Source organism: Palaemon carinicauda, chromosome 3 (genome assembly GCF_036898095.1).
Source record: "Palaemon carinicauda isolate YSFRI2023 chromosome 3, ASM3689809v2, whole genome shotgun sequence".
Lineage (NCBI taxonomy): Eukaryota > Metazoa > Arthropoda > Malacostraca > Decapoda > Palaemonidae > Palaemon > Palaemon carinicauda.
This window is the reverse complement of record NC_090727.1, coordinates 95809732-95877473: the sequence shown is the minus strand read 5'-3', so window position 1 is coordinate 95877473 and position 67742 is coordinate 95809732. Positions and strand designations below refer to the sequence as shown.

The window sequence follows — 67742 nt, the reverse complement described above, 5'->3', positions numbered from 1 at the left end:
TATATATATATATATATATATATATATATAAAACTTTCTACATGTATACATTCAAACTAGATCTGAAAGAACTTTGTTCTGATAGTTGAGAGCTCCTTCAAGAACTACAGTAGTGCAATAATAGTCCTTTTTGCAGATTTAGGACATTTGCACTAGCTTATAATAGTTACTGTTCTCAAAATTATGTTTGCGAGGCTTGAAAAAATTCTACTCCTATAACTTCAAATACTGGCATTGGCTAATTCACACAATTCGTTTTCTTTGCCCTCTTAATAATCCTTATATCTCAAGGGACAAAAATACCAGATTGCCTTAGTTAACAAATTTCATCAAACCTTGAGATAATCTCTCTTTCTTGAAATGTTTACTTCCCCTTGCTTTTATTGTTATTTATGAATCATTATTTTTCATTTAAACATATCTTTCTTGGGGAATTTCTTTGCTCTTATCATTTATTATTCATTATTTTTCATCTAAAGGTCTTTCTTGGGAATTTCTTTGCTTTAATTGTCATTTTTATTCATTATTTTACATCTAAATGTCTTTCTTAGGGAATTTCTCTGCTTTTATTGTCATTTATTATTCATTGTTTTGCATCTAAATATGTCTTTCTTACTTTGAGGGGTATTAATTTTGGGGAATTTCTTTGCTTTGTCATTTATTATTCATTATTCATTATTTTTCATCTAAATGTCTTTCTTAGGTAATTTCTCTGCTTTTATTGTCATTTATTATTCATTATTTTGCATCTAGATATGTCTTTCTTACTTTGAGGGGTATCAATTCTGTGGAATTTCTTTGCTTTGTCATTTATTATACATTATTTTTCATCTAAATGTCTTTCTTATGGAATTTCTCCGCTTTAATTGTCATTTATTATTCATTGCTTTGCATCTAAATATGTCTTTCTTACTTTGAGGGGTATTAATTTGGGGGAATTTCTTTGCTTTGTCATTTATTATTCATTATTTTTCATCTAAATGTCTTTCTTAGGGAATTTCTCTGCTTTTATTGTCATTTATTATTCATTGTTTTGCATCTAAATATGTCTTTCTTACTTTGAGGGGTATCAATTCTGTGGAATTTCTTTGCTTTGTCATTTATTATTCATTATTTTTCATCTAAATGTCTTTCTTAGGGAATTTCTCTGCTTTTATTGTCATTTATTATTCATTATTTTGCATCTAAATATGTCTTTCTTACTTTGAGGGGTATCAATTCTGTGGAATTTCTTTGCTTTGTCATTTATTATGCATTATTTTTCATCTAAATTTCTTTCTTAGGGAATTTCTCTGCTTTTATTGTCATTTATTATTCATTGTTTTGCATCTAAATATGTCTTTCTTACTTTGAGGGGTATTAATTTGGTGGAATTTCTTTGCTTTGTCATTTATTATTCATTATTTTTCATCTAAATGTCTTTCTTAAGGAATTTCTCTGCTTTTATTGTCATTTATTATTCATTGTTTTGCATCTAAATATGTCTTTCTTACTTTGAGGGGTATTAATTTGTTGGAATTTCTTTGCTTTGTCATTTATTATTCATTATTTTTCATCTAAATGTCTTTCTTAGGGAATTTCTTTGCTTTTCTTGTCATTTATTATTCATTGTTTTGCATCTAAATATGTCTTTCTTACTTTGAGGGGTATCAATTCTGTGGAATTTCTTTGCTTTGTCATTTATTATTCATTATTTTGCATCTAAATGTCTTTCTTAGGGAATTTCTCTGCTTTTATTGTCATTTATTATTCATTATTTTTCATCTAAATATGTCTTTCTTTCTTTGAGGGGTATTAATTCTGGGGAATATATTTGCTTTGTCATTTATTATTCATTATTTTTCATCTAAATGTCTTTCTTAGGGAATTTCTTTGCTTTTCTTGTCATTTATTATTCATTGTTTTGCATCTAAATATGTCTTTCTTACTTTGAGGGGTATCAATTCTGTGGAATTTCTTTGCTTTGTCATTTATTATTCATTATTTTTCATCTAAATGTCTTTCTTAGGGAATTTCTCTGCTTTTATTGTCATTTATTATTCATTGTTTTGCATCTAAATATGTCTTTCTTACTTTGAGGGGTATCAATTCTGTGGAATTTCTTTGCTTTGTCATTTATTATACATTATTTTTCATCTAAATGTCTTTCTTATGGAATTTCTCCGCTTTAATTGTCATTTATTATTCATTGCTTTGCATCTAAATATGTCTTTCTTACTTTGAGGGGTATTAATTTGGGGGAATTTCTTTGCTTTGTCATTTATTATTCATTATTTTTCATCTAAATGTCTTTCTTAGGGAATTTCTCTGCTTTTATTGTCATTTATTATTCATTGTTTTGCATCTAAATATGTCTTTCTTACTTTGAGGGGTATCAATTCTGTGGAATTTCTTTGCTTTGTCATTTATTATTCATTATTTTTCATCTAAATGTCTTTCTTAGGGAATTTCTCTGCTTTTATTGTCATTTATTATTCATTATTTTGCATCTAAATATGTCTTTCTTACTTTGAGGGGTATCAATTCTGTGGAATTTCTTTGCTTTGTCATTTATTATGCATTATTTTTCATCTAAATTTCTTTCTTAGGGAATTTCTCTGCTTTTATTGTCATTTATTATTCATTGTTTTGCATCTAAATATGTCTTTCTTACTTTGAGGGGTATTAATTTGGTGGAATTTCTTTGCTTTGTCATTTATTATTCATTATTTTTCATCTAAATGTCTTTCTTAAGGAATTTCTCTGCTTTTATTGTCATTTATTATTCATTGTTTTGCATCTAAATATGTCTTTCTTACTTTGAGGGGTATTAATTTGTTGGAATTTCTTTGCTTTGTCATTTATTATTCATTATTTTTCATCTAAATGTCTTTCTTAGGGAATTTCTTTGCTTTTCTTGTCATTTATTATTCATTGTTTTGCATCTAAATATGTCTTTCTTACTTTGAGGGGTATCAATTCTGTGGAATTTCTTTGCTTTGTCATTTATTATTCATTATTTTGCATCTAAATGTCTTTCTTAGGGAATTTCTCTGCTTTTATTGTCATTTATTATTCATTATTTTTCATCTAAATATGTCTTTCTTTCTTTGAGGGGTATTAATTCTGGGGAATATATTTGCTTTGTCATTTATTATTCATTATTTTTCATCTAAATGTCTTTCTTAGGGAATTTCTTTGCTTTTCTTGTCATTTATTATTCATTGTTTTGCATCTAAATATGTCTTTCTTACTTTGAGGGGTATCAATTCTGTGGAATTTCTTTGCTTTGTCATTTATTATTCATTATTTTTCATCTAAATGTCTTTCTTAGGGAATTTCTCTGCTTTTATTGTCATTTATTATTCATTGTTTTGCATCTAAATATGTCTTTCTTACTTGAGGGGTATAAATTCTGTGGAATTTCTTAGCTTTGTCATTTATTATTCATTATTTTGCATCTAAATGTCTTTCTTAGGGAATTTCTCCGCTTTTATTGTCATTTATTATTCATTGTTTTGCATCTAAATATGTCTTTCTTACTTTGAGGGGTATTAATTTGGGGGAATTTCTTTGCTTTGTCATTTATTATTCATTATTTTTCATCTAAATGTCTTTCTTAGGGAATTTCTTTGCTTTTATTGTCATGTATTATTCATTGTTTTGCATCTAAATATGTCTTTCTTACTTTGAGGGGTATTACTTTGGGGGAATTTCTTTGCTTTGTCATTTATTATTCATTATTTTTCATCTAAATGTCTTTCTTAGGGAATTTCTCTGCTTTTATTGTCATTTATTATTCATTGTTTTGCATCTAAATATGTCTTTCTTACTTTGAGGGGTATTAATTTGTTGGAATTTCTTTGCTTTGTCATTTATTATTCATTATTTTTCATCTAAATGTCTTTCTTAGGGAATTTCTCTGCTTCTATTGTCATTTATTATTCATTGTTTTGCATCTAAATATGTCTTTCTTACTTTGAGGGGTATTAATTTGGGGGAATTTCTTTGCTTTGTCATTTATTATTCATTATTTTTCATCTAAATGTCTTTCTTAGGGAATTTCTCTGCTTCTATTGTCATTTATTATTCATTGTTTTGCATCTAAATATGTCTTTCTTACTTTGAGGGGTATTACTTTGGGGGAATTTCTTTGCTTTGTCATTTATTATTCATTATTTTTCATCTAAATGTCTTTCTTAGGGAATTTCTTTGCTTTTATTGTCATGTATTATTCATTGTTTTGCATCTAAATATGTCTTTCTTACTTTGAGGGGTATTAATTTGGGGGAATTTCTTTGCTTTGTCATTTATTATTCATTATTTTTCATCTAAATGTCTTTCTTAGGGAATTTCTCTGCTTTTATTGTCATTTATTATTCATTGTTTTGCATCTAAATATGTCTTTCTTACTTTGAGGGGTATTAATTTGGGGGAATTTCTTTGCTTTGTCATTTATTATTCATTATTATGCATCTAAATGTCTGTCTTACTTTGAGGGGTATTAATTCTGGGGAATTTCTTTGCTTTGCCATTTGTTATTCATTATTTTTCATGTAAATATGTCGTTCTTGATTTGAGTGATATTAATTCTGGGAAATTTCTTTGCTTTGTCATTTATTTTTCATTATTTTTCATCTAAACATGTCTCTCTTACTTTGAGTGGTATTGATTCTGGGGAATTTTTTTAATTTGTCATTTATTATTCATAATTTTGCATCTAAATATGACTTTCTTACTTTGAGGGGTATTAATTTTGGGGAAATTATATTTTTAACTAAATATAAACTTTTCTAGTAATAAGGGGAGGCTTGAGACAGCTCTAAACTTCACAGTCACTAGTACCTTTGAAAGGTTTTAATTGTAGGTTCCGATAAAACTATTTTATCGTAGACTTTAGTCTCCTCTCTCAAGGTCAACAACAAAAATGAAGCAAGTCTTTATGGAAGTGGTTTTTAGTGTGCACTTTGGGCTTCAAGTATGAGGAGAAGGAAATTGATAACAGCTGGTCAGAAAAACAGTAAATATTAAAGTAACAGATCATGTAGAGGGGCTAATGAAATAATTGAAAAGCAGATAAACAAAGTCCTACATTTGATAAGTTACAGTAGACAGGGATCAGGAAAGTAGACAAGGATCAGGAAATTAGACAGCGAACAGGACACTAGATGCGGAACAGGAGAGAAGAGAGGACATAAGTAATTCCATTGTCAAACCTCATAAATGGGAGATAGTTTATTTTACAGGTAATATAAAACCTGTTATATATCTAACGCGTAGTGTATATTTAAAACCTCTAGCCTAATCTTTTAGGCGATATTTAAAATACTGGCTATTATATGATTCTGAGGGCTTCTTGATTATGGGATATTTTTTTGTTCAAAAGATAAATTTATTTACCTTGGTTTTTTATATCATCAAAACATACAGAGGAAGTCAATTCATTCAGACTGCTTACTGAAATGTGGATCTTAAGAGAAACCTATTCACTTCTTGATATAATTTCTTTCTTCCATTGACTAGTTTCTCAAGAGTACTTTCTTTTTTATTTAGGTCTTTAAAAGGTTTTTCCTTTTCATTTAAGTGGCAAATTTGCACCTCGACATAGCTTTTGAGAAAGGGCCCATTGGAGGATCTGCTGTTAAGCTATGGACTTCCCTATTTGTGTAAGAGCATATAAGCTATTTTCCCTCTTGGAGCCCCTGGGCTATAGCATCATGCTTTTCCAACTAGGATTGTAGCTTAACAAGTAATAATAATAATAAACTACAAATATTTTCCATACTGTACTGTATTTCTTACCTGACCGTAATGGCATCCCTCTTCAAGAATCGTTACTTTAAAACGTAAATACTCTTAAGTAGGGTAATGGGAATGGTATCTTTAAGATCTTTAAGAATACCAGTTACATATCCAAGTTAAAATCTTAACAGGTGTGGAGAAAAATATGCTACTCTACTCCATTGGTCTCTGGACCACTAGTTTATCCATGACTGCTCTCGAAAGATGTCTCCACCCTCTTCTATCTTTGGCTAAATTCATTCATGTATCCATTTCCATTCCCTCCCTGTTGAGATCTTCCTTGAGGCCTCTATTCTAATAATTTCTACGTCTTCCCGAAGGTGTCTGTCCCATGACTTCAGCAGTTAGCATTTGCTCGTGTGTACTTGTCTCCTCCATTCCCCCAATATGACCAGCTAATTTTATCCTCCTTGACTTTGCATCTTGGCTGATATGGGGTTGCGATGTTCTATCTCTTATTTCCCAATTGTGAGGTTCTCCATTCTATAGTTTCTTGGTCGAAAATGGGTCCCGTGATTTTCCTCAAAATTTAATTTGTCAAATACTAATAAGCCTTTTTGAAGAACTAAAATTGGAGCCTAGGTCTCACAGCCATGGAGTAGTATTGGACGTGTTCTTCATTCTATAGTTTCTTGGTAGAAAATGGGACCCGTGATTTTCCTCAAAAAAATCTTTTTCAAAGACTTTTAAGCATTTTTCAAGAACTTTAATTAGAGCCCATGTCTCACAGCCATGTAGTATTGGACGTGTTCTCCATTCTATAGTCTCTTGGTAGAAAATGGGACCTGTTATTTTTCTCAACATTTTATTTTCAAAGACTTCTAAGCATTTTTCAAGAACTTTAGTTAGAGCCCAGGTCTCAAGCATTTTTCAAGAACTTTAGTTAGAGCCCAGGTCTCAAGCATTTTTCATGAACTTTAGTTAGAGCCCAGGTCTCAAGCATTTTTCAAGAACTTTAGTTAGATCCCAGGTCTCAAGCATTTTTCAAGAACTTTAGTTAGAGCCCAGGTCTCAAGCATTTTTCAAGAACTTTAGTTAGAGCCCAGGTCTCAAGCATTTTTCAAGAACTTTAGTTAGAGCCCAGGTCTCAAGCATTTTTCAAGAACTTTAGTTAGAGCCCAGGTCTCAAGCATTTTTCAAGAACTTTAGTTAGAGCCCAGGTCTCAAGCATTTTTCAAGAACTTTAGTTAGAGCCCAGGTCTCAAGCATTTTTCAAGAACTTTAGTTAGAGCCCAGGTCTCAAGCATTTTTCAAGAACTTTAGTTAGAGCCCAGGTCTCAAGCATTTTTCAAGAACTTTAGTTAGAGCCCAGGTCTCAAGCATTTTTCAAGAACTTTAGTTAGAGCCCAGGTCTCAAGCATTTTTCAAGAACTTTAGTTAGAGCCCAGGTCTCAAGCATTTTTCAAGAACTTTAGTTAGAGCCCAGGTCTCAAGCATTTTTCAAGAACTTTAGTTAGAGCCCAGGTCTCAAGCATTTTTTAAGAACTTTAGTTAGAGCCCAGGTCTCATACCCATGGAGTAGTATTGGACGTATTATTGTGTTGTATACAATTAATTTTGTTTCATTTGTTTGATGTCGGCTAACCCCCCAAATTAGGGGAAGTGCCTTGGTATATGTATGTATGTATACAACTAATTTTGTCTTTTTGGAGATTGATCTCTTCTTAAACAAGTCAAGTAAACTGAAATAACATTTGCTAGCTGCGCCTATTCAAGCATCAATTTCTCCTTTCATACTACCAACTGTAGTTATCATTTCCAAGTATTTACATTTACCCACTACTTTTATGTTTATAGTGCTAATATTTATACAGTTCTGTACTTGTAATTGTGGGTTTTTGGTTATTTCCATTATTATTCTTTTTTTTTTCTTATTTGTCAGTCCACCTTCTATACCTTTTCTTAGAATTCTGTTATAGGACTTTTAGTATCTTCAATATCTTTATTGATAACATGTATGTCATCAGCATATGCCAGACAGTTAATTGATAGTTTTCTGAACTGGGCTCCAAGTTGTCTTTCATCTAGTGTTTTGGCTACTTTCTAAATTGAAAAGCATTAGGGATAGTATGCAACCTTGCTTAAGCCAATTTCTGATAGTGAAGGATGAAGCTTTTTACTCTCCATATCTTACCAAATATTTGGTGTTTGCGTAGCAGCCTTTCGATAGATGTATCAGTTTACTTGGGATGCCCTTTTCTTTCGAGATGCCACCGGCAAGTGGTATCGTCTACCGCATCGTTTAGGATGAGTTGGAAGTCATGACGAAATTAAGATTAGACCAAATGAAAACTCCTTCATCTGCTATATAATCCTTTATTAAGAAATGGAAAACAGGTAAAAGACTGAATAACAAATTATCAGTGCAGTGATTTAACAATTCATAGCAGTGTTATTAAATTGAGCCTATGAAGAGTGTATACAGTATATATAGATTTATATATACATATGGGATGTGTGCTTGGAGAAATTTTGATTCTAGAACATGAACTTTTTTTTAAAATTTAATTCTTTAAACAATTTGACCAAGCTAATGTGTGAACCTCAGATTTAATTTTTTTCCTTTGGCTTTTGACTCATTCTTTTCAATGCCCTATACAAATTTGTATTATTTTTATATTGAAAGAGTAAATTATAACTTAAATAGATTAATATTAGAATACATTTTGAGGGCTAGAAGGCCTAAAATTTCTCTGCTTATAACAATAATATTGTGATTACTCGATTCACAACTCCCGCTGTTTACAACCTACGTTAATTTCAACGGCTTACAAGAAAGTTGTGGACCTTCATGAAAATTGGGTACAAATTAATACTAATATTGAGACCTGATAGATTTTGTATCACTACTGTACTTCCAAAGTCGTACTGTAAACTTGGAGAGTCCACGAGATAAGTTCACATTTAGTTCCGTCGAGACCTGATAGATTTTGTATAACTACTGTACTTTCAAAGTCGTACTGTACTTGTACGAGATAAGTTCACATTTAGTTCCTTTTTTATTATACTCCAATAACTGTACAAATTCCATGTTACAGTGGCAAATATTTATTATTTGATGTCCTTAACATTAAATTTCTCAGTACAGAACAATTTTAATTTTCCTAAGTGTTCATATCCTTGGATGGCTCAGTCTAGCTGAATATAAAGCACTGGGCTACTCTAAGAACAACTTTTCAATATAAAAAATTCTATCTATAAAATATATTTATCACTATGAGAAATTACAACTAAGCGGGAACATTTTGCTTGGTGATCACTATGAGACTACAGTATCATAAAGAATTGCTGGGAACAAATTATTTTTGGGGGAAATCATTCTTATACTAACCGAAACTCATTCAAAATATTTTGCCCTTACATTATAAGGCATGTACAGTGCTCCTGTCTGTAGACTCCAATCAATAATAACCAACAAAACAGTTGTACTGTGTATTATTATTTGCTCCCTCCTGTATTCTCAAATTTAAAATTTCTTTTGAGGATATGTAGGGTTCAATCTGTGTGAAACAAAAATTGATAAAAACACTTACTCAAAAACTCTGTTGATTCATAAAATTACAGGTATGAGGTACTGTATGCAAACTTTTTTTTTTATTTAATGTTCAATTGGTGAATTATATTACAAATCACTTTGTTAGTTTGCTAGAGGAATGGGTAAAAAAAAAAATTATAGTTCTCATTCATGTTGAACAGAATCACAAACGACTATCACAAAAACCAACGAGTCATTGGTCTTGTGCACACCAGTAACTTGGAACATAAAATCTTTTGAATAGTTCAAAAATCATATTCGATAAGTTAGGTATTTCAAAATTTAAATACTACAAAAATTCGGTAGTTAAAATCTATCATTGTATCTCGGAAATCATAATGTCACCCGCACCTTAGATTACTAAATCTCAAACTTGATAAGAATATTAAAATCTTAGATAAAAAAGTCTAAAGAGGATTTCACATTACCACACAACAGTCTTGCACTGAAAGCCCTGTTGCAGCTTCATTTGAATATCTTTGTGACTTGTTGAATATGTGCTGTGATATATCCATTTAAAAGGTGGTTTTTTTAGGCTAATGCAGCCTTTGCAGTTCACTAAAAGCTTAAGTACAACCCTTTGCATTTATACTGCATTCACTAAACCATACTGCCTGCAAATACTTTCTGTCGCACATTCTTTGCCTGAAGTTCGTTGTTAATCGGCAGCTGCGTATGGAGGGACATAAAACTACTGTAGCAAAAGTATATGAATCGATAACACAAAGTTGAACCTCTTTCCAACACAAAGTTGGTTGTAAAACAAAATAAAAATTAAGTTTCTTCCAAGAAATTCATAAAACATTAATCTTACAACTGGTAAAAAAAAAAGTTACTTTTTAGCAACTTTCTGCACCAACATTTCTGATGTAGAAATCTGTATGAGAAATGAAAAAAACTGAATTTATTTAACGGTCCCTTCTCTATGCATTAGGGTTATATATGTCTCTTAAGAGAAAATTACGTTATATTACTGTGGCCATGCCATTGAATTTGAGCTGAAAGCAGTAGCAGTTAATGTGGAAAGTAAATTCTGAACTCTTTTAGCATCTGTTCACTACTTCTGGCTCAATGCAATATACATGTCACACTTTGATATGTTGAATATCCAACTGACCAGTGCTCGTGAAATAGCCATTATATGAATAATAACTATACTGTATTTATACTACAATATGGGATTTATAAGAATTGTATATGAGATGAAAGAGAAATATTGAAAAACCACAAAAATCTGTGGCAATAATATATATATTTATAATATATACATGGAATAGTGGTCAAAAAATGGGAGCCTTATCCTACGAACTCGCAAAAAACTGGACAATTTTCACAATTATATAAAGGGTATGAAAAACACTCGACTTTTTACAACAATTGCGTATTGACACACCTCATAAAAGACTGGGGGCTTCCATATCAATAGTAACCTTCATTGCATTGATAAAATGCGCTTGCATCATCTCCTGATCATGTTTGGGGAAAAATGCAACATGACTGAAACGTGAAATGCGTGACCTACTGTTTAAAAACTATGCGTGAATATGAATGTCATATAAAAAAGTGTACAAAATGTGCATAGGTTAACTATACACAAATACACGGCATGCAGATTTATGTTTTATTATGTCTCGTAATGGACAGTATAAAGGAGATGATTAGTATTCATTTGATAATTAAAGGCTAGTTATATCTCTGGAAGTCCGTAATGGGGATAGTAAAATGGAATAGGTACAATATGGTGAGACTAAATTACTATTACAGATTTACCTTAAAAATATAAATCACTGACCACGAGAGTTGCTAAGGATAGGCTCATTCAAGCAATAAATTTAAAAAGCTTCTAACAAGACTGGGTAATTACTCGAAGCCCTTATAGGAAATTATCTCAACATCTACAGCAGGAATGTACAAATGTCTATGAATAACCCAATTCATAAATTAAGGTTTGCAGTTTGCTGCTGGCTAGCCTGAAAAGGAATACACATCACCTTAACTATTTGCATAACTCAAGTGATGGTTGATCGTCGTTACTACATCTACCAGAGTTGCATAGAACGTAAAAGCACATCTTTGGTCTGGCCTCGCATGTTGAGTGTTCAAGGGGAATAACAGAAGGCTACGTGAGTTGTGGAACCTGATAAACTCTCAATTTAGAAACTGAGATGCTAGAAAGTTCAAAGGAATATTTATCAATAAAGATTTCATGACAGAAATGTAAATTTCTGTAAAATCTATGAAGATAAGTGTTCAATATACTGATGATGATAATGTCAACTTGGATTCAAACTAATTCATAATCATAATTCATGAATTTTTTTATGGTTACAGTGAATTTTATAACTATACAGTACTAGCATTAGCTAGTGCAGTACTGACTTTAATTTCTTGGTACAGTACTCTTACAGTTTGCATAATCCAAAAATTAGATTTTAACCTCTGAAGGAAAATTTAATTTCCATAAAAAATACAAAAATAATTGACTGAACTAAGATGAAAAGTATATTAAAGAACATACTGACAAAATATGAAATCTTTATTATTAAATATTACCTTGCCCTTGTACAGTCTGACCAGTGAGTAATTGTGAGCCAAGAGGTGTTACAAATCATTACTGGCTTACAGAAACAACCAGGGATATCTCTAGGAGGCAAAGAAAATCCAAAATGTCAGAATCTGCAAACGGAGCAGTATAGAAAAGACAAAATTATTCGATAAAATATGTGCTATGCATACAAGAAATTTTAAAGGTGCATAGGTTTAACATTTCTTTTTTTTTCTTTTACTTACTAAGGGTTACTTTTGCTTACATTGACTTGACATTTCGACTTTTCTCTCCCGAGAAAAACCTGGATCATCTTTGGTACAGATCACTTAATATTCCTGTCGTATAATTTACCGATATATAAATGGTATCTACCTTACTAAATTTTAAAAGATGAAGAAGCAATGATTGGCTGTTTGTGAAAAGGTAATAGATAGCTACGGAACCCATTTTGCTTTATAGTGAATAAATAATTCCCAAAATGACATTACTGAGTTGTGAATTCAAGTGCATCACTTTTCAATTATACTTCCCTACTTGCAAGGATTCTGGCATATTAGAAAAGAAGTGGATACAGATACTGGCATTTCAAACATTAAAATTCATTACCACTATTTCACTGTACCACCCCTTCTCTGGCTATCTTATTTAAAGCTCTAATCAAAATTCTGTCGTATTAGAGAAAGTGGAGGTTTAGAAATGGAATATTTTAATTTACTTATATATATTGACTCCTAGAAAACAAGCCAATTGAACAACTGAATAATCTAAAATTAATAATTTACCTGCAATATTCTAATACGTTGGTTTTCTAAACCTCGGCGATTGATAGGAAGGAGTTAAAAAATTCTGTCGTATTAGAGAAAGTGGAGGTTTAGAAATGGAATATTTTAATTTACTTCTATCAAAAGGACTCTAGATAGCAAGCCAATTGAACAACTGAATAATTTAAAGTTAATGATTTGCCTGCAATATTCTAATACAATAGTTTTCCAAACCTCGACAATTGACAGGAAGGAGTTAGGGGTCTCCCTTGTTGTACTAAAGATCCTGACCAGTGTTTCATCCGTTAATTTGGTAAACCATACACAACCATCAACAAATATGATGTGCTCATCATTTTTTTTTTTTTAAATAACCAGTTTCAGCACCATTCAACTATGCTGTCTACTTAGGAATACAAGCCTTATAGATTTTTAAACTATAAGGCCATTATTGCTAACCTGGTCATATAATTTTCTGATGATCACAGAATCTATCTTAAATGTACTGAATAAGACAAAAAATGTTCAAAATCCTAAAATACTTCAAATATTCTTAGAGATGTACAGTATAATAGTCTATCACAGGGACTTAAGGAATACAAGAAAATGTCCAGAGTCATTAATAAGGCATTCACACCTATTTCTGAAAAGAAAAACAAAAAAAGACTAGATTAACTGAGAGGAAGTTTTTTGTGTTCCGTTTTTCTCATTTCGAGTTTAAATAGTATCACATTCAGATTCTGAAAATAACTATCTCCCTACAGATTTTAATTTTGTGTTTTGCTTTTATGTATTTTTTTTTTTTATTATTTACAGTACCAATAACGGTACCTTCTATGGGCACACATATGAATGACAATTCTCAGGCAACATGAAGAGCTGTAAGGAATTAAAGGCATAAGTCTCCAAAGGTATGGAAGACAGGCACTGTAAAGAAGAACAATAACACAACTTCCAATAAAAAAGAACAGTACTTTGCATATTAAATGCATCAGTTTCTCTTCCCATTAGAGCCATGCAACCCTGCATGGCTGAGAGTATTTTTTTTTTCTACCTGGACTGATACTTTTAACGTTCAAAGTATTGCCAGCATTACCTTGTTACTAACATTTCCATATTAACAAAATTTCACTATGACTTTCACTGGTTGGGCTTGGCCCACTTAGGTCTGAGTCCGCGGCTCAGTATCGGGCTAACTGCTAGAGTTCGGTCACGGGCACAGGCTTCTGTGGAGTCATGATGTAACCCTGATAGTTGTCATGACTACACGAGTGGTGTCCGAAAGTCCCTCCGTGTCTGTCTAACCTGTGGCCTTTCAGTAATCGGTGAACACAGGAGCCATGATGGCGATATAGCAACACCACCACTATGGCTACTACCACCACTACGGTTACTACTAAACCAATCACCAACCCCTTGATGGCAGGATCCATTCCACAGGCCAGATCAGTCATCTGGGTGGAGGCTAACGTTGTACCTGACAGACCAGGGGGTGACACACACCTCAAACTTAAACTAGAATTAAGAGAAATAATATGTTCGCGTAACCAGGCTGCAGAACAGTTGCAAGCGATCGGGTTTCCCACTAAGGACCACTTTTCAATATCTTTCCAAGAAGCTACATTTTCACTCAACGTTTGAATATTATTGCCGTGAAGATTCAGAAGGCTTAATTCACTAAGAAATTGAAAAGCATCTTCATCTATGTATGTCAGGTGGGGATTCTGAGATATGACAACAGTCCTGATATTCACATTACTATGCAAAAAATCTTTATTTATATACGTAAGTTCTGGACAACCAGAGATGTACAGAGCAGATAAATGACGGTTATACGAAAAAGCATTTGGTGGCAGGCTTGTAAACAGATTGCGGCCGATGTGCAACTCTTCCAGCTTGATTAGGGGACTCAGAGCAGCAGTCGGTACTTCCTCCAGCCCGCAATCTTCGAGCATCAATTTAGTTAGTCCTGACAAACCTTTGAAGGAGTCAACTGTGAGTCCATCTCCAAGTTGTGCTCCAGAGAGGTTTAGATCTTTCAGAGTTTTCAGAGACCCGAGGTCATATTCATTCACCTCAAAAAACTCATTACCACCTAAGCTGAGGTACGCTAAGTCCGGTACGAGAGCCAGGTTTTGAGAGGGTATTGTTGCCAAACGGTTGTCATGAAGATGAAGAACTCGAAGATTATCCAATCCTTCTAGTGCGTTGTCCTCGATGGATTGTAGACGGTTCTCGGATAAGTCGAGGTCCTTCAACTGCTTCAAGTGCACGAACACTCCCGCATCCAGATATTCAATAATATTCCCACGCAAGGTGAGAACCTGTAATGGTTAGATGTATGTATATTAGAAAGAAATCCAAACTCATTTCATATGCACCAAACTCAAAATTAAGAACATTAATAATTAGAACACAGATACTGTACTACTAAATAATGATCAACAAATTATAATTCAGTCAACACACTTAAGAGGATATAATCATCAAGGGAAAAACATACATCACAAAGTGAAAATTTTGAAGGCTGATATCAACAAAACCTGAGCCATTCATCGATTGACATAAAATTTGATGTATATTAGAAAGAAATCTATACTCATTTCATATGCACCAAATTCAAAATTAAGTGCATTAATTTATATTCAAAATACAGATACTGTACTACTAAATAATGATAAACAAACTATAATTATCAGTCAACACACTTACGAGGATATGATAATGTAAAGGAAAAATATGCATCAAAAAGTCAAACTTTTTAAGGCTGATACCTACAAAGCCTGAGCCATTAACGATTGACATAAAATTTGAAACTGCTAGTTTACAATACTGTTTGTAATATGACAAGCTTGATATAATACATGCAAATATAAAACAAAAATTTTCCTTGTTTTGGCAATAAGAATTAGGAGTAACATTCAAACCAAAGATGATAATACCTTCACCTGAAAGGCTGATACAATAAAAGACTGAAAAATTTCCCTTGTTTTGGCAATAAAAATTAGGGGTAACATTCAAACAAACGGTGATAATACCTTCACTTGAAAGGCTGATACAATAAAAAAAAAACTGAAGATCAACTCATACTTACGATGAGATTGGAAAGACCCATGAACATTTCGGACTCGAGTTCGCTAATGTTGTTCTGGGCTAGATGGAGCTCCTCCAAATGAGCTTGGTTCTTAAAAGTCTCGGGCATTACTCGCATGATCATGTTTTTACTGAAAATTTAAAAGGGGCACTGTAAGTTTCGTGTCGATTGTCATACATACATATACCAAGACACTTCCCCCAATTTTGGGGGGAAGCCAACATCAAACAAATGAAACAAAAAAGGGGACCTCTCCTCTCTACGTTCCTTCAAGCCTAACAAGGGACTCAACCGAGTTCGGCTGGTACTGCTAGGGTGCCACAGCCCACCCTCCCCCGTTATCCACCATACAGGACAGTTTTTGCATTATAAAATGTACAGTACTGTAAAGAATATTATTATCCAGACTCTTAAAAATTTTCATAATGTACATAATGACTTCAACCACTATAATTTAATGAACAGAGGGAGAGTTATTATTATTATTATTATTATTATTATTATTATTATCATTATTACTTGCCAAGCTACAACCCTAGTTGGAAAAACAGAATGCTATAAGCCCAGGGACTCCAACAGGGAAAATAACCCAGTGAGGAAAGTTAATACAATTTTTTTTTTCAAGAACAGTAACATCGAAATAAATAATTCCTATATAAACTATAATAATTTAACCAAAACAAAAGGAAGAGAAATTAGATAGAATAGTGTGCCCGAGTGTACCCTCAAGCAAGAGATCTCTAACCCAAGACAGTGGAAGACCATGCTACAGAGGCTATGGCACTACCCAAGGCTAGAGAACAATGGTTTGATTTTGGAGTGTCCTTCTCCTAGAAGAGTTGCTTACCATGGCTAAAGAGTCTCTTCTACCCTTATTTTAGGTACTGAAAATGGGAGCCCTTTACCAAAAAAGGTTTACTTTATTGAAATAAAAAAAAATTATCAATTAAATGTCTTTGATTTGGTTCAATATTGGTGCCTTTTATGCTTTGCATTGATTGAAAATGTAATAATATCACAAATTTTTAAGTAATTTGTATTTTTCCTAACATACTTACCTAGAACTACCTTCTTAGGAGTTACTGGTTAGGTAGAGTTACCAGTAACTCCTAAGAAAGTAGTTCTAGGTAAGTAACCGTGTTGGAACAAAACCTTAATTCTGTATGGAGTAAAGAAATCCCCCGCAAATTAGCTATACTGTAATCCCAAAATCTCTCGGCACCCTTATTACTTTGATCATTACGAGGAATTTTGTGCCAATGTTCCTATGTCCTAATTTTAGCTTTTTTTTCTGCATCACACTGCTTATTCGGTAACTTGCGCGAGTATTGGATTCAATGATACAGTACTGTATTCAACATTTGAATTAGTAGGTGGGCCAGATAGGTCATTATTTTTGTTGCAAAACTTGGATTTTGGGAAATTTGTATACACATACCAAGGGATTTTTTTTTTTTTTTTACATAATTTTGATCAGAGCTTCTACTTATAATAATTTTAGTTCTGATTTGAAATAAATATGGTAAACTACTCCCATTTACAATATGAGTATTTTGTATGAGGAGTATTCACTGCATATTTATACTTGTTTTCATTATTATAGGTTTTCCTTTCTGCATAAAATGTGAATAGTAGTTATGGTTCAACCCTGATCTTTGTTGCATTATGCAATGCAGTTTTCCATGGTAATTTTTCAGTCCTTATAAGACAATTTTCATTCTTAAAATTTTCATTCTTCTTAAAGTATAGAGTGTGTGTATTACTTACAAGTGCTTGAAAAGCTAAAATGAGAACACATCAGGTCTGTTTCTTCTTCAATTGCAAAAAAAAAAAAAAAAGGAAAAAAATGACATATTGAGAATGTCGTAGGATTTTCAGTGATCAAGCTATGCTGAGGAAATTTTCTTAATGCTTTCATTCTAACATTTTTTTTTTTTTGAATAGTTTTCCTGCCTGGTCTTGAGCTATTGACTCTTATTTTTATGGATAAAACTTGTGGTCTATTAAATTCTTTATTCCTAATCCACATATTATTCTTTAAGTCAATTTGTTCTTTATGCACGTTTCATAACATTTTTCATAATTCTGACCATCCTTTGCCTTCAATTCTTCAGACTACCATCCAGTATGTAGTACTAGGTATGCAGGTAATTCCAATAGCCATGAGTTCTCCATCATAGGGCTTAATACTACACAGTTTTGTATTAGTTTTATTCCAGCTGTGACCCCATTGTGGAAATATCTTCCTAATAAGGCGGTTGTTTCAGTTGAACTTCAGAAGTTCAAACTTTTTTGCAAAAGCTTAAATGGTTGACGTGTATTATTTCTTATGACTTTGACTTTTCGATTTCAACATTGTTACTGATCCTGAAAGATTTTTTTCATATTCTCATATATTGATTACTATGGATTAACGTAATTCTTTATTTGATTTTTATCAGCCTTGTTTCTACATTTATTTGTTTTTATGTAAAATTAGTGTAAAAATAATAGGTTATAATGCGGTATTTGTAAATTAAATTTTTTTTTTGTTGAAATGCTGGTTTAACCACCTCCCCGCTCATTATATAATTCATAAGTGTCTATTTTAACGCTTTTCTGTGTTTTCTGTGCAATAAGAACTTGCACCACGACCCGACAAGGGTCGTGACATTGTTGCTTTCCTATTTGGAGCTCTTAGCCTTGTAGCACCCTACTTTTCCAACAAGGGGGTTGTAGCTTAGCTAGTAATGGTAGTCATAAATGAGACTGCCCTTCAAGGGCTTCTTCACAACGTTTTGCAGCTCGAAACTCCCAAACTCCTTCTCCATCTTAACCAGAATTGGCTATGATTGAGGATCAAATATCACGAGTTGTTGTGGTCAGCCTAAATACATTGCCAAAACGTGTATAATACCTTGCAAGTTTCTTGCAACCAGGTACCTTTTAACTTAATTCTGGTCATAAATACCATAATGAGAAAATAATTCCTTTATTTATGTGGTAAATTTTAAAGAGCATTAACATAGCTGAAAATCTCTGGTTATCAATGTGACAAGAAAAAACTAATTCTTTTATTTATGAGGTTAATTTTAAGAGCATTGATAGTCGTGGGCAATATCTTAAAAAAAACTAATTCTTTTATTTACACGGTAAATTTTAAGGGCATTGCTATTCATGCACAGTAACTTCATACGAATTTTATAGGTCCAAAAAACTAATTCTTTTATTTACGTGGTAAATTTTAAGAGCATTGATAGTCGTGCACAGTATCTTCATACTAATTTTATAAGTCCAAATATAACTTCAAAAGGTGTTCCCTGCTTACCTGAGATTCACATGACGAAGATCCACATACCACATCATTGAATTGATGTCCAAAGTGTGAATATCTGTGCCATACATAGTGAGTTGTTGTAATCCAGGGTTGAAGGTCAAGGGCAAGACATCGAGGGTGGCTGAAGGCTCGCATCGTACCACCAAAGCCTGTTTTGGGGGAAGAAATTTTAAGACTTCAGCATCTACGTTTATCAATGAAAAGAGACTGTTCTTATCTCCCTAAGTGTAGTTAATATCTCCAATGTTTATATAGCAGCGAAAAGAGATGGATTTTGAAGACATTTTAAGACTTCAGCATCTACGTTTATCAATGAAAATAGACTGTTCTTATCTCCCTAAGTGCAGTTAATATCTCCAATGTTTATATAGCAATGAAAAGAGACGGGTTTTGAAGACATTTTAAGACTTCAGCATCTACGTTTATCAATGAAAAGAGATTGTTCTTATATCCCTAAGTGCAGTTAATATCTCCAATGTTTATATAGCAATGACAAGAGACGGGTTTTGAAGACATTTTAAGACTTCAGCATCTACGTTTATCAATGAAAATAGACTGTTCTTATCTCCTTAAGTGCAGTTAATATCTCCAATGTTTATATAACAATGAAAAGAGACGGGTTTTGAAGACATTTTAAGACTTCAGCATCTACGTTTATCAATGAAAAGAGACTGTTCTTATCTCCCTAAGTGTAGTTAATATCTCCAATGTTTATATAGCCATGAAAAGAGACTGTTCTTATCTCCCTTAAGTGCAGTTAATATCTCCTATGTTTATATAGCCATGAAAAGAGACTGTTCTTATCTCCCTTAAGTGCAGTTAATATCTCCTATGTTTATATAGCCATGAAAAGAGACTGTTCTTATCTCCCTTAAGTGCAGTTAATATCTCCTATGTTTATATAGCCATGAAAAGAGACTGTTCTTATCTCCCTTAAGTGCAGTTAATATCTCCTATGTTTATATAGCCATGAAAAGAGACGGGTTTTGAAGACATTTTAAGACTTCAGCATCTACGTTTATCAATGAAAAGAGACTGTTCTTATCTCCCTAAGTGCAGTTAATATCTCCTATGTTTATATAGCCATGAAAAGAGACGGGTTTTGAAGACATTTTAAGACTTCAGCATCTACGTTTATCAATGAAAAGAGACTGTTCTTATCTCCCTAAGTGCAGTTAATATCTCCTATGTTTATATAGCCATGAAAAGAGACGGGTTTTGAAGACATTTTAAGACTTCAGCATCTACGTTTATCAATGAAAAGAGACTGTTCTTATCTCCCTAAGTGTAGTTAATATCTCCAATGTTTATATAGCAGCGAAAAGAGATGGATTTTGAAGACATTTTAAGACTTCAGCATCTACGTTTATCAATGAAAAGAGATTGTTCTTATCTCCCTAAGTGCAGTTAATATCTCCTATGTTTATATAGCCATGAAAAGAGACGGGTTTTGAAGACATTTTAAGACTTCAGCATCTACGTTTATCAATGAAAAGAGACTGTTCTTATCTCCCTAAGTGTAGTTAATATCTCCAATGTTTATATAGCAGCGAAAAGAGACGGGTTTTGAAGACATTTTAAGACTTCAGCATCTACGTTTATCAATGAAAAGAGATTGTTCTTATCTCCCTAAGTGCAGTTAATATCTCCTATGTTTATATAGCCATGAAAAGAGACGGGTTTTGAAGACATTTTAAGACTTCAGCATCTACGTTTATCAATGAAAAGAGACTGTTCTTATCTCCCTAAGTGTAGTTAATATCTCCAATGTTTATATAGCAGCGAAAAGAGATGGGTTTTAACTCTCAAGTTCAAAGTTTACACCTTTTTAAAATCAAGTAACTAAAGACAATACACAGTGAATGAATCGTAAATCTGAATTTCACGAAAAAGGGATTGTTAACCTCAAAAAAGAAAAAGTGAATTTTTAATGTTACTGAATCTTAAGAAAAAAAAAAAAAATTTTCAATGCATTGAATTTTATAACTGAAAAAAAACATGAATTTTGAATGCTAAAGAATCTTATGAAAAAAAAATTTGAATGCTATTGAATTTTATAAAAAAAAAACCATAAATTTTGTATGCTATAGAATCTTATGCAAACAAAAAAAAAAAAAAAAAAAAAAAAAAAAAAAAAAAACATGAATTTTGAATGCTATTGAATTTTACAAGAACCAACAATATGAATTTTGAATGTTATTGAATTTTATATAAAAAAAAAAAAAAAACGAAGAGCATCAATTTTGAATGCAATTGAATTTTATAAAATATGAAAAGCATTAATTTTGAATGCTATTGAATTTTATAAGAACAAAAAATATGAATTTTGGATGCTATTGAATTTAAAAAAAAAACGAAGAGCATCAATTTTGAATGCGATTGAATTTTATAAAAAATAAAAAGCATCAATTTTGGATGCTATTGAATTTAAAAAAAACGAAGAGCATCAATTTTGAATGCGATTGAATTTTATAAAAAATAAAAAGCATCAATTTTGGATGCTATTGAATTTAAAAAAAAAACGAAGAGCATCAATTTTGAATGCGATTGAATTTTATAAAAAATAAAAAGCATCAATTTTGAATGCTATTGAATTTAAGAAAAAAAAACATGAATTTTGAATTCTATTGAATTTAAGAAAAAAACATGAATTTTGAATTCTATTGAATTTAAGAAAAAAAACATGAATTTTGAATGCTACTGAATTTGATAAAAATAAAATGCATCAATATTGAATCCTATTGTGTTTACCACATCATCGCAGGTACAAGTTTCGGGACAGAGGGCCTCGCAGGGCGTGACCATCAAGCCAACCAGGATCAGAAAACAGAAACAAACTGTTGGCAGCAACATTTTGGGCAACGCCATCTTGGGCAGGCGGAAGGTGGCACCCGCCTTCCGTCTTCGATGGATCCGCATCGGAGACTTCGCCAATGGAGTCGAGGTGCTTGAAGTTGCGCTCTCTGGCGCCTCTAGGCACGGCATACTGGTCAAGGGGTTTTCGACACTTCTTTCGGCGCTCTGGCTTTCCTCCCAAGGGGCATTACTGTCTCTAATTCCAGCGGCGAAGGCTGTTGGCTCTTTGGGACAGTCGAGTCTCGACGTGGTGGGATTGACTCGGTCGATCGTCCTCTTGCTTTGAGAAGTTCCTCTGGTGCTCAGGTGGTGTCGTCTTCGGCAGGTGTCTTCTTGGCTCACCTGGGGAACGTCAGTGTGCTTGGGCAGCGTCTTCAACGTGCTCCTCGGCGCCTGCAAAAGGAAAAAAAAAGTATTAGGATAAATAATTCAAAATAACATATTACAATAGATAGCAGGGTTCCCCAGACCCCAGCAGTATAGGATCAGAAAAGCAGCCTTTTATAGTTAACAATGAGTGCTTAGTCAAATGAGTGCTCGGTCAAATATAGACAAGATTTATTCAATTAGGTATGTAAAATAGTGTTTGTGCTTATGAATAAGCACATGAAATGATTACAAATCTAGAAATTATAAGAGAATTCCCCTTGGGTTATTTTTCAATTACACAATAAGCTTATCATCATCATCATCATCATCTCCTACGCATATTGACTGACGCAAAAACCAAATATCAAATTACGAAAGTAAAAATAAATGACCCCCATAAAACGATATCTAAAAGCATTATCTTTGTTTATTTAACAGTGAAAAGCAAAATCTTAAAAATTTGAAACTACATAGTGTTGGATTTTTTTTTTTTTTTGTATGTGTGTGTGTGAAAAGTGATAATTTCTTTTTGAGATACTTCAAATATCGGAACGACAAAAGGGCCATACATCAGGATTTTTCTTATGTACATGACAAAAATATTCCATTAAATTAAACAAACATCTTTCAAACAATTGCAGCATAAAACGTGAAAGGAGTTTGATCACGGAAGTAAAATCAAAGTTTATCAATTATTTAGCTGTTTTAGGACGTTCGTTGCAGTTTTTCTCTTTTTAAAGTTTTAAAGGCCGCTCATGAATGGCAGAGGCAAGGGACAGTAACATTGCCCTATCGAGCAGGACAATGCCCTAGAGACTAACCATATATACATATGATCAGCGCCAAAGCCCCCTCTCCACCCAAGCTAGGACCAAGGAGGGCCAGACAATGACTACTGATGTCTCAGCAGATAGACTTGTAGGCTCTCCCAAACCCTTAGCTCACAAGTCTAGTGAGGTTGCAGTGCCCAAAGAAACTAACAAGTTTGAGCGGAACTCGAACCCCAGTCCGGTGTTCACCAGTCAGGGACGTTACCACATCCTCTAAGGCACTGAATCGCTAAGAGATGGGGGTATCTTTTTGCAAAACAAAAGGTTTTTGGTGTTTTTCTGTTAAATATATGAATTGTACCCAAAATAAACTTAATAGATAATTGTTTTGCCTGTGGGGTAAGGTCAGGCCAGATCAAGTTGGTTAGCCAGTGGGGTAAGGCTAGTCAAGTCTAGATCAGGTCAGGTCAGGTCAGACAAGGTTGTTTTTCCAGTGGGGTTAGACTAGTCGAGTCTAGGTCAGGTCAGGTCAGACAAGGTTGTTTGGCCAGTAGGGTTACGCTAGTCGAGTCTAGGTCAGGGCAGGTCAGACAAGGTTGTTTGGCCAGTGGGGTTAGGCTAGACGAGTCTAGGTCAGGTCAGGTCTGACCAAGTTGTTTGGCCAGTGGGGATAGGCTAGTCAACTCTGTCAGGGCAGGTCAGACCAGGTCATTTGGCCAGTGGGGTTAGACCAGTCAAGTCTAGGTCACGCCAGACCAGTTTGTTTTGCCAGTGGGTTTAGGCTAGTCAAGTCTAGGTCAGACCAGGTTGTTTAGATAGTGGGGATAGGCTAGTCAAGTCTAGGTCAAGTCAGGTCAGACCAGGTTGTTTTACCAATGGGGGTTAGGCTAGTCGAGTCTAGGTCAAGTGAGGTCAGATCAGGTTTTTTTTCCAGTGGGGTTAGGCTAGTCAAGTCTAGGTCAGGTCAGGTCAGACCAGATTGTTCTGCCCGTGGGGTTAAGCTAGTCAAGTCTAGGTCACGCCAGACCAGTTTGTTTTGCCAGTGGGTTTAGGCTAGTCAAGTCTAGGTCAGACCAGGTTGTTTAGATAGTGGGGATAGGCTAGTCAAGTCTAGGTCAAGTCAGGTCAGACCAGGTTGTTTAGATAGTGGGGATAGGCTAGTCAAGTCTAGGTCAAGTCAGGTCAGACCAGGTTGTTTTACCAGTGGGGTTAGGCTAGTCAAGTCTAGATCAGATCAAGTCAAACCAGGTTGATTAGCTAGTGAGGTTAGTCTAGTCTAGTCAAGTCTAGGTCAGGTCAGGTCAGGTTAGGCTAGGCTAGGCTAGGCTAGGTACTCTTGCTATAAGGCTGTGGTACATGAATAAAATAAACATTTTTGGTATTAAAAATCCAGTAATATAATCGTTGTAAGTCTATTGCATTTTTTTCAAAAGGGCCTCTTGGGCTGAAGAGAGTAACAATATTAGCATTTGCTTATCAGTAAATGCAATTTGGGATATTTGCTTAAGTTTATCTTTTTGTTCTAACTTTGCTTTGTTTACCTAACACTGCTATCTATACTTGCTATCGTTATCTTAACAGAGAATAAGGAAGAGGGGGGGGGGTTGTTGTTTGAGGTCGTGCCACATAAGGTGTGATAAAAACTACCAATGACTTAAAGTTTACACTTTGTATTTTCACACACACAGAAAGAGAGAGAGAGAGAGAGAGAGAGAGAGAGAGAGAGAGAGAGAGAGAGAGATTCACATTCGCAATATGGTGTACAAACAATTACAAAGAAAATTGAAGGGAATTACTCCAACAAATTCACTGTACCGAGAGAGAGAGAGAGAGAGAGAGAGAGAGAGAGAGAGAGAGAGAGAGAGAGAGATTGACTCCTTGATTTGAATAATTCGATTACTTGACCTACTAGAAAGGGAAAGGTTTATTCAAACAATTTTTAGTTTTAGTAGTTTTAACAAACTGAACCTTTTTAAAATGTTTAAAGTGAGGACTTCATAATTCAATCAAATTTTAAAACAGATCACAACCAGCTTGTGTGTATACTCTCCTCCCAAAAAATCTATCAGTGTATTCTTCACGTTGTTGTTATTATTATTATTATTATTATTATTATTATTATTATTATTATTATTACTTGCTGAGCTACAACCTTCGTTGGAAAAGCAGGATGCTATAAGCCCAAGGGCTCCAACAGGGAAAATGGCCCAGTGACAAAAGGAAATACGGGAACATAGAATAGTGTGCCTGAATGTACCTTCAAGCAAGAGAACTCTAACCTGTGACAGAGGAAGACCATGGTATAGAGGCTTTGACACTACCCAAGACCAGAGAACAATGGTTTGATTTTGGAGTGTCCTCCTAGAAGAGCTGCTTCCCAGCCAAGTGGAAAATAGCCCCTGAACAATTACATTAATTTTGGATGAGACACAGGTATCCTTCACTCCTTTTTTTTTCTTTTTTTTTTTTCTTTTGAACCACACCTGCATCGTTTTCCAAATTCCCATAAATTAATATATATAAATTACCTTTCAATTTTTGTAATTTTCCTTATTAATTTCGACATTTCGGAAGAAAGTTCCAAGAGGAAGAGCCTCCATTTCACATACCCTTGAAGAAAACAAAACCAAAAAGCTTGCCTTCAAATTTTCGTGAAGTTTTTAAAAACTGGAAAAAAGTTCCATTTCAAAGTTTCTAATTGTAAAAGTTCCTTCACCAATACACTAGCACAGCTTCATAGCAAATCCTGCGTAACTACTAAAGAACCAGAAAGTTCCCTTCAAATTTTCTTGAAGTTTTTAAAAACAGGAAAAAAAAGTTCCATTTCAAAAATTTTAAAAGATTATAAAGTTCCTTCACCAATACACTAGCACAGCTAAATAGCAAATCTTTCGTAACCACTAAAGAAAATTCAATAAAGACACGAAGCATTAAACACTGGAAACAACGTGGTCCCCCCTTCACGACACAACCACTCCGGGCCAAACACACACTCCGATTTCGACCCTGGGCCATTTCAACTCCACTCGTGGGCCAGCCAATCTCCAGTTATCAGGTGGCGATAAGGGTACACACACAGTTCCTGATTAGGCCTCTTGATATCGAGTTTCTATTATCTCTCCTATCTCATTTAGTCACCCTCACTCTGTATCACCTCCACTCTATCTCTCTCTCCGGATTTCGGCGAAGTTCCATCTAGAGTAAATCGTTTGAATAACGTCAGACTAATCCTAGCAGTTGACCCTATTGGGTTAAAGCGGGTGTTAGCAAAATTGTCTTCCTATTGCCTGGAGTCGATTTAGTACTGTAATAAATTAAATTTTTTAATCCTAGCAGTTGACCCTATTGGGTTAAAGCGGGTGTTAGCAAGTTATCAATTCGGTTCCCATTACGTCTTGCATTTCCTAAACTCAGCATCCAATTATTTAACCAGACCCAAAGTTACTTAACTTCACTGACATGACAAGACTTATGACGTGTTGAGAAAGATGGAAAAGAACTATGTTGCGGTTATATTGAAGTGACATTCTCGGTAGATATATACTGAAAAGGTCATTTTTCATACATTACAAAAACATATGAAACCACCGACAATAATATTAGCCCCAACCCCCAAAAGCCTCGCTCCAAACTCTATAGCGAAAAGGAATGACCGGGCTATAAGGGTGGGGCGAGTTACCACTTATATTAAAAATGAATTTATGCATGTTGGAAGCGAGACATAACAGGAGTTTCACCACTGTAACATTAAGTAACTAGAGGGGCACTCAGTAGAGCGCAGACCTCCGCCGCGGCAGCTTATTTCTTGACCTTGACCTTTGGCCTTAACATGTATTAATTGGCGTGGATTTTCATACACTCAAATGTGAACCAAGTTTGAAGTGTTTCTGACAATATCGTCCAAACTTATGGCTGATTACAAGAATTGGACATTTTGCGTGACCATGACCTTGACCTTCGACATTAACATGTATTAATTGGCGTGGACTTTCATTCACTCAAATATGAACCAAGTTTGAAGTGTCTCTGACAATATCGTCCAAAACTTATGGCTGATTATGTGAATTGGACATTTTGCTTGACCTTTGACCTTGACATTGACCTTGGCCTTCCAAAATTTTATGCTTTTCAGTTTTTTACATAATAGTTAATCCCTGCATGTTTCATTACTCTACGATTAAAATTGTGGCCAGGAAGCTGTTCACAAACAAACATACAAACAGGGGGTAAAACATAACCTCCTTCCAACTTCGTTGGCGGAGGTAACTAGAATTTGTCATACTTAATTTACTTATCCAAGACGAATTAAATATATAAAGAAAACAAAATTGCCAAGAATAACTATTGACGGAACATAAGCCAATGTCCGCTTTACTTTGGAAATTTTAATTTCGACAAAGATAAAAAAACTTCTTCAAAGACTAACCATCCAAATGTCTTTAGCCTTCAATAGCCAGACCTTTCAGGATTAGCCATCCAGATGCCAATTGCCTACTTGCCCGGCTAAAACTTTTAACGTTTCATAAGAGAGAGAGAGAGAGAGAGAGAGAGAGAGAGAGAGAGAGAGAGTTTTCCTTTCTCCTTCTGTTAATGATTATGAGGGCAAAGTTTTTTCAAAATATTTTAGACAGAGAGAGAGAGAGAGAGAGAGAGAGAGAGAGAGAGAGAGAGAGAGAGATGTGTGTTCCCTCCTCCTTCTGTTGATGATTATGAGGGCAAAGTTTTTTCAAAATATTTTTCAATTTTCGTTCCAAGTTTGAGGAAAAAAACAAGCTAAGGAAATAATTGGAGATTGGAAGGATGTAAAAAGAAAAAAATGTATTGTTTCTTTGTTTTATTAAGGTAGGTTTAATGTTTTAGCTTTTTAATGTTTTTTCATAGATAAAACCATAATTTAAGATATACTTTGCTTCCAACAAAATAAGGGTGAAACACTGAGAATGACATACATGTATTGGTTAAATATTTTAGCTTTCTAATTACTTTATTCAAAAATAAAAAGCATAATCTAATATACTTTACTTTAAAAAATGAGGGAGACACTATGAGTCATACGTGTATTTATGCCTGTGATTTTTCCCTCCATTAAATGAAACGTCTTTAATTGACTTTAATTATGATAATTTCATAGCTAATTACAACACTCGAAACTAACAGGATAAGGGAAAAAACTGAGCTGTATTAGATTCTTTTATGGGAAATTATAGAAAACTCATGAAAACAATAATACTTTGAACCAGACATTATATACTGCAGTCACCATTAATGTATATAAAAAGTTATAAAAAATTATGAAAAACGGTAAACCTTCAATCATTTATTTACATAAAGTTATAAGAAATCATGAAAAACAATTAACCTTCAACCATTTATGTATATATAAATATTTATAAAAACCATGAAAAAACAGTAAACCTTCAACCATTTATGTATATATAAAAATTCATAATCATGAAAAACAATAAACATTCAACCATATATATATATATAACCATATATATATATATATATATATATATATATATACCATATATATATATATATATATATATATATATATATATATATATATATATTTAGACCATGAAAAACAATAAACCTCCAACCATTTATATATATATATATACATATATATATATATATATATATATATATATATATATATATATATATATATATATATATAAATCATGAAAAAACAATAAACCAAGCCTACTCCAAACTCCTGCACACAACCGCACAAATATATAATATTATGACGAACCCACCCATTTGCCCAATCCATTCGGGGATTCACTTGGCCCACCCCGGCGTAAAATCCGTCAGAAAGCCGGACAAACATCATCAAAGGGTCTCTCCAACGAGATAAGCTCGTGTGTCACTGCCTATGGAGAAGAACTAGCCTACCGTACGCAAAGATAACAAACTCTTTAACGAAGCGCTTTCTAACAAGATTCCCACCCAGAAGAACGCGGCGGCATTTTTTCCGCCCGACCGTTCATGAACGCAGCGTGGCGATTTGCAGCCCGACCGGGTCGTGTATGGGTACATGTTGTTGTTGTTATTATTATTATTATTATTGTTTTAGTTGTTGTTTTTGTTGTTATTATTTTATTAACATTTATTATCATATTTTATCAACATCATTATTATTATTACTTTTAATTTTTATCATTATTATTTTATTAGAATTATTATCATTAATATTTTATTATTATTATTTATTATTATTATTATTATTATTATTATTATTATTACAACCTTAATTAGAAAAGTATGATGCTATAAGCTCAAGGGCTCCAATAGGGAAAAATAGCCCAGTGATGAAAGGAAACAAGGATAAAAATAAACTACAAGAGAAGTAGTAGCAATAAAAATAAAAACATTTCAAGATCATTAAAAACATTAAATTTGATCTATCATATATAAACTATAAAAACTTCATAAAAACAAGATAGAAAAAACGTGCACGAGTGTACCCTCAAGCCAGAGAACTCTACGCCAAGACAGTGGAAGACCCTGGTACAGAGGTTAGGGCACTACCCAAGCCTAGAGAGCAATGGTTTGATTTTGGAGTATCCTCCTAGAAGAGCTGCTTACCATGGTTTATATTCGTGCGTATGCATATACTAACGAATTAAATTTGTGTGCGTAAGATTGATATTAATCAATTGTAGGATTAGTTAGTATATATACGATTGCATACTTTATTAAAATGTACATAAACTAAATTATTGCTCAGTTTTTAATATTAAAAAAGGTATATGTGAGTATACGCATTCACAAATTGTGTACATAAACTAAATTATTGCTCAGTTTTAATATGAAAAAGGTATGTGTATATACGCATTCGAAAACTGTGTACATAAACTAAATTATTGCTCAGTTTTAATATTAAGGTATGTGTGTATACGCATTCACAAACTGTGTACATAAACTAAATTATTGGTTAGTTTTAATATTAAAAAGGTATGTCTTCATACACATTCACAAACTGTGTACATAAACCAAATTATTGGTCAGTTTTAATATTAAGGTATGTGTGTATACGCATTCACAAACTGTGTACATAAACTAAATTATTGCTCAGTTTTAATATTAAAAAGGTATATGTATGTATACGCATTCACAAACTGTGTACATAAACTAAATTATTGCTCAGTTTTGATGATATTAAAAAGGTATATGTATGTATAAGCAATCACAAACTAAATGTGTATATAAAATCAATTAGAAATATCTTGTAGTCTTAAAGCGTACTCTCTCTCTCTCTCTCTCTCTCTCTCTCTCTCTCTCTCTCCTCTCTCTCCTCTCTCTCTCTCTCTCTCTCTCTCTCATCTTAATTCTAACATCTACATAATTGAAAAAAAAAATCAAATATATAAATAAAACTGAAGTGCAAATCAACTCTCTCTCTCTCTTTCTCTCTCTCTCTCTCTCTCTCTCTCTCTCTCTCTCTCTCCTCTCTCCTCTCTCTCTCTCTCTCTCTCAGTAAACGGAGGATCCTGTGCGATTTCGAGATATTCAGAATGAGTACTGAACAAAAGCAAGCGTCTCTCTCTCTCTCTCTCTCTCTCTCTCTCTCTCTACATATATATTTTTCTCTCTATCTATCTACATCTATTTATCCATCTCTCTCTCTCTACATATATATTTTTCTCTCTATCTATCTACATCTATTTATCCATCTCTCTCTCTCTCTCTCTCTCTCTCTCTCTCTCTCTCTCTAACGACGACAAAGAAACAAACCTCAACCCAGAATCGTATCCTCGGAGGTCATATTAAATTCATTAAGCCTTCGTTTACCGGCGACCAAAGCCAATAGATTTTCCATCACTGTGACATTCATATCAGCTGAGCGAAGACGCAATGGCTGATAGGCTGCGCTCCAATTGAAATCCGATGCCAAAATGCATGTTTAATGACCCCGGGGGTTTTGCTGCTTCCAATTACAGTAATGAGGGCTGCTGGTTCGTAATCTACCATTGCAGCAATTAACCTTGATATACATGTCCGGTTCAAGTCGGAGAAATTATGATTAGAAAATTAGCATTGTGAAGGGTAGAGGTAGGTTGGTGGAGGGAGGGAGGGGAGGGAGGGGGGGGGGGTGAGGAGGTTGGTTATTGGAGGGAAAGGGGGGGGGGTTAGTGACCTTTTCTTTAGAATTACATGATCTCGTCGTGTTTACTATAGTCAATTCTTTTCAGTGAGGCAGATTTGCACCGACTCGTTAGGGTGCCCTTTTAGTTTTTTAAAATATTTTCAAATGTTTTCGTTGTTTGTTTTCACCTAATAACTTCGGTAATTTTTAACTTTTCCCCTCTCATTTTACGCGATTTCCTAACTTTTTCCCTCTCATTTTACGTGATTTCCTAATCCCACTATAACTAGATTTCTCTCCACAAATAAAAATTTTAAATTTTGTCTCCCACAAAATCCTAAACACAAACATGCCGTGTTAGTCTGTGTCAACCTTTACAGTCTGTCCCAATTTCAGTCTTCTTCTTCTTCTTCTTCTTGTTCTTCTTCTTGTTCTTCTTCTTCTTCTTCTTCTTCTCTTCTTCTTCTTCTTCTTCTTCTTCTCCTCCTCCTCCTCCTTTCTCTATCGGACTTATCCCAATTATCCACACCAGTAACCCCCTCGCATTCTGCACATCTCCCCCGGAATTCTAATCTCAACACCGATAATTCAAGTATTACGTACCACTGCCCCGCCTTGATAGGGGCTTAATTTGCCAAGACAACGCCGATCCTCCTCCTCCTCCTCCTCCTCCTCCTCCTACTACTACTACTACTACTACTACTACTACTACTACTTAGTTAAAAGGCAACCAGCTCAGAGCTTTGATCTGCCGGGAAAACAGGGTTCCTACTATTATAAATACTGCCATTACTACTGCTACGAAGACGATCTTGTCCTCCTACTATAAATACTGCCATTACTACTGCTACTAATAACATCTTGTCCTCCTACTAATGTACGATAGCATTTCGCCATACTATTCTCCTGCTACTTGGACGACATAATATTTTGCTACTAATAATGTTACAACTTACTACTGTTATCACCACTACCTACTACCCTGAACTCCACATCCTTTACCAACTATTACGAACCCCTCTTTGTCCCTCCACAATTACGATCCTTCTAGCTTTGCTAATATTAAGGTAATCATGTACGAGCTTCTTTCTCTTACAACTACGACCTCCTCCTTCAACTCGTCCCTCTACAACGACCTCCTCTTTCAACTCGTCCCTCTACAATGACCTCCTCTTTCAACTCGTCCCTCTACAATGACCTCCTCTTTCAACTCGTCCCTCTACAATGACCTCCTCTTTCAACTCGTCCCTCTATTACGACCCCCTCTTTCAACTCGTCCCTCTATTACGACCCCCTCTTTCAACTCGCCCCTCTACTACGACTTCTTCCTTCCCTAACTCGCCCTCTACTACGACCGCCTCTTTCCTTAAACTCGTCCCTCTACTACGACTTCCTCTTTCCTTAAACTCGTCCCTCTACTACGACTTCCTCTTTCCTTAAACTCGTCCCTCTACTACGATCAACTCCTCCCTTAAACTCGTCCCTCTACTACGATCAACTCCTCCCTTAAACTCGTCCCTCTACTACGATCAACTCCTCCCTTAAACTCGTCCCTCTACTACGATCAACTCCTTCCTTAAACTCGTCCCTCTACTACGATCAATTCCTTCCTTAAACTCGTCCCTCTACTACGATCAACTCCTTCCTTAAACTCGTCCCTCTACTACAACCTCTTTCTTCCTTAAACTCTTCCCTCTACTACGACTTCTTCCTTCCTTAAACTCTTCCCTCTACTACGACTTCTTCCTTCCTTAAACTCTTCCCTCTACTACGACTTCCTCTTTCCTTAAACTCTTCCCTCTACTACGACTTCCTCTTTCCTTAAACTCGTCCCTCTACTACGATCAACTCCTTCCTTAAACTCGTCCCTCTACTACGATCAACTCCTTCCTTAATCTCGTTCCTCTACTACAACCTCTTTCTTCCTTAAACTCTTCCCTCTACTACGACTTCTTCCTTCCCTAAACTCTTCCCTCTACTACGACTTCTTCCTTCCTTAAACTCTTCCCTCTACTACGACTTCTTCCTTCTTTAAACTCGTCCCTCTACTACGACCTCTTCCTTCCTTAAACTCTTCCCTCTACTACGACTTCCCCCTTCTTTAAACTCGTCCCTCTACTACGACTTCTTCATTCTACTACGACCTCTTCCTTCCTTAAACTCTTCCCTCTACTACGACTTCTTCCTTCCTTAAACTCTTCCCTCTACTACGACTTCTTCCTTCCTTAAACTCTTCCCTCTACTACGACTTCCCCCTTCTTTAAACTCGTCCCTCTACTACGACCTCCTCCTCCCTTAAACTCGTCCCACTACTAGGACCTCCTCCTTCCTTAAACTCGTCCCTCTAATACGACCTACACCTTCCTTAACTTAAACTCGTCCCTCCATTACGACCCCTTTCTTCAACTCTTCATTCTACTACGACCTCATCCTTCCTTAAACTCATCCCTCTAATACGACCTACTCCTTCCTTAACTTAAACTCGTCCCTCCATTACGACCCCTTTTTTCAACTCTTCATTCTACTACGACCTCTTCCTTCCTTAAACTCGTCCCTCTATGCCACCATTCTAATTTTACAACGACCCCCCTATGCAAGTAATCACAAGGAAACCTGATAATGAAGAAGAAGAAGAAGAAGAAGAAGAAGAAGAAGAGGAGGAGGAGGAGGAGGAGGAAAATCAAGCGCGTTCGTCTGTGATACAAAGGCAAATCGTGCTTTCGCACGACACGCTGAATTCAACATTGGACTGGCCGGTGTTTACTTATTCAAATTAATGTGTTCGAACTAAGGACAATAGCGGAGAAGCAATCTACAACGCTGGTGTGGGGCCTTGGCCGAACAAATTCATTTCTCTCTCTCTCTCTCTCTCTCTCTCTCTCTCTCTCTCTCTCTGCAATTATATTAATCATTTCCGGCCGGATGTCAGATAACCGGTTGCTATTATCTTGAATAATCGCAACTAGACAATAATTTCCTGAGTTGTCTCCGATTCATTGTTGCTGGTAACGATTAGCTGTGTGAGAGAGAGAGAGAGAGAGAGAGAGAGAGAGAGAGAGAGAGAGAGAGTTAAATAAACAACCGATTAAAATTCCGATTGATATTTCAATTGCTAATGCCTTATCTTATCATATAACAAATAACCCCAAATTGGAGTAAAGACAACCAAGATAAAGATAAAAAGATAAGGACTCTCTTATAAACAGATGATTTGTTGTTATGTCAAAGGTCAAATTTAATAGAATATGCGACAGGTCATTTCAGAGCAGCTCTCGTCTTGACCGCAGGTGAGGTGAACACTGAAATTATTGTTGGACCTGATTTTCTCCGAAATTATTGTTGACCTGATCTTGTTCGAAATTATTGCTGACCTGATTTTCTTCGAAATTATTGTTGACCTGATTTTCTTCGAAATTATTGCTGACCTGATTTTGTTCGAAATTATTGCTGACCTGATCTTGTTCGAAATTATTGCTGACCTGATTTTCCTCGAAATTATTGTTGACCTGATTTTGTCCGACATTATTGTTGACCTGATTTTGTCCGACATTATTGCTGACCAGATTTTCTCCGACATTATTGCTGACCAGATTTTCTCCGAAATTATTGCTGACCAGATTTTCTCCGAAATTATTGCTGACCTGATTTTCTCCGAAATTATTGCTGACCTGATTTTCTCCGAAATTATTGCTGACCTGATTTTCTCCGAAATTATTGCTGCCCTGATTTTCTCCGAAATTATTGCTGACCTGATTTTCAAGATTGATAAGCCTTAAGAATATTGAAAGAACGAAGAAAGCAGTTAGATAATGATAAAGACGATAAGCAGCGATAATTAAGATTAGAGTGAAGACAATAAGGATCATGAGATCGAAAGCAAAATGGAGAGTAGTTATTGAGAATTAAAGTAAGAAGAAGAGCAAAGGGGAAGAAAGCAGCATAGAAAAGGAACTATGGTGAAGGAAGCAGCAGCATAGAAAAGGCACAATGGAGAAGAAAGCAGCATAGAAAAGGAACTATGGGGAAGAAAGCAGCATAGAAAAGGAACTATGGGGAAGAAAGCAGCATAGGAAAGGAACAATGGGGAAGATAGCAGCATAGCTAAGGAACACTGGGGAAGTAAGCAGCATAGAAAAGGAACAATGTGGAAGAAAGCAGCACAGAACAAGAACAATGTGGAAGACAGCAGCACAGAACAAGAACAATGGGGAAGAAAGCAACATAGCAAAGGAACAACGGGAAGAAAGCAGCATAGCAAAGGAACAACGGGAAGAAAGCAGCATAGCAAAGGAACAACGGGAAGAAAGCAGCATAGCAAAGGAACAACGGGAAGAAAGCAGCATAGCAAAGGAACAACGGGAAGAAAGCAGCATAGCAAAGGAACAACGGGAAGAAAGCAGCATAGCAAAGGAACAATAGGGAAGAAAGCAGCATAGCAAAGGAACAACGGGAAGAAAGCAGCATAGAAAAGTATCGATGGGGAAGACATCAGCATGGAAAAGGAACAATGGGGAAGAAAGCAGCATAGAAAAGGAACAATGAAATGGAGAGTTAACAATTGAAGCTACTTAAAGAAACAAAAAAACCCATGAAAACGAACTAAAACTGAAGCCACAAAACCACTAGGAGTATAATACCCTGATAATGAAAACTTTATGGAAAATGAGCGAAATATACAATTGGCTCTTTAAAGACAATTGGGACGCGATTTCACTAAACGCAGCTAAATTTCCCTGGGCGCTACCAGCACGCTACCAGCCCGCTACCAGGAGCACACCAGCTCTCCAATATTGAGTGACCAGTGAATGGCTATTGATTGCAGATAGGGATGAGAGAAGACCATTAATGAGGAACCATTGTTCATCTGGGGGAAAATTTTCAATGGGGTGGGGGGGTGGGGAGGGGAGGGGGTTTACGATGAGATAAGTTGCGATATCTCATCTGTTAATACGGGGGAGGCGAGAGAGAGAGAGAGAGAGGGGGGGGGGGTGCGTGGGTACTTGCGGTAACTTGGGCATACCCTGAGGTGCCATTTATGAACTGTTTCAACGAAAGGTGTCATTTACTTTTGATATAATAAAACTGGCCTGTTAATAATAATAATAATAATAATAATAATAATAATAATAATAATAATAATAATAATAATAATAATAATAATGCTGTTTCAACGGTTGATAGCCAGACATAAGTCTCTAAATATCTTATGTATGACAAATATATTTTAAGGTTGTTGCCAATCTCAAGAGATTTTATATTCATTATTCATTATTTCTCGTATAGCTTATTTATTTTCTTATATCCTTCCCTCCATGGGCTAGTTTTTCCTGTTGGAGCCTTTGGGATTATAGCATCCTTCTTTACTAACTAGGGTTGTAGCTTAGCTGATAATAATAATAATAATAATAATAATAATAATAATAATAATAATAATAATAATTACATAAAATGAAATATTAATAACAAAATGTATTGGTGTATACCGTAGTTTACCTTTGAAATATAGTTGGAAATATATAAAAAGATTATTCAATTGCTTTCTTAATGTTTAAATGAAATTCGTGATAATTAAGACTCCAAAAATCTCAACAATGGTTAAACCCGATTCACTGAAAATTCCCTTAAAGAGCAAAGGCCTTAGGCCTTTCCTGGCCTAGATCCAATGAAAACCAGAAAAATTAAAGAGGATAAAATGAATTAATTAGGCCACTTATTATATATGAACTTTTGTTAAGTTTTCATGGGTTGTTTATTGATTTTTTTTTCTGGTAATAACAGCAGATTTATTTTGTGAAACCCTGTTAAATTTCATTGCTGTAACTGATTGAATAATTTTTGTGAAACCCTGTAGAATTTATTTTAGGACAATTAAAAAAACATGAATTTTTCTTTCCTAATTCTTGAATTTATTTTAGTATGATGATTTTATTTTATTTTTTTTTTTTTTGGGGGGGGAGGTTCCCTGTTCAATGAGTTTTTTAAATTATGTTGATTTAACTTTTTATAATCAAAATGGCTAAGGCAAAGCAATTCGTTATAATGCTGAAGTCAACATATGAAAACAAATGTAAGAGAGAGAGAGAGAGAGAGAGAGAGAGAGAGAGAGAGAGAGGGGAGGGGAGGGGGGCGCACGAAACCTTACTGCAATAAAACCGCAATAAAGTCAAACTAATTCCATAAACCAAACAACTATGTAAAAAAAAAATAAAAAAAAATAAAAAGTTAAAAGTCGTAACTTTTCCCTTTTCTTCCATTTGGGAATTCTCATATAAATTCTCAACTAGCTTTTCATCCTGTAAAGTAATCTAGACCTTAAGCCATTACGACATAAGACTCAAAATGTGGCAAAGGACCTACTTAAAATAGACTTTAGTTTCCTTTTTAAAACACCTGTGGTAGCGACTCAAAACCCTTGATGGGGGAAATGCAAAGAGGAATTTTGTATAAGTATTTACGAGTAAATATATATTTTATTTAAAAACATATTTAGATGAATAGTAAGAACTGCAATTGTAAATACAGTATATATAAGATAAAATATCATTCATGTAAATATACTATGTATATATTTTATAAATTGTAAATTTGAGTTATAAAAAAATAAAAGATGAAGTCCAGGTTCGTATATAAACATTCCTTATAAATTTTAATTGTTCCTTTTAAAACACGTGGGGTATTGAGCCTAAAACATTGTTTCGTATATAAACATTCCTTATAAGTTTTAATTGTTCCTTTTAAAACACGTGGGATATTGAGCCTAAAACATTGTAGGTGGAAATAATTTTTCTTTTTAAAAAGCATTGGGTATTTGAGCCTTAAATCTTGCACGTGGAAATGCAAAGACCAATCTTGTAAAAGATACAAAGACCAAGTTCTATTTTTTGTCATAATGCAATCTGTTTTCTTGTCATTCATTTCAATCTTGATTAAGATACAAAGACAAGGCTCCTTGTTAATTTTCATATTACGATCGCTTTTTTTCATTTTATTATTATTATTATTATTATTATTATTATTATTATTATTATTATTATTATTATTATTACTATCCAAGCTACAACCCTAGTTGGAAAAGCAAGATGCTATAAGCCCAGGGGCTCCAACAGGGAAAAATAGCCCAGTGAGGAAAGGAAATAAGGAAATAAATAAATGAAGAGAACAAATTAACAAATCATTCTATAATAAGAATTACTAATTGCCTTCTATGACATGTGAAATGGGGGCAAGGGGGAGGTTTGCAAGTGGTAGGATGGTAGTAGGATTTTTAGGGGGTACAGGAGGTAGGATGGCCAAGTTTTCGTTTTTTTTTTGGTCTTTCATTTACTGCAATTATGACATAATGGAATTATTAATTGCCTTCTATGACATGAAATGGGGGGGGGGGGAGGTTTGCAAGTGGTAGGATGGTAGGAGGATTTTTAGGGGGTACAGGAGGTAGGATGGCCAAGTTTTCGTTTCTTTTTTTTTTTTTGTCTTTCATTTACTGCAATTATGACATAGAGCCCCTATGGAATTACTAATTGCCTTCTATGACATGTGAAATGAAGGGTGGGGGGGCTTGCAGGTTGTAGGATTTTAGGGGATCCTTGGGGATACATAGGAGGGATGTACAGGGTAGGATGACTTAGAGGGAAGGTAGGGGAGCCATGGTGGTACCTAGGGAAGAGCTGGGATGTACAGGAGGTAGGATGGCTAAGAGAGGATGGGAGCTGGCTGGCTATACGTGCTTATTATTCTATGGTTTTATTCCCCACTGTTTTCCGTGACAGGACTTCTTGCCTTTGAATACAAAGTAGGCCCACCTGTTTTTGAGGCAGGAGACAGGCTTTTAGACTCGAGAGCATTCCGTAAAATAACAGTTTTATTTTTCTCTCTTACAACCCTTGATGGATTCTGTCTCTAGTGTTTTCTGACGTCTGTGCTTCCACGTCCAAAATACATTTGACTTTATGACAGCTATTGTGGAGGTCTTTTTCTCCTTTTTCGAAGCCATCAATGCACTCGTCAATTTAGAATGCATAGATCGTTCTTCGTGCATAATAAAAAATGGTCATACTTTAATATTCCTGAAGAATATTCAGGTTACCCTGATTGGTATGGCACTTAGCTAACGTTAGTTTACGTCGTGGATAGCTCCCAGATGCATTGTTGTCGAGTGTAAATTCACCTCTACTGACTTGTAACTTCACCCATAACTTCACCCCAGTGAACTTGTAACTACCCCTACTGATTTGTAACTTCCGGGCTTGTAACTTAAGCCCTACTGACTTGTAACTTCAGCTTTACGGACTTGTAACTTCACCCCTACGGACTTGTGGGTTCACCCCTACGGACTTGTGGGTTCACCCCTACGGACTTGTGGGTTCACCCCTACGGACTTGTGGATTCACCCCTACGGACTTGTGGATTCACCCCTACTGACTTGTGGATTCACCCCTACTGACTTGTAACTTCACCCCAATTGACTTGTAACTTCACTCCAATTGACTTGTAACTTTGCATCTACGGAGTTGTGGGTTCACCCCTACGGACTTGTGGGTTCACCCCTACTGACTTGTAACTTCACCCCAATTGACTTGTAACTTTGCATCTACGGACTTGTGGGTTCACCCCTACGGACTTGTGGGTTCACCCCTACTGACTTGTAACTTCACCCCAATTGACTTGTAAATTTAACCCCAAGGGCTTGTAACTTCACCCCTACAGACTTGTAACTTCGCACCTACGGACTTGTAAATTCAACCCCAATTGACTTGTAAATTTAACCCCAACTGACTTGTAAATTTAACCCCACGAGTTTGTAGCATTAACCTCACTGACTTGTAACTTCACTCCTAGGGACTTATTTATATAAATTATATATACAAACAAGATGACCATAATGATACAGTAATTGTGAATAAGTTAACCACATATACTACATATACGCATATTTTACTACATGAACCTAAATACAAAATACAAAATACAGAACGTTGTTGCTACCTGGCGTAATGAATAAGTTTTATGTGGCTTGTCGTCCTCCTCATTATTCACGGCGGCAATTTTCAGGAAAAATTCATAACATCCGCTCGACTTTATTCGAAAAGCTTTGTAAAGTTTATGTGGGGATTTACATTTTCAGCTTTATTTACATTTTATTAGGATTGGATTTATGATATTGGGTAGGTAGCCTGGGCTCAGGCTATGGGAGGCCATTTAACTGCTAAGTAAAATGTTAAAGGAGATGGACTGTAATATTAAAGATAAACTAGAGGGGCACTTAGTAGAGCGCAGACCTCCGCCGCGGCAGCTTATTTCTTGACCTTGACCTTTGACATTTATGTATTAATTGGCGTGGATTTTTATACACTCAAATATGAACCAAGTTTGAAGTGTCTGTGACAACGATGTCCAAACTTATGGCTGATTATGGCTTCAGTTTCATTATCATCAGAATAGAAGCTCACCAGAACGTCAGGCGGGCTAGCCAACCCGCCACTGTGGTGCCCAACCACAGCAGTGGCCTCCCTAGTAAATGGCTCAAACTCACGCTCCCGGGCTAGGATCGATCTGCCGCCATGCGAATGGTAGGCAAACACGTTGGCAATGTATTAGCTAAGTTGGACAACCCAATACCTGCAAACAAGCATCCATCTAACGAGTATTAGTCCATGTAAACATCCAAACAAAATCTCGTAAACAAACTTGTGTAAAAATGCTCTAAACATTTTCTTTCTTTCTAGTCGAAGTAAAAGAAAAAGCTCAAATCCTAAGAGCTGAAAAGTTTTGTGTCGGAAGTTTGGCATTAACTGGAGACTTACGATATAGAAATCCTAATGAAAACATCCCTGAGAAAAGTTTCAAAGCTCTTTGTAGCATTTCGTGTTTGTTATTTAACCAGCTGACAGTTTCCCGTTTTCTTTACTTTACACGTTTTCTTTACTTATGTTCTTAGGGGATGCTCTTTTACGTTTAGAGTCTATGTTGGGCTAGTTCATATTGAGAGAGAGAGAGAGAGAGAGAGAGAGAGAGAGAGAGAATGAGAAGGGGGAAGAGAAGAGAGAAAATGAGAAAGGGTAAAGAGAGAGAGAGAGAGAGAGAGAGAGAGAGAGAGAGATGCATTAGCAATTTTCTCACGGTCTTATTTCTACTTCTGGCCCTAATTAAGATTCCATAACGTAACCCACATTCCCTGACTAACAAAAATAATATTAATGTTGTAGTTTCCCCTGACGAGAAATAATTCCCCCTTTTTTTTTTGTATGGGCTTCTGCTCAAATGATGCCTAAGCCCAGAAGATTCAGTGTAATCAACCCAGCTGATTCTACTGCAGTACCAAGAAGGTTAATTTAGCTTAATTTATGGCTACCCCGTAATTGCGTTCGCGTGCGTATCACTGCCGTATAATTGCGTAGGACTTTTCCCCTAGCGTCCTTAGGTGAGAGACTGATTACTTCCATCCTTCCTTGACTTCTGTGTGTGGGGGGTGAGAAGGATATTTATAGTGGGGCCAATCAGGGAACTTGTCATTAGGACTTTGTCCAGAGGTTTTGGGACGGTAATGGTCGTGGATTGTATGGAAAACATATGAGAGAGGGAGAGAGAGAGAGAGAGAGAGAGAGAGAGAGGAGGAGTTTCAGGAGAATCGTGAAATAAAAAAATGTGAGAGAGATTGGCGAACTATGGGAAGTCCATGAGAGAGAGAGAGAGAGAGAGAGAGAGAGAAGGGGATGGGAGACAATGAGAAGGAGGAGGAAGAGAGAGAGAGAGATGAGTAGGGGGAGGAAGAGAAAGGAAATGTGAACTGGGAAGAGAAAGGGAATGAGAAGTGGGAAGAGAGAGAGAAAGAATAAGAAGGGGGAAAAAAGTGAGAGAATGAGAAGGCGGAAGAACAGAGAGAGAAGGGGGGAAGAAGAGAGAATGAGAAGGCGGAAGGAGAGAGGAGAGAATGAGAAGGGGGGAAGGAGAGAGGAGAGAATGGAGAAGGGGGGGACGAAGAGAAGAGAGAAAGAGAAGGGGTAAGGAGAGAGGAGAAAATGGGAAGGGGGAAAGGAGAGAGGAGAGAATGAGAAGGGGGGAAGAAGAGAGGAGAGAAAGAGAAGGGGGTAAAGAGAGAGGAGAGAATGAGAAGGGGGAAAGAGAGAGGAGAGAATGAGAAGGGGGAAGGAGAAAGGAGAGAATGAGAAAGGGGAAGGAGAGAAGGAGGAGAATGAGAAGTGGAAAGGAGAGAGGAGGAGAATGAGAAGTGGAAAGGAGAGAGGAGAGAATGAGAAGTGGAAAGGAGAGAGGAGAGAATACGAAGTGGAAAGAGAATGAGGAAAAGGAAGACAAAGACGAAGAGGAGGAGGAGGAGGAGGAGGAGGAGGAGGAGGAGGAGAAGAAGAAGAAGAAGAAGAAGAAGAAGAATGATTAATCCCAGTTGTGTACTGTTTCCGAGCGAGTGCAGAGGTAAATGTAATGTATAACTGGAATTACTCACTGCTTCCCTCGAGGGAGTAAGGTAGCATGCATTAGTTATGAGACTGAGCCTCTGAGAGAGAGTGAGCCAGCTCCATTGGCCGACTGGTCGAAGGCTAACGAGAGAGAGAGAGAGAGAGAGAGAGAGAGAGATGAGGAGTTTCAAAAGGAGAATCGTGAAATAAAGAAAGGGAGAGAGATTGGCGAACTATGGGAAGTCCATGAGAGAGAGAGAGAGAGAGAGAGAGAGAGAGAGAGAGAGAAGGGGGGTAGGGAGAGACAATGAGAAGGGGAGGAAGAGAGAGAGAATGAGAAGGGAAAGAAGAGAAAGAAAATGAGAACTGGGAAGAAGAGGAAAGGGAATGAGAAGTGGGAAGAGAGAGGTAAAGAATAAGAAGGGGGAAGAAGTGAGAGAATGAGAAGGCGGAAGAACAGAGAGAAGGGGAGATAGGTATGTGTTGGGAGTTGGGAGATGTAATGGGGGGGGAGGGAGGAGGAAAAGGTGATTAGGGGAGAATAGGGGAGAACAGAAACAGAAAGAGAAGGGGGGAAGAAGAGAGAATGAGAAGGGGGAAGGAGAGAGGAGAGAATGAGAAGGGGGAAGGAGAGAGGAGAAAATGGGAAGGGGGAAGGAGAGAGGAGAGAATGAGAAGGGGGAAGAAGAGAGGAGAGAATTGAAAAGGGGAAGGAGAGAGGAGAAATGGGGAAGGGGGAAGGAGAGAGGAGAGGAATGAGAAGGGGGGGATGGAGAGAGGAGAGAAAGAGAAGGGGGAAAGAGAGAGAAGAGAATGGGAAGGGGGAAGGAGAGAGGAGAGAATGAGAAGGGGGAAGAAGAGAGGAGAGAATGAGAAGGGGAGGAGAGAGAGGAGAGAATGAGAAGTGGGAAGGAGAGAGGAGAGAATGAGAAGTGGAAAGGAGAGAGAGAGTGAGAATACGAAGGGGGAAAGAGAGAGAAGAGAATAAGAAGGGGGAAGGAGAGAGGAGAGAATGAGAAGGGGAAAGAGAATGAGGAAAAGGAAGACAAAGACGAAGACGAAGAGGAAGAGGAGGAGGAGGAGGAGGAGGAGGAGGAGGAGGAGGAGGAGGAGAGGAGGAGGAGGAGGAGGAGAAGAAGAAGAAGAATGATTAATCCAGTTGTGTACTGTTTCCGAGCGAGTGCAGAGGTAAATGTAATGTATCAACTGGAATTACTCACTCCTTCCCTCGAGGGAGTAAGGTAGCATGCATTAGTTATGAGACTGAGCCTCTGAAGAGAGAGTGAGCCAGCTCCATTGGCCGACTGGTCGAAGGCTAACGAGAGAGAGAGAGAGAGAGAGAGAGAGAGATAGAGAGAGAGAGTTATGAGTAGTTTCAAAAGGAGAATCGTGAAATAAAGAAAGGGAGAGAGATGGCGAACTAATGGGAAGTCCATGAGAGAGAGAGAGTGAGAGAGAGAGAGAGAAGGGGGATGGGAGAGACAATGAGAAAGAGAGAGAGCGAGAGAGAAGAGAGAGAGAAGACAATGAGAAGAGAGAGCGAGAGAGAGAGAGAGAGAGAGAGAGAGAGAGAGGGGTTCAGTGAAATTTAATTGTAAACAAAATATTTTCATCATGAAAACTTGTTGTTCTGGGCCTATTGGTAACGTCTCTGCCTGGTTCGAGTCCCGCTCAGTCTCGCGAGCAAAGGTTGGGTCATCAGCAGCCATTGCCTGGCCCTCCCTGGTCCTAGCTTGGGGGGGGAGAGGGGTGCTTGGGCGCTGATCATATTTATAGTCAAGTCTCTAAGGCATTGTCACTTTTCCTTGCCACTGCTATTCTGCGACCTTTAAACCTTTAAACCACTAAGGTTGGGGGTTTTGGGGGAGCCTATAGGTCTATCTGCTGAGTCATCAGCAGCCATTGCCTGGCCCCTCCCTGGTCCTAGCTTGGGGGGGGGGAGAGGGGGCATTGTCACTTTTCCTTGCCTCTGCCATTCTGCGACCTTTAAACCTTTAAACCACTAAGGTTGGGGGAAGCCCATAGGTCTATCTGCTGAGTCATCAGCAGCCATTGCTTGGCCTCCCTGGTCCTAGCTTGGGGGGAGTCTTTAAACCTAAGTGGGAAATACTGATACCAATAAATGTATTCCCTTTACTGAAAACGAATTTTTTTTTTCAATATTAATGAACAACATAACCCATTATGCGTTAAATGAAGTTTCTACCCAGAAAATAGATTAAATTTTCTCCGGTGGAATTTTATCAAACATATATCCGCCGTTCCAATTAACTGCTTTATTTCCATTTCATTAAAAGCAGTCCAGGTTTTTTATGATTGTAAAGTAGGTTTGGATGGGATTTAACTCTGTTCGGATTAACCATAAAATAGGTTTCCGCGCGATTTACCGTGAAGCGTACCATTTAGAGAGGATTTGCGTATTTCTAAAAGATTTACGTACTTCCACTGGATTTACGTGTTTCTAAAAGATGTATGTACTTTCACAGATTTATTTATACTAAAGTATTTACGTAATTTTAAAATATTTACGTAATTTCACAGGATTTACGTACTTCCGAAGGATTTATTTACATCCACAGGATTTACGTACTTTTCCAGGATTTAGGTACTTCCCAAGGATTTACGTACTTTTCCAGGATTTAGGTACTTCCCAAGGATTTACGTTACTTTTCCAGGATTTACGTACTTTTCCAGGATTTAGGTACTTCCCAAGGATTTACTTACATTCACAGGATTTACGTACTTCCAAGGATTTACTTACATCCACAGGATTTACGTATTTCTAAAAGATTTACGGAACTTTCACAGGATTTACGTATTCCTAAATGATTTACTTACATCCACAGGATTGACGTATTTCTAAAAGATTTACTTACATCCACAGGATTTATGTACGCTCACAGGATTGACGTATTTCTAAAGATTTACGTACTGCCACAGGATTTAAGAAAACATGCTTGCTCAAGTCACTGGACTTACCATGAGCCTGGCAAGTAAACAATGCCTAACTTTTTGCCTTATCTTGCCATCCTGGGAGCTAAAAATCCTTTCATGCAATATACAAGAAATGTCTAAACGAGTGGAAGTGTTCTATTCTGGTAGCATTATTTAAATATCCCTTTGGCATTTCTTCCTCAGCATCAACTTTTATTTGTCTTTGTACTCTCATTTCTCTCCGATACTCTCCTTGTCCTACTGTTCAATTCATCTACTCATTTTTTTTTCTTCTATTAACGTGCTTTTCCCCATTTGTATGGGGTAAGCAAGGTTGCCTTCTTTGAACGACTTTGCTTTGGCTTTCGGGTAGACCGTAGTCCCAATCGGCTGCCCTGCCTGACATCGCTTAGACCCCGGTAGCGTATATTCACGTGTTGTACTATTCACCAGCATCCTTCCTACCAGCAGCGAGGAGTAATGGCGCTGTTAGGTTGACACCTAATCTCTTTGGCTTTTGGGGTAGCCCGTAGTCCCGATTGGCTGCCCTGCCTGATATCGCTTAGACCCCGGTTGTGTATGTTCAGTGTTGTACTAGTCACCAGCGTCCTTCCTCCCAGCAGCGAGGAGTAATGGCGCTGTTACGTTGACTCCTAGTCTCACAATTTGTTGAATCTAGATAATGTCTAACTAGTGCCAACATGGATGCTTGTCGATTCAAACAGCCCACAATAGGTGTATAATTTCATAAATTTTCATATATCGAGGAATATTGGTGCAGTTAAATCGACTATTATAATCTCGCAATTTGTAGAATCCCAATAATGTCTAACTAGTGCCAACATGGATGCTTGTTGATTCAAACAGCCCACAATAGGTGTATAATTTCATAAATCGAGGAATCCTGGTGCAGTTAGGTCTACTATTATAATCTCGCAATTTGGAGAATCCACATAATGTCTAACTATAGTCAATTTCTTTTAGCGATGCAGATTTGCACCGACTTGCAGCGGTGCCCTTTTAGCTCTGAAAAGTTTCCTGATCGCTGATTGGTTGGACGAGATAATTCTAACCAATCAGCGATCAGGAAAATTTTCCGAGCTAAAAGGGCACCGCTACGAGTCGGTGCAAATCTGCCTCGACAAAAGAAATGGACTATAGTGCCAACATGGATGCTTGTCGCTTCAGACAGTCCACAATACATGTATCTCGTAAATTTTCATAAATCGAACATCATCTATATCGTTCGAAAAGTGTTTAATAACATGAAGAATTATTGACATTTCTATCGATAAACAGCCCCAATTTTTAAAAATCCAAACTCATTTGTGTTCGGAACATTAAGCTGACAATTCTAATGGCGTAGCAATATATACTTATTTTAGTTGAATTTTAATATTTGTAAATAGATATGCATGCACTCATATTAGCAATAGCTGGAAAAGAAGTTGAATTATTTGGAAAATATTTCAGACAGGCCAAGGAAATTAATAATAATTGGCATATTTACTATATTTGTGAGCTGCAAGACTAATTACTTTTTTGGGTTTCGAATTTTTGTTCTTGTTTTCTATTTAGATCGCTTTATGCAAGCACGGGCTCTTGCTTTTAGATTAGCTAGTTACAGTAAAAATATTTCAGACAGGCAAAGTAAATTAATAATAATTGACATATTTACGATATTTTAGAATTGCAAGACTAATTAGTTTTTTGGGGATTTTGAATTTTTGTTCTTGTTTTCGATTTAGATTGCTTTATGCTAGCACAGGCTCTTGCTTTAAGATTTGCTAGTTACAGTAAAAATATTTCAGACAGGCAAAGTAAATTGATAAGAATTGACATATTTACGATATTTTAGAATTGCAAGACTGATTAATTTTTTTGGGTTTTGAATTTTTGTTCTTGTTTTCTATTTAGATCGCTTTATGTCAGCACGGGCTCTTTCTTTTAGATTAGCTAGTTACAGTAAAAAATATTTCAGACAGGCAAAGTAAATTAATAATAATCGACATATTTACGATATTTTAGAATTGCAAGACTAAATACTTTTTTGGGTTTCGAATTTTTGTTCTTGTTTTCGATTTAGATTGCTTTATGCTAGCACGGGCTCTTGCTTTTAAATTAGCTAGTAACAGTAAAAATATTTCGGACAGGCAAAGTAAATTAATAAGAATTGACATATTTACCATATTTTAGAGCGGCAAGACTCATTACTTTTTTGGGTTTCGAATTTTTGTTCTTGTTTTCGATTTAGATCGCTTTATGCCAGCACGGGCTCTTGCTTCTAGATTAGCTAGTTGCAGTGTGGAGACCTATGACTGATTTATTGGTGTTTATCTAATAACCAGGTGAGGTTTTATAGATATTGGTAATTATAACAGATATGATAGTGTATCATCCACTTAACACTAGTTTAAAAAAAAAAAAAAAAAAAAAAAAAAAAAAAAAAAAAAAAAAAAAAAAAAAAAACGGCTTTTTGGTGCTTTTTAAGGAATACTGTAGAAATGTCTATAAGATATACTATCTGTAATGAGAATTGCTTGCGTGAATCAAGTTATTGTAAGAATTTGGAAAATAGGGAATTGGAATAGACAATAAACATGAAAATAGGGAATTGGAATAGACAATAAACATGAAAATATTCAGCTACTATAATTGGAAAATAGTTTCATCTTTCAGAGTTTTTTTTTTTAAGAGAATTTAATCTCAAAAGGTCAAAGATAGTCCAGCAATGTTAAAAGTAATGAATCATGATATATAAAGTTTGATTGTAAACAAAAACAATATCGAGGAGCACTCAGTAGAGCGCAGACCTCCGCCGCGGCAGTTTATTTCTAGACCTTTTGTTCGACCTTGACCTTTGACCTTAACATGTATTGGAGTGGATTTTCGTACATTCAAATATGAACCAAGTTTGAAGTCTGTGAGAACGATGTCAAAATGTATGGCTGATTATGTAAATTGGACATTTTGCTTGACCTTAGACCTTGACGTTCCAAAATTTAATAATTTCCATCTTTTTATATCTTGACCTTTGACCTTAACATGTATTAATTTGCGTGAATTTTCATACACAAATATGGACCAAGTTTGAAGAGTCAAAGACAATAATGTCCAAACTTATGGCTGATTGCGTGAATTGGACATTTTGCTTGACCTTTGACCTTGACCTTCCAAAATTTAATAATTTCCAGCTTTTTACATGACTGTTAATCCCTGCAAGATTCATTACTCTACGATGGAAATTGTGGCCCGGAAGCCGTTCACAAACAAACATACACAAACAGGGGGTAAAACACAACCTCCTTCCAACTTCGTTGACGGAGGTAACGAACGAACAAATATTTTCTTTTATAAAATATCAGGTTCGGAGGAAACATATTTTCTCCCCTTCAATTTTCATTCACTCTTGGAAATCACAACTGTCAAGGAATGATGAATTGCAAACGCTATATTGCGCGCGCGCTCGCTCTCACAGATAGATGCATGCATGCGCGCACCCAAGAAGAATTTGGTGACCAGTTAATTTGTCCTTTTTTCATATTTTTTTTCTTTTTCGTTAGTTAATTTTGTAAGCCTTAAGGAAGCGTTTAGTCTAAAATGTTAATGATTTTATCCCTGTCTATCTATCTCTAGGATAATAATAAAAATTAAAGATAAGAATACACGAAAATCTATTGTTCATAAATCAGTTTTTTCTAAAATGAGAAAACTGAGCAACTACAGTATATAACCCGTTGGTCCTTAATAGAACAATCCCCGAAAATACTTCATACCGTCAACCCAAGCGGTTACAAACTTTCCAATACCTGTAAAAACCACACACAAAAAAGGTTTTATTGAAGCTATTCCATGGGACAAAATACTAGAAGCAATAATCGAAGTATTAGATTTCAATGGAGAAAGGATTAATCCAATCAATGCGAATGAATGAAATAACTGAGTCAATACGGCAAGAGCAATAGGATTCAAAGTTGTATTAGATAAGGTAGGGCCTGGGGAGGAGAGAGGGACCCGCTGGTTTAGGGGCCGGGGAGGGTTTAAGGCCTGGGGAGGGGAGAGGGACCCGCTAGTGTAAGGGGGGTTTAGGGCCTGGAGAGGGAAGAGGGACCCACTGGTGTAAGGGGGGGTTTAGGTCCTGGGGAGGGGAGAGGGACCCGCTGGTGTAGAGGGGGTTTAGGTCCTGGGGGGTTTAGGTCCTGGGGAGGGGAGAGGGACCCGCTGGTGTAAGGGGGGGGGTTTAGGGCCTGGAGAGTGGAGAGGGACCCGCTGGTGTAGGGGGGAGGTTCAGGGCCTGGGAAGGGGAGAGGGACCCGCTTTTGTAGGCGGACCCGCTGGTGTAGGGAGGTTTAAGGCCTGGAGAGGGGAGAGGGACCCGCTTTTGTAGGCGGACCCGCTGGTGTAGGGGGGTTTAGGGCCTGGGGAGGGGAGAGGGACCCGCTTTTGTAGGCGGACCCGCTGGTGTAGGGGGGTTTAGGGCCTGGGGAGGGGAGAGGGACACGCTGGTGTAGGGGGGTTTAGGGCCTGGGGAGGGGAGAGGGGCCCGCTAGTGTAAGGGGGGGGGTTTAGGTCCTGGGGAGGGGAGAGGGACCCGCTGGTGTAGGGAGGTTTAAGGCCTGGAGAGGGGAGAGGGACCCGCTTTTGTAGGCGGACCCGCTGGTGTAGGGGGGTTTAGGGCCTGGGGAGGGGAGAGGGACACGCTGGTGTAGGGGGGTTTAGGGCCTGGGGAGGGGAGAGGGACACGCTGGTGTAGGGGGGGGGGTTAGGGAGGGGAGAGGGACCCGCTTTTGTAGGGGGTGTTTAGGGCCTGGGGAGGGAGAGGGACCCGCTGGTGTAGGGGGTGTTTAGGGGCTGGGGAGGGGAGAGGGGCCCGCTAGTGTAAGGGGGGGGGTTTAGGTCCTGGGGAGGGGAGAGGGACCCGCTGGTGTAGGGAGGTTCAGGGCCTGGGGAGGGGAGAGGGACCCGCTAGTGTAAGGGGGGTTTAGGGCCTGGAGAGGGGAGAGGGACCCACTGGTGTAGGGAGGTTCAGGGCCTGGAGAGGGGAGAGGGACCCACTGGTGTAGGGAGGTTCAGGGCCTGGGGAGGGGAGAGGGACCCGCTAGTGTAAGGGGGGTTTAGGGCCTGGAGAGGGGAGAAGGACCCGCTGGTGTAGGGAGGTTTATGGCCTGGGGAGGGGAGAGGTACCCGCTTTTGTAGGGGGACCCCCTGGTGTAGGGGGGTTTAGGTCCTGGGGAGGGGAGAGGGACCCACTAGTGTAGGGGGGTTTAGGGCCTGGAGAGGGGAGAAGGACCCGCTGGTGTAGGGAGGTTTATGGCCTGGGGAGGGGAGAGGTACCCGCTTTTGTAGGGGGACCCCCTGGTGTAGGGGGGTTTAGGTCCTGGGGAGGGGAGAGGGACCCACTAGTGTAGGGGGGTTTAGGTCCTGGAGAGGGAAGAGGGACCCGCTGGTGTAGGGGGGTGGTTTAGGGGCTAGGGAGGGGAGAGGGACCCACTGGTGGAGGAGGGTTTAGGGACTAGGGAGGGGAGAGGGACCCGCTGGTGTAGAGGGGTTTAGGGCCTGGGGAGGGGAGAGGGACCCACTAGTGTAGGTTGGTTTAGGTCCTGGAGAGGGAAGAGGGACCCCCTGGTGTAGGGGGGTGGTTTAGGGGCTAGGGAGGGGAGAGGGACCCACTGGTGGAGGAGGGTTTAGGGACTAGGGAGGGGAGAGGGACCCGCTGGTGTAGAGGGGTTTAGGGCCTGGGGAGGGGAGAGGGACCCGCTAGTGTAAGGGGGGGGGGGGGGAGGTAGGTGAGAGGGTTAGGTGACCAGCATATCACAGTTTATAGCTATCACTGCGAGGCCCCAAATGACTGGCCCATATCAACTACAACTCTAACGCGAATAACGGAATGTTTTCAAACAAAACGAGGGAGTACAATATGCTTATGCGCGCGCGCGCGTACGGGCAAAATCTATCTCGCTGACTCTTTTCAATATGGTTGCAATGTCGTCGAGTTGAGAGATCGCAATACAGTCCAAGAGAAACTTTGCTCAATTTTTTTTAATGGAGCGTATTTGCACTGACTGGCAGTGGTGCCGTTTTAGCTTGGAAAGCTTTCCTAATAGCTGATTGGTTAGAATTATTTTGTCCAATCAATCAGCTGGCAGGAAACTTTTCCGAGCTAAAATGGCAACCCCTGAGAGTTAGTGCAAATGTGCTTCATTGAAAAAAAGTACAGTATATTATCATTATTTATTATTACCTAAGCTATAACCCTAGTTGGAAAAGCAGGATGCTATAAGCCTAAGGGCTCCAAAAAGGGGAAAACAGTCCAATGAGGAAAGGAATTATTAATATTATTATCATTATTATTATCACCTAAACTATAAGCCCTAGTTGGAAAAGCAGGATGCTAAAAGCCTAGGGGCTCCATCAGGGGGAAAACAGCCCAGTGAGGAAAGGAAATAAGGAAATGAATATTGAAAAAAATGGATACGACGCACCTCATAAGTATAATAAACAATATTTGACTTTTCCCACATAAATTCTACTAATTGTATAAGTTCTAATTAATACAGGCAGCCATCATGGATCGCATATTGCTGGCATAGACCGATGCTTCATATTGTAGCAACTTCGGCTGCATCGCTCGTGTATATTGGACGGTTATTTCATTAATTTGTTTGTGTTGGAGCTGATGGAATCAATCCCATTTTTCATGTAAATGTTATTCTCGGTTTAGCTGTTGTCTATCACCGGTATTATGGCACATATTTGCCATATTAAAGTCAATGTTTTTCCAGTTCGGGATTCACTGTTCGTTGACCATTGTGAAAAATGACTGTTTTGTTTTCATGGTTTGGGGAAATTTGTGTATAGGTAGTTTAGTTTTGTAAAAAGACTTTTTATGGAGATATGGATTTTTCATAATTTTTCAATTGTATATGATTTTTTGTATGAGAGGAATGTGGGAGATTAAAGTCAATGTTTTTCCAGTTCGGGATTCATTGTCCGTTGACCATTGTGAAAAATGACGTTTTTGTTTTCATTTTTATGTAGATACGGATTTTTCATAATTTTTCAATTGTATATGAATTTGTTTTGTATGAGAGGAATGTGGGAGATTAAAGTCAATGTTTTTCCAGTTCGGAATTCATTGTTCGTTGACCATTGTGAAAAATTACTGTTTTGTTTTCATGTTTTGGGGAAATTTGTGTATAGGAAGTTTAGTTTTGTAAAAGACTTTCATGTAGATATGGATTTTTCATAATTTTTCAATTGTGTATGAATTTTTGTATGAGAGGAATGTTGGAGATACATTTATAAATAGATCGTAATTTTTGAGAGTTATACTTTCAACTGGCTGTGAAATTTTCAATTGCGCTGGGCTCCAAAACTTTCAACTGGGCTCTGAAACTTTCAATTGCGCTGGGCTCTAAAACTTTCAACTGGGCTCTAAAACTTTCAACTGGGCTCTAAAACTTTCAACTGGATTCTAAAACTTTCAACTAGGCACCAAAACTTTCAACTAGGCACCAAAACTTTCAACTAGGCACCAAAACTTTCAACTGGGTTCGAAAACTTTCAACTAGGCACCAAAACTTTCAACTAGGCACCAAAACTTTCAACTGGGTTCTAAAACTTTCAACTAGGCACCAAAACTTTCAACTAGGCACCAAAACTTTCAACTGGGTTCTAAAACTTTCAACTGGGCTCTAAAACTTTCAACTGGGCTCTAAAACTTTCAACTAGGCACCAAAACTTTCAACTAGGCACCAAAACTTTCAACTGGGTTCTAAAACTTTCAACTAGGCACCAAAACTTTCAACTAGGCACCAAAACTTTCAACTGGGTTCGAAAACTTTCAACTAGGCACCAAAACTTTCAACTAGGTTCGAAAACTTTCAACTAGGCACCAAAACTTTCAACTAGGTTCGAAAACTTTCAACTAGGCACCAAAACTTTCAACTAGGCACCAAAACTTTCAACTGGGCACCAAAACTTTCAACTGGGTTCTAAAACTTCCAACTAGGCACCAAAACTTTCAACTAGGCACCAAAACTTTCAACTAGGCACCAAAACTTTCAACTGGGTTCGAAAACTTTCAACTAGGCACCAAAACTTTCAACTAGGCTCTAAAACTTTCAACTGGATTCTAAAACTTTCAACTAGGCTCCAAAACTTTCAACTAGGCATCAAAACTTTCAACTGGGTTCTAAAACTTTCAACTAGGCACCAAAACTTTCAACTAGGCACCAAAACTTTCAACTGGGTTCGAAAACTTTCAACTAGGCACCAAAACTTTCAACTGGGTTCTAAAACTTTCAACTAGGCACCAAAACTTTCAACTAGGCACCAAAACTTTCAACTGGGTTCTAAAACTTTCAACTAGGCGCCAAAACTTTCAACTGGGCGCCAAAACTTTCAACTGGGCTCCAAACCTTTCAACTGGGCTCCAAAACTTTCAACTGGGCACCACGACTTTCAACTGGGCACCAGAACTTTCAACTTAGTTCCAAAACTTTCAACTGGGCTCCAAAACTTTCACACTTTCAACTGGGCTCCACAAGGCACTAAAAGACTTGGAAGACCCAGGCCTACATGGCTGAGGTCTATGAAGCGTGAAGTGGGAGATGATGAATGGAGAAGTAATGATTTAAAAGCTCAAGTAAGAGACGACTGGCGAAATCTAACCGAGACCCTTTGCGTCAATAGGCGTAGGAGATGATGATGATAGCGAGTACAACGAAACTTACAACTTTCTCTCTGAGAGAGAGAGAGAGAGAGAGAGAGAGAGAGAGAGAGAGAGAGAGAGAGAGAGAGACCTTTTGCGTCAATGGGCGTAGGAGATGATGACGATAGAGTACAACGAAACTTACAACTTTCTCTCTCTCTTGGGCTAAGTTAGGCAGAGAGAGAGAGAGAGAGAGAGAGAGAGAGAGAGAGAGAGAGAGAGAGAGAAATTGCCAATATTGGAAGGTTAGCAACCAAGACTTTAGAGGCAATATTGTCGGAGGAGATTCCTGAAGCTTGCGTCTTCATTAAGCACAAAGTGCGCTACATTGCCCTGACATCGAAAGTTCTATTGAGTGAAGAGGAAGAAGGGAAGGGAAGGTTGACTTTAGACTATTAAGCTCGGGGAAGCTTTAGTTAATTCTGATAGGATTAGGGAAGATTGATAAAATGTGATTAGGGAAGATTAATAAAATGTCTAATGCATAATATTTCCATTATAACTTGATACGTGTCTTTCATCTATATATTAATACGATAGCATGTGTGTTATTTATTTTGTCACGCTTTAAAGAAAACGGAAATAATTTCATGGTATACTCTTACAAATTCACATTAGACTTTGATTACTTAACCAAAGCACATCTTAAATAGTTTTCCCAATTTTATCTTTAGCACCTGACTCTTTTTCTAAATATTAGACAAAAAATTGAGTTCTATCAATTTCCATAAACTAAATTATAAAATTAATCGGCATTTTATTCAAACATGTATAGGTTAGGAACAAGATAATTAGTATTGAAAATATCATTTCGTGTAATTTACACGGGTTACGCTAGTTATTAATAATTTGTATTATTGGGGAAATTTATGTCTGGATGGCTTAACACACCAGGTCCTCTGAAAAATGCATTTAGACACAAAATAACATTTTCTCAACCTATTATAATCTACTTCCTAAAACTAAACAAATCTTGATTTCCTTAATATATCATGACCTTCAGAAAGAAAATTGGTGACATTGGTTATTAAGCATCCTTAAACAAATCGTTTTCTGTTTATTTGCTAACTGCACTTGCCAAAACCTGATTATTCTATGTTAGCCAAAAAAATATACGAACTGCACTTGCCAAAACCTGATTATTCTATGTTAGCCAAAAAAATATACGAACTGCACTTGCCAAAACCTGATTATTCTATGTTAGCCAAAAAAATATACGAACTGCACTTGCCAAAACCTGATTATTCTATGTTAGCTAAAAAAATATACTAACTGCACTTGCCAAAACCTGATTATTCTATGTTAGCCAAAAAAATATACGAACTGCACTTGCCAAAACCTGATTATTCTATGTTAGCTAAAAAAATATACTAACTGCACTTGCCAAAACCTGATTATTATATGTTAGCCAAAAAAAAATATACGAACTGCACTTGCCAAAACCTGATTATTCTATGTCAGCCCCAAAAAATATACTAACTGCACTTGCCAAAACCTGATTATTCTATGTCAGCCCCAAAAAATATACTAACTGCACTTGCCAAAACCTGATTATTCTATGTCAGCCCCAAAAAATATACTAACTGCACTTGCCAAAACCTGATTATTCTATGTCAGCCCCAAAAAATATACTAACTGCACTTGCCAAAACCTGATTATTCTATGTCAGCCCCAAAAAATATACTAACTGCACTTGCCAAAACCTGATTATTCTATGTCAGCCCCAAAAAATATACTAACTGCACTTGCCAAAACCTGATTATTCTATGTCAGCCCCAAAAAATATACTAACTGCACTTGCCAAAACCTGATTATTCTATGTCAGCCCCAAAAAATATACTAACTGCACTTGCCAAAACCTGATTATTCTATGTCAGCCCCAAAAAATATACTAACTGCACTTGCCAAAACCTGATTATTCTACGTTAGCCAAAAATATACTAACTGCACTTGGCAAAACCTGATTATTCTATGTTAGCCAAAAAAAATATACTAACTGCACTTGCAAAAAAACCTGATTATTCTATGTTAGGCAAAAAATATACTAACTGCACTTGGCAAAACCTGATTATTCTATGTTAGCCAAAAAAATATACTAACTGCACTTGCAAAAAACCTGATTATTCTATGTTAGCCCAAAAAAATATACTAACCGCACTTGCCAAAACCTGATTATTCTATGTTAGCCAAAAAAATATACTAACTGCACTTGCCAAAACCTGATTATTCTATGTTAGCCCAAAAAAATATACTAACCGCACTTGCCAAAACCTGATTATTCTATGTTAGCCAAAAAAATATACTAACTGCACTTGCCAAAACCTGATTATTCTATGTTAGCCCAAAAAAATATACTAACCGCACTTGCCAAAACCTGATTATTCTATGTTAGCCAAAAAAAAATATACTAACTGCACTTGCCAAAACCTGATTATTCTATGTTAGCCAAAAAATATACTAACTGCACTTGCCAAAACCTGATTATTCTATGTTAGCCCAAAAAAATATACTAACCGCACTTGCCAAAACCTGATTATTCTATGTTAGCCAAAAAAAATATACTAACTGCACTTGCCAAAACCTGATTATTCTATGTTAGCCAAAAAATATACTAACTGCACTTGCCAAAACCTGATTATTCTATGTTAGCTAAGAAAATATACTAACTGCACTTGCCAAAACCTGATTATTCTACGTTCCTGATTATTCTATGTCAGCCCCCAAAAATATACTAACTGCACTTGCCAAAACCTGATTATTCTATGTTAGCCAAAAAAAATATACTAACTGCACTTGCCAAAACCTGATTATTCTATGTTAGCCAAAAAAAATATACTAACTGCACTTGCCAAACCTGATTATTCTATGTTAGCCAAAAAAAATATACTAACTGCACTTGCCAAAACCTGATTATTCTATGTTAGCCAAAAAAATATACTAACTGCACTTGCCAAAACCTGATTATTCTATGTTAGCCAAAAAAAATATACTAACTGCACTTGCCAAAACCTGATTATTCTATGTTAGCCAAAAAAAATATACTAACTGCACTTGCCAAAACCTGATTATTCTATGTTAGCCAAAAAAATATACTAACTGCACTTGCCAAAACCTGATTATTCTATGTTAGCCAAAAAAAATATACTAACTGCACTTGCCAAACCTGATTATTCTATGTTAGCCAAAAAAAATATACCAACTGCACTTGCCAAAACCTGATTATTCTATGTTAACCAAAAATATACTAACTGCACTTGCCAAAACCTGATTATTCTATGTTAACCAAAAATATACTAACTGCACTTGCCAAAATACCTGATTATTATATGTTAGCCAAAAAAATATACGAACTGCACTTGCCAAAACCTGATTATTCTATGTCAGCCCCAAAAAATATACTAACTGCACTTGCCAAAACCTGATTATTCTATGTTAGCCAAAAAATATACTAACTGCACTTGCCAAAACCTGATTATTCTATGTTAACCAAAAATATACTAACTGCACTTGCCAAAACCTGATTATTCTATGTTAACCAAAAATATACTAACTGCACTTGCCAAAATACCTGATTATTATATGTTAGCCAAAAAAATATACGAACTGCACTTGCCAAAACCTGATTATTCTATGTCAGCCCCAAAAAATATACTAACTGCACTTGCCAAAACCTGATTATTCTACGTTAGCCAAAAATATACTAACTGCACTTGCCAAAACCTAATTATTCTATGTTATCCAAAAAAATATACTAACTGCACTTGCCAAAACCTAATTATTCTATGTTATCCAAAAAAATATACTAACTGCACTTGCCAAAACCTGATTATTCTACGTTAGCCAAAAATATACTAACTGCACTTGCCAAAACCTAATTATTCTATGTTATCCAAAAAAATATACTAACTGCACTTGCCAAAACCTAATTATTCTATGTTATCCAAAAAAATATACTAACTGCACTTGCCAAAACCTGATTATTCTACGTTAGCCAAAAATATACTAACTGCACTTGCCAAAACCTAATTATTCTATGTTATCCAAAAAAATATACTAACTGCACTTGCCAAAACCTGATTATTCTATGTCAGCCCCCAAAAATATACTAACTGCACTTGCCAAAACCTGATTATTCTACGTTAGCCAAAAATATACTAACTGCACTTGCCAAAACCTGATTATTCTTTGTTAGGCAAAAAAATATACTAACTGCACTTGCCAAAACCTGATTATTCTATGTTAGCCAAGAAAATATACTAACTGCACTTGCCAAAACCTGATTATTCTACGTTAACCAAAAAAATATATAAGTGAATTATCTTATACGAATGCAAACTACTATCAGATTTGAATTCAAACGATTACTTCATCAGGAAATAAAAATCTTCAACTTTCCCAATATAAAGACAACTGAATTATCTAACAATACCCCACTCAACATAATGAATGCATTATTGGAATCGATTAAAGAATTAACAATTATTTTTGCATTGACTTCCTCGCGAGGTCTAATATTGGTAATGATTAAATTAACGGCTACAGACTTTTTGTAGGAATCGACATTATAAAATACTTGTCATAAATAAATTTTTGTGACATAAATCGTCCTGCTAGATTGGTGTTCAAGTCCTACTCAAACTCGTTAGTTCGTTTAGTCGCTGCAACCTGGCCATCCTTGTGAGCTAATAAATAAATTTTTGTGACATAAATCGTCCTGCCAGATTGGTGTTCAAATCCCGCTCAAACTCGTTAGTTCCTTTGGTCGCGGCAATCTGGCCATCCTTGTGAGCTAAGGATGGAGTGGTTTGGGAGAACCTAGTGTTCAAGTCCTGCTCAGATTCGTTAGTTTCTTTGGTCGCTGTAACCTGATCATACCTTGTGAGCTAAGGATGGAGTGGTTTGGGAGAACCTAGTGTTCAAATCCTGCTCAAATTCGTTAGTTCCTTTGGTCGCTGCAACCTGGCCATTCTTGTGAGCTAAGGATGGAGTGGTTTGGGAGAACCTAGTGTTCAAGTCCTGCTCAAATTCGTTACTTCCTTTGGTCGCTGCAACCTGGCCATCCTTGTGAGCTAGGGATGGGGTGGTTTGGGAGAACCTAGTGTTCAAGTCCTGCTGAAACTCGTTAATTCCTTTGGTCGATGCAACCTGGCCATACCTTGTGAGCTAAGGATGGGGTGGTTTGGGAGAACCTAGTGCTCAAGTCCTGCTCAAATTCGTTAGTTCCTTTGGTCGCTGTAACCTGGCCATCCTTGTGAGCTAAGGATGGAGTGGTTTGGGAGAACCTAGTGCTCAAGTCCTGCTCAAATTCGTTAGTTCCTTTGGTCGCTGTAACCTGGCCATCCTTGAGAGCTAAGGATGGAGTGGTTTGGGAGAACCTAGTGTTCAAGTCCTGCTCAAACTCGTTAGTTTCTTTGGTCGCTGCAACCTGGCCATACCTTGTGAGCTAAGGATGGGTAGTTTGGGGGAGCCTTTACGTCTATCTGCTGAGTCATCAGCATTCATTGCCTGGTCCTTCTTGGTCCTAGCTTGGGTGAAGAGGGGTCTTGGGCGCTGATCCTACGAAATATGGCCGGTCGCTGCAATCTGACCATCCTTGTGAGCTAAGGGTGGGTGGTTTGGGGGAGCTTATAGTTCTATCTGCTGAGTCATCAGCATTCATTGCCTGGACCTTCTTGGTCCTAGCTTGGGTGGAGAGGGGGCTTGGGTGCTGATCATATGTTCTATGGTCAGTCTAGGGCCCTGTCCCTTGCCTCTGCCACTCATGAGTGGCCTTTAAACATTTAAACCCACTCTCAGGATAACAACTAAACGGCAAAGCTAGGAAGCGTTCTCTAATTGGCCCCTCCAAGTTTGCCGAGAAAGGAAGTGTCTTGATTGGTCGATTCAGAACTAAAAGGCGCCTTTCCCAATGACTTCTGTATTGAATAGGTCATTACTATAAAGATTCCCCCGTTTAGGGTTAGTTCTCTTGGTTGAGGGTACACTCGGGCACATTATTTTATGTGATTACTCTTCTTGTTTTGTTAAAGCTTTTATAGTTTAAATAGGAAATCTTTATTCTAATGTAGTTACTGTTCTCAAAATATTTTAGCTTTCCTTGTTTCCTTTCCTCATTGGGCTATTTTCCCTGTTGGAGCCGCTGCGCTTATAGCATCCTGCTTTTCCAACGCAACCTCCTTCCCACTTCGTTGGCGGAGGTAACTAGCAGTTCCTTCAGAAAATAAAGTTTTTTTTTTTGCAATGATTATGTAATGATTTTTTTTATTGAATAGAATATAGATCCTTGTAACACAAACAAACACCCAAACAGGGGTTAAAACATAACCTCCTTTCCACTTCGTTGGCGGAGGAAGCTAGCATTTCCTTCACAAAATAAAAAACTTTTTTTTCAATGATTATGTAATGTTTTTTTTTTTTTTTTTATTGAATAGAATATAGATCCTTGTAACACAAACAAACACGGGTTAAAACATAACCTCCTTCCCACTTCGTTGACGGAGGAAGCTAGCATTTCCTTCACAAAATAAAAAACTTTTTTTTCAATGATTATGTAATGTTTTTTTTTTTTTATTGAATAGAATATAGATCCTTGTAACACAAACAGACAGGGGTTAAAACATAACGCCCTTCCCACTTCGTTGGCGGAGGTAACTAGCATTTCCTTCAGAAAATAAAAAGACAGTTTTTTGCAATGATAATAGATTATAGAATCCTGTAACACAAACAAACGCGGGTCAAAACATAACCACCTTCCCACTTCGTTGGCGGAAGTAGCTAGAAGTTCCTTCAGAAAATAAAAAAAAACTTTATGATTATGTAATGTTTTTTTTTTATTGAATAGAATATAGATCCTTGTAACACAAACAAACACGGGTTAAAACATAACCTCCTTCCCACTTCATTGGCGGAAGTAGCAAGCAGTTCCTTCAGAAAATAAGAACCCATTTTTTCTTTGCAATGATTACATAATCTATTTTTTATTGAATAGAATACAGATCTTTACCATAAGGATCCTTGTAACAGACACAAGCAGTTACTTCAGAGTAAAAACGCCTTTATGCACATCTTTATGAAAATGGATTTTCTGTGCAGCCAAAGGCATAAATACTGGCATGATAAAAAGAGAACCCACCTTCTCGAAATTGCTATAAAGGTCTGGGGGCCTAGAGAGATTTACTTCGCTATCATCTGAAATCGCCATTATGGCAATTGGGGAAAAGATTGGGGGGGGGGGAAGAGATTTACTCTTTATATTCACCTAAAATTGCCATTCTCATTATTGGTGATCTATAAAAAAGGGGGTTATCGGTTAAGGAATTTTTTTTTTTTTTTTTTACGTTATGGTATCAATAATACGTGTTCCAATAAGAGCCTTTAACATATGTCTTTGTGATTATAATTAGAACTTCATTTCGTTGGCTTAAATCTATATGAAATTCAGCACTTTTTTTGGAAACACAAAAATGATATAAGGTAAAAGGAGGGGAGGTTCTAATGAAAGGTTGTGGGGTTATGGAAGGTTGTGGGGTTAATGGAAGGTTGTGGGGTTATGGAAGGTTGTGGGGTTAATGGAAGGTTGTGGGGTTAATGGAAGATTGTGGGGTTAATGGAAGATTGTGGGGTTATAATGAAGATTGTGGGGTTATGGAAGGTTGTGGGGTTATAATAAAAGGTTGTGGGGTTAATGAAGATTGTGGGGTTATAATGAAAGGTTGTGGGGTTATAATGAAGGGTTGTAAGGTATAATGGAAGGTGTGGGATTATAATGAAAGGTTGTGTGGTTATGGAAGGTTGTGGGGCTAATGGAAGGTTGTGGGGTTATAATAAAAGGTGGTGGGATTATAATGAAAGGTTGTGAGGTTATTATGGAAGCTTGTGGGGTTAATGGAAGGTAACGAATTTCTTTTATGAACAATTAAAATGCGATAATAGCTAGGTAACGAATATCCTCATCATTTGGAGGTTGACGTGTGATTAAGATACCTAAGGTAACGAAGTTCTTTTATGAACAATAAAAATGGGATACTATAGTCCATTTCTTTTAGCGATGCATATTTGCACCGACTCGCGGCGGTGCCCTTTTAGCTCGGAAAAGTTTCCTGATCGCTGATTGGTTAGAATTATTTTGGCCAACCAATCAGCGATCCGGAAACTTTTCCGAGCTAAAAGGGCACCGCCACGTGTCGGTGCAAATATGCATCGCTAAAAGAATAGGACTATAGTTAGTTAACGAATATCCTAAGGATAAAATTGATACAAAAAGGTTTGAGAACAATTCATGGTTGGTAAATAAATATTTGCAACTATCCAAAAAGAAATATACCATTTTAGGCGCAAAGGAAATAAAAAGTTTGGGACCAAATATCATAAAAAAAATCACCTTCAATTTCAAGAAGAAAAAAAAGGCAACGGGAAATCCTTTTGTAATAATAAAAAGACAAAAAAAGTTGTAAAAGATAAAAAAAAAAGTATTTATGGCAACAGAAACACAGAGAAATGGTCACAAACTGCATTAGCTCAACAGGCAACGATGCATAATAAATAGGAGCTTTGTTCTCTGCAACCGGCCATGCAAAAGCAAACTGCATATTCAAGAGTTGCGTTCAGCTTCGCTTCACTGGGGCGGGCGGAAAACGGTGCGCGTTCCAATTTGCATTTGAGGGAAAAAAATAAAGATTTCTTTTGCGCTGTTGGAATATCGTTTGATAAACGATAAATATTTCCTTTGCGTTGTTAAATTGTTTGATAAACAATATTTGCTTTGCGTTGTTAAATCGTTTGGTAACAAATAAATATTTCCTTTGATAAACAAATATTTGCTTTGCGATATTGTTTGATAAATTATAAATATTTCCTTTGCGTTGTTAAATTGTTTGATAAACAATATATGCTTTGCGTTGTTAAATCGTTTGACAAACAATATTTGCTCTGCATTGGTAAATCGTTTAATAAACAATATTTGCTTTGCGTTGTTAAATTGTTTGATAAACAATATTTGTTTTGCGTTGTTAAAACGTTTGGTAACAAATAAATATTTCCTTTGATAAACAAATATTTCCTTTGCGATATTGTTTGATAAATTATAAATATTTTCTTTGCGTTGTTAAATCGTTTGATAAACAATATTTGCTTTGCATTGTTAAATAGTTTGATAAACAATATTTGCTTTGCATTGTTAAATTGTTTGATAAACAATATTTGCTTTGCGTTGCTAAATCGTTTGATAAACAATATTTGCTCTGCGTTGTTAAATTGTTTGATAAACAATATTTGCTTTGCGTTGTCAAATCGTTTGATAAACAATATTTGCTTTAAGTTGTTAAATCGTTTGATAAACAATATTTGCTTTACGTTGTTAAATCGTTTGATAAACAATATTTGCTCTGCGTTGTTAAATTGTTTAGTAAACAATATTTGCTCTGCGTTGTTAAATCGCTTGATAAACACTATTTGCTTTGCGTTGTTAAATTGTTTGATAAACAATATTTGCTTAGCGTTGTTAAATTGTTTGATAAACAATATTTGCTCTGCGTTGTTAAATCGCTTGATAAACACTATTTGCTCTGCGTTGTTAAATTTTTTGATAAACAACATTTGCTTAGCGTTGTTAAATTGTGTGATGAACAATATTTGCTTTGCGTTGTTAAATTGTTTGATAAACAACATTTGCTTAGCGTTGTTAAATTGTGTGATGAACAATATTTGCTTTGCGTTGTTAAATTGTTTGATAAACAACATTTGCTTAGCGTTGTTAAATTGTGTGAAGAACAATATTTGCTTTGCGTTGTTAAATCGTTTGATAAACAATATTTGCTCTGCGTTGTTAAATCGTTTGATAAACAATATTTGCTAAATCGTTTGATGAACAATATTTGCTTTGCGTTGTTAAATCGTTTGATAAACAATGTTTGCTTTGTGTTGTTAAATTTTGATAAATAATGTTTGCTTTGTGTTGTTAAATTTTGATAAACAATATTTGCTTTGCGTTGTTAAATTGTCTGATAAACAATATTTGCTTTGCGTTGTTAAATTGTCTGATAAACAATATTTGCTTTGCCTTGTTAAATCGTTTGATAAACAATATTTGCTTTGCGTTGTTAAATTGTTTGATAAACAATATTTGTTTTGCGTTGTTAAATTGTTTGATAAACAATATTTGCTTTGTGTTGTTAAATCGTTTGATAACAAATAAATATTTCCCTTGATAAACAAACATTTCCTTTGCGATATTGTTTGATAAATTATAAATACTACCTTACCTTAGTGTTGTTAAATCGTTTGGTAAACAATATTTCCTTTGTGTTGTTAAATCGCTTGTTAAAAAATAAACGTTTTTTGTGATGTAAAATTGTTTGATAAAAAATAAATATTTCCTTTGCGTTGTTAAATCGTTTGATAAACAATATTTGTTTTGCGTTGTTAAATTGTTTGATAAACAATATTTGCTTTGTGGTGTTAAATCGTTTGATAACAAATAAATATTTCCCTTGATAAACAAACATTTCCTTAGTGTTGTTAAATCGTTTGGTAAACAATATTTCCTTTGTGTTGTTAAATCGCTTGTTAAACAATAAACTTTTTTTTGTGATGTAAAATTGTTTGATAAAAAATAAATATTTCCTTAGTGTTGTTAAATCGTTTGATAAACAATATTTGGTTTGCATTGTTAAATCGTTTGATAAACAATATTTGCTTTGCGTTGTTAAATCATTTGGTAACAAATAAATATTTCCTTTGATAAACAAAATATTTCCTTTGCGATATTGTTTGATAAATTGTAAATATTTCCTTTGTGTTGTTAAATCGCTTGTTAAACAATAAATGTTTTTTGTGATGTAAAATCGTTTGATAAACAATATTTCCTTTGCATTATAAATGTATAGTTTGCGTCATTAAATCGTTTGATAAACATTTTCTTTGTTAATAATAAATATATCCTTTGCGTTGTTAGTTCAAATCGTTTGATAAACAATATTTTCTTTGCGTTTGATAAACATTTTCTTTGTTGATAATAAATATGTCCTTTGCATCGTTAAATTGTTTGATAAACAATATTTTCTTTGCATTATATTTCCTTTGCGTCGTTAAATCGTTTGATAAACAATTTCTTTGTTAATAATAAATATTTTCTTTGCATCGTTAAATTGTTTGATAAACAATTTCTTTGTTAATAATAAATATTTCCTTTGCGTTGTTAGTTCAAATATTTTGATAAACAATATTTTCTGCATTGTTAAATCGTTTGATAAACAACATTTTCTTTGCATTGTTAAATCATTTGATAAACACAATCACATATGGAACGTAAACAGCCCACCCACTCTCTCTCTCTCTCTCTCTCTCTCTCTCTCTCTCTCTCTCTCTCTCAGGGTGAGGTTGGAGGGGGGGGGGGGCACTATCACGTAGCAATGGAGCTTACCTGAGACTTAACGCTACGCTCTGTCATATTATAAAGGTTTACAACAAAAGGGGCATTCAGATGCTGAAAGGCACCGGGTGGAGGATAATTCCTCCTCCTCCTCCTCCTCCTCCTCCTCCTCCTCCTCCTCCTCCTCCTCCTCCTCCTCCTCCTCCTCCTCCTCCTTCCTGGCTGTTCTCTTAGGTCGCTTGCTGACCAATTAGTCTTTGCCTCTAAGCCAAATAGCACAAGGAAACTCATAAAGGAAAGGCAGCAAGCTCTGAGAGAGAGAGAGAGAGAGAGAGAGAGAGAGAGAGAGAGAGAGAGAGAGAGAGAGAGAGAGAGAGAGACTTTATGTAAAGTTAAAAGCTATAGAAACATTGACGCCAAAGTGAAGCGAGATATGATATAGGGTAAAAGGAAGGGGGGTTATAATGGAAGGTTGTGGGGATATGGAAGGTTAGAAACATTGACGCCAAAGTGAAGCGAGATAATGATATAGGGTAAAAGGAGGGGGGTTATAATGGAAGGTTATGGGGTTATGGAAGGTTGTGGGGATATGGAAGGTTGTGGGGATATGGAAGGTTGTGGGGCTATAATGAAGGATTGTGGGGTATAATGGAAGGACGTGGGGTTATAATAAAGGGTTATGGGGTTATATTGAAAATAGAAGGTTGTGGGGTTATAATGAAGGGTTGTGGGGTTATAATGAAGGGTTGTGGGACATAATGGAAGGACGTGGGGTTATAATGGAAGGTCGTGGGGTTATAATGAAAATGGAAGGTTGTGGGATTATAATGGAAGGTTGTGAGGTTATAATGAAAAGTTGTGGGTTTATAATGGCAGGTTGTGGGGTTACAATGAAAAGTTGTGGGTTTATGGAAGATTGTGAGGTTATAATGGAAGGTTGTAGGGTAATAATGGAAGGACACAGGGTTATAATGGATGGTTCTTGCTATAAATAATCTTATTCAATTAAGTAATAATTTACTGAGAGGTTAATCAAAGTCAGTCAAAGGACATTATTGAAGAAAGTTTCATAAGACAAACTTTAAAAGACACGTGAAAATTGAAGAAAGTTTCATAAGACAAACTTTAAAAGACACGTGAAATATGGTCAATAAAACTGAGAATTTATTGTTCATTGTTATTGGTTTTTTTTTCCACAAAGTACAAGTACACGAAATAGTACAATTACACAGAATATTACACGGAATAGTACACGGAATAGTACAATTACACGAAGTAGTGGTCTGATGATGCAACAAAGAAAACCTTTTGACTTAATTGATATAAACTTATAGTTGTGTGACTAAATTTTAAATATTTATTTTGAATCTTGTGTAATGATTTTGAAATTCAATAAATACACAAACGAAAATAAAATTGACATACCTTTTCTCTTTATAATATTCTTAAGTTCTAGCTTAATCGGTAGGTAATTTGCAATACTAAAATTAAAAAAATAAATCTGACTTTTGGGATTTGTAAGTCTATGTAATTTTGGAAATAATAAATAAACAAAAGAAAATAAAATAATTTACTTTTCTCTTATGTAATTGGTAATACTAATTATCTATAAAATATAATTTTAAAATTAATCAATACAATATTATTTTGGAATGAATCAATACACACAAAAAAAAAATTAAAACTTTTTTTTTATAGTAAACCTAATTTTGATAGTCATGCAATTTGTATTACTGAATTTAAAAAATATGAGACAATATAATTTTGAAATTAATTAATACACAAACAAAAACAGAAATAATATACAGAAACCTAGTTTTGATAGTTATGTAATTTGTAAAACTGAATCTTAAAAATATGACTTTTTAGACAATATAATTTCTAAAATAATCCACAAACACAATTAGAAATTCTATACATTTTGACTTTTTAATACTTAGAAATGGGATTTGTAATAAATTTTAAAAAACTTTGGAAGTCATTTTGAAATTGATAATCAGAGTCTTTTACTTTATGCAAATTTTCCACAATACAATATCTGTATTATGACGCGACCAAGTCATTTTGAGTCTTTTATTTTATGCAAATTTTCCACATTACAATATCTGTATTATGACCCAACCAGTAACAATTGGATTTATTTTTCAGATTTGGCGCAAGAAAAGCAATAAATAATAGAAAA

At 36.3% G+C, this 67742-nt stretch overlaps 1 protein-coding gene across 1 annotated transcript; it reads right to left on the bottom strand.

Annotated features, from left to right (window-relative positions):
• Window positions 1–8077: 8077 nt before the first annotated feature.
• On the bottom strand, window positions 8078–34997 carry LOC137632823 (uncharacterized). The gene is made up of 8 exons (XM_068364923.1): window positions 34503–34997; window positions 31510–31699; window positions 26185–26273; window positions 25310–25429; window positions 21787–22284; window positions 19027–19184; window positions 15720–15849; window positions 8078–14949 (listed from the first exon to the last, which is right to left on the bottom strand). The coding sequence occupies exons 1-8, from the start codon at window positions 34995–34997 to the stop codon at window positions 13825–13827; spliced, it is 2805 nt and encodes a 934-aa protein (XP_068221024.1). The 3' UTR covers window positions 8078–13824.
• Between the last annotated feature and the right edge of the window lie 32745 nt (window positions 34998–67742).

Excerpts from the sequence above, each read along its gene's own strand:
- LOC137632823 (XM_068364923.1), bottom strand. The coding sequence starts at position 34,997 with ATGATCCTTATTGTCTTCACTCTAATCTTAATTATCGCTGCTTATCGT. Across the intron at positions 31,700-34,502 it reads ATAATTTCGAAGAAAATCAG|AATTCCGGGGGAGATGTGCA; the intron begins GTCAGCAATAAT and ends TGTTGAGATTAG. Across the intron at positions 26,274-31,509 it reads GACTGAAATTGGGACAGACT|GGTCAACTGCTAGGATTAGT; the intron begins GTAAAGGTTGAC and ends TTAACCCAATAG.